The 72,089-nt window shown below is 34.6% G+C and overlaps 2 protein-coding genes across 2 annotated transcripts; one reads left to right on the forward strand and one right to left on the reverse strand.

The window, feature by feature from the left end:
* Window positions 1-8,752: 8,752 nt before the first annotated feature.
* On the forward strand, window positions 8,753-52,083 carry LOC145641536 (uncharacterized). Its single transcript, XM_081692361.1, has 36 exons — window positions 8,753-9,725; window positions 12,656-12,800; window positions 14,317-14,592; window positions 14,702-14,869; window positions 14,980-15,195; window positions 17,560-17,654; window positions 20,292-20,466; window positions 20,584-20,993; window positions 21,260-21,383; window positions 22,509-22,604; window positions 22,709-22,780; window positions 23,314-23,442; window positions 23,820-23,964; window positions 28,200-28,561; window positions 29,569-30,032; window positions 30,127-30,462; window positions 32,667-32,888; window positions 34,016-34,106; window positions 37,525-37,602; window positions 37,689-37,979; window positions 38,138-38,335; window positions 38,731-39,222; window positions 40,627-40,788; window positions 41,027-41,356; window positions 43,249-43,331; window positions 43,511-43,627; window positions 43,862-44,090; window positions 44,480-44,845; window positions 45,139-45,240; window positions 46,817-46,951; window positions 48,078-48,166; window positions 48,343-48,425; window positions 48,505-48,620; window positions 49,424-49,509; window positions 50,333-50,432; window positions 50,901-52,083. Exons 1-36 carry the CDS (start codon window positions 8,854-8,856, stop codon window positions 50,964-50,966), a joined length of 7,521 nt encoding a protein of 2,506 aa, XP_081548487.1. The 5' UTR covers window positions 8,753-8,853; the 3' UTR covers window positions 50,967-52,083.
* A 37-nt stretch (window positions 52,084-52,120) lies between these two features.
* On the reverse strand, window positions 52,121-54,208 carry LOC145555607 (uncharacterized). Its single transcript, XM_081617346.1, has 4 exons — window positions 54,076-54,208; window positions 53,068-53,119; window positions 52,737-52,901; window positions 52,121-52,482 (listed from the first exon to the last, which is right to left on the reverse strand). Exons 1-4 carry the CDS (start codon window positions 54,167-54,169, stop codon window positions 52,452-52,454), a joined length of 342 nt encoding a protein of 113 aa, XP_081473472.1. The 5' UTR covers window positions 54,170-54,208; the 3' UTR covers window positions 52,121-52,451.
* Window positions 54,209-72,089: the final 17,881 nt, after the last annotated feature.

Consider the following 72,089-nt stretch of genomic DNA (forward strand, 5'->3'; position numbering starts at 1 on the left):
CACCAAAAATTTGCTTTAGAAAATTTTAACACTAACCACCTACTATTGTTGTTGTTTAAACAGTTACTACCTACATTTTTTTTTTTTTTTGAAATTTACCACTAACTATTTTTTAAAATACCAAAAGTTCCCACCTAGTTGGGTCTATGACGTCAAGTGGGCACCACAAAATACATTCCCTCCCTTTTTCCCTCTCTTTCTTTCTCACTCGAATCCTAACTCCTCTGTCTTCCTTTTTCGGATTAGCCTAAAGAGTGAATTGGGTGAAACACAAATAAATAAAAAAACAATAAATAGATGAAGATGGGGTATAAAGGTTGGATTCTTTTGGGATTAAATGAAAGTTGGATTTTTTCAGAGAAGAAAGTGCTGAGATTGGATTTTTAATTTCCATTTTTCCTAAAAAAATTGCGAGGTTGAATTAAACTTATTTAAAAAATATACTAGTTTTTTTTTTTTTTTTTTTTACAACAGCACAAAGAAAGAAAAAGGAAAGCAACAACTAAACTAAAACACATAAAAAACAACAGAATTAGAAAAGCTATTTAAAGTAGTCCGACACTGATTAGCTATACGATGGGAGAGACATCCTATATTACAAAAATTGTTTATCACATTGTATAAATGCCATTTTTGTGAGTTATTCAGGGATAATGTTGCAAATTCACCAACATTAGATCTTCAACCTTGAACAATCGAGGGTGATCGTCTGTGTATCTACCGTTACAACCACCACCCTTTATCACGAATTCACCATGAACCATCGAAAAGGATGCAATCTTACATTCTTCAACTGTGTTTTGAGTAATTTCGTCAAAAATCGAACCCCGTGAAGTTATATTCAAGCTCGATTTTTATCATATTGAACCCCACAAAGCTCCATTATTAAAGCATAAGTACCATTGAAAAAACCCTGCCGTTTGGGTTGACCATTCACTTAATTTACGTATTTTTTTAGGACTTTCTTTAAATTTGGCGGCGAAGGTGATGTTGTGTTGGTGTTCATGGAAGAAGGGAGTTGTTGGTGGTGTTCATGGAGGAAGGGAGTTGTTGGTGGTATTCATGGAGGAAGAAGAAGCAAGTGTGATGATGGTGGTGTGCTACCGTGCTTGTGCTTAGAGGAATAAAATGAGAAATACAGTATATTTTTTAAATTGTTGATGCTAACAAAATTTGTTAATACAAGATATTAATTGGCTCAAACGCCATTGTATATACAATTTTTGTTTATCAAGGTTATAAACTTGTATTTTCTCATTATGTTTATTGTTATTTGCAATTTAACGTTAATTAATCAAGAAATCTTATTAGTTAAATTGACATGGACCAATCAAATTGAGTGGTATGGAATAGAATGAGAGTGGCTATAGGACATAATAGTGCGATTGAAGTTTCAAAGGTACCATTATTGAAAATTCAAAAGTTGCAAATATATACTTTTTTTTGGTTTTCACCTATAATTTTCAAACGCGTGTGCAATACAGATTACCTATTGTTGCGATAATACTCCCTTATTTTGACTGATTTCAACAATTACCACAAGATTATAGTTATTCTTACGTATAAATTACAAACATTAATCAAAGTAAATTATGTATAAAATACAAAAAGGTCAAAACGTTTTAGTGTATTTATTTAAAAATGGAGGGAGTACGATTAGGGGTGAAAGTTCGGTTTTCGGTTTGGTTTTTCGCCCAAACCGAAACCAAACCACTTTAATTCGGTTTCTGGATTTTAGAAACCACACCGCACCACTTTACTTTAGAAACCGAACCAAACCAAACCATATTTATTTCGATTTCATAATAAAAAACCGAACCAAACCGGTTTTTTTGGGCCTCATTTAATCTGCAAAGAAAGGTGCACAGTGTTAAAATAGTCTCAATTGTACAGCAGTAGCAGAGCAATTAGGCAGTAGCAATTGTAGTCTCAAATCTCAATCAAGTGGCAAATAATTGCTCAAACGAAAAATAATTGATGAAGCAAAGACAACCCTAACTTGTTTATCAAAATCGACTAACTCAAAAATAATTGCATTCAATCATTCATGATAATCAGATTAATCACAACTTCGCAAGCAAAATCGCAGTTCACAAGTATAATCGCAAGCAAAATTGCAAATTGCAAAGATTAAAACTTAAAAGCATTCCTTAACAAGAGTAGGAGGAGAGAGAGTAGAGAAAGTTGCTGTAACACCCCAATAATTCCCCCTTTTCCAAACCACTTACTTTAAATAAAAAGAGAGGAGAACCATTGGCATGTTACCGCCACGTGTTAAAACGTTAAGGCTTTATCAAAGTATTGCAGCGGAAATCCAACTTAAAGATTAAAATAATATAATTTAGAAAACCAATAAGTCAAAGCTTACAAATTGGAACCATAAAGGCCCTTATTAAAACCAAACCAATATTCCAAAATCCCAAAACATAATTAAAATAGTAAAACATAAATAAGTTCAACACAAAGAACGAATACTCTCAATCACACCAATCCCTTGACAATGCGTATGTCAAATCCCCGAACTTCACATCATCAAGCTAACCTATGCAATACTGCTCCCCAATAATACAAGTGTAATAATTGGATCATCACAAGGTCATTGAAAGGCGAAGGCCATGACCAAAAGAAAACACACAAAAGCACGCAATCAGCAAAGCTGAGTACATACAAGCTACAACGTACCAAGCCTAGCATGCTCAACTAATTAAAGTAAATAAACATACAACATAAATTCATTAATCAAGACTCCACACTTAAACAATTCAATCGACTCAACATACTTGCTAATCAATTCCAAACACTTGACTCTTTATATTTAATTTAATTAATTTAGTTGGAGTAAGCACTAGACGAGGTTGTCCAATCCACCAAATTATTTTGGTCCCAAATGACCATTTAAAATAAAAGTTTAGCGCGATGCAAGAATGGGCGCGACTCCATTCTCACAAAGTTAGTCTAGGATAATCAACATTACTAGCTCAATTAACTAATGTAGTTCAAAACTACATAACACATTGTACTCTGAAAATAACCTTTATCAACTCAACCTCGAATAATAATAATCCTTTACTCAACTCATAACCAAAAGTGTGCCATGCTCTTTGTTCTATACCTAGCCTTGGACATGGGTAATTCGAATAAAACCAACAAGTATAAAAACTTGAATACTCCCAATAACTAGAAAACACCCTGAACCAGACCACATACGGGTCAATTCCCACTGTAGGGGACCATAGAAAAATAAATAATAAAGATTGTACCTCATTCTTAACTCATGATCATTATCTCATTACCAACATGCCAAGGACTAAGGTCTATAACGCCGAGCCTCAAACCCATAACAAAATAATAATCTCAAACCTTTTGATCTCATACACCGATCAAATAATTATTCATAAACAATAAATAGTATCTCAATAATGGCACATGTTCCCAATTAACATGACAATTCGATTCATAATATCTCAACTCTTAAAACACATACTAATAGCCCAAATATAATCATATCTCAACCCAAAAATAATACTCGCACTAATAACAACCCTAAAACCTTGATAAAACAATACTCCCTATAACAACAACATTAAAACCCTAGAAATAATTATATTGTACAATCAATTATATACAACAAAAGTAACATGATATTCAAATCAAATCAAATCATACAATATCATAATAATTAATCATAGATACAAGGAGTACCATTAATAAATCATATCACACATAATAATAATAATACGAAATATAATACATCTCTAAAATTTAGTGTGATTACATATAATAAATAATAATTAAACATGAAGTTTGTGTGATTACACATAATAAATAATACAATCAAATTAATCAAACAATTTTCATCCAAGTGTTCTCTAATCATGAAACTAAGTTATTTTCTTTGGTACCTAAACATGATACTACTTACAACGAAGTAGACATGTACGTACCTCGTATAAACAATCCTTTGTGCCACTTTTAATCACTTAAAAGTCTCCTAAGAAATAATCACTTCCTAGAAAACAAGCAACAATAATAAATTAATACTTAACCAAATTTCCAGCAATATAATTTAAATTAAAACTCCTTACAACTTTATTAAAAACATGTTTTTATGGTTAATTATGCATTAGAAATACAATAGGAACAAAAGCCCCAATTTAATTAGTCATAAGAACCCTAAAATCCCAATTTAAATAAATTGAAACCCTAGGTTTTTAAAATTATAAAATCTGAAAATTATAACAACAATTATAATCTGAAATTATTAGTTTAAAACATAAAAACATGATTTTGATACTAAAAATATAAACTTTATACTATAAAATCAAAACCCAAAACTAATTATAAACATTAAGCATAAAAAAAACTTCGTTAAAATCAAAAACTGCCCGAAAATCATATTTAGAGGCTGAATTTGGCCAAAAAAACTTCTTAAAACATTGTTTCCACATGGAAAACACTACTTTTTTGTCAAAATCGGATGAGTTCAGAACCTGATCGGGATTAATATTAACGAACCAAAATCTAAACATTAAAACACGAATTTACGTGTTCAAAATAATCTGGAATTAAGTTAAACTAATTAGTAGTATAATCACCAAAATTTCAAAACACCATTACTATAAAAGCCCTAAATCGATTGTTCATAAAAACCCTAAAATCATGATTTTCAATGATTAAAAACCCTAGGTTATTAAATTTACAAAATCTGAAAATTATAACATTTATAAAATCTGAAATTATAAAGTTTAATCATCAAAATACAATTTGATACTAATTAAATTAATTTCAAACAATAAAATCAAAACCCATAATTAATAATTATAATTACACAAATTAATAAAACAAAGGAGAAAGAAAATAAGACTAACCTTTTGTGTGGGGAAATTTTTGGGATGTATGGGGTATTTATAGGAGAGAGGGTAGTAGGGTAAGTAGGGATATTGGGCCTCATTAAATTAATGGGTCAATTAAGAAAGTAAACCGGGTTTGGTTTGTTTGTTGGACATAAATTATAGAAGGAAGGTTCATAAAAAGTTCTTTGTAATAAAATCGTTTATCAACCCCAAAAATAATTTGAAACTTTTGAAATTAAATTCCGGAAAAATACAAATAAATATTATAAATAATATATAATTTCATTTATAATATATTTAAAAATATAGGGGATTACAGTTGCCGGTGGACTATTGGAGAGAGAGGCTGAAGTAATTAGGTTTTTTTTTTCTTTTTTTTGCATTATATACCTAGGGTAATTCAGTGTTAGGCCAGGGGTTATTTTGGGTTGGGCCTTGATAGGCCGTCGTCGAGCCTACCAAAGATAAAAACCTAACTTAGTCTCTCTAATAGGTAGAAAGGCAAGTAAGGGTCGATCCCACAAGGACTAAGGGGAGCACTAACAAATATCGATTTGTGATAAGCTAAGTCAAGTCTTTTTGGGTTTAGAGTTATAGAGAAAAAAACTAAAAACTATAATAAAAAGGAATTTGGGAAGGTATTCACCAATTAAGTCATTCACAAACTACAATTTAACATACAATACATAGCAATTTGGGGATAAATTAGGGGAAGTCATCTAAGGCACCCAACTATTCTCTCAAGCTAGAGGGATTACTTGAGTTATGAATACAACCTACTCTCGTGGTTACAAAGCATAAAATAAGTGTTAAATCATAATCACGATGACATAAACATTCTCTTGGCTGGAAATTCCTATTCTCATGGCATTTCAAGTCAATTAAGCATAAGGGAGCTAACTCAAGTTCATCTCTCGATCCTTCGTTGAGAAAGCTTAGATAAATAGTTCTAGTAATGGCCACTTACAAGAACTAACAATGAAACCACTTAAGCTCAACTAATTAACATCCCACATTAGCTAAATCAACACATGCAAACAAGTATTTGTGAATTTATCAATAGTTTCAACCATCCCAAGTAAAAGAACTACTCATAAGTCATTATAAATTGCAAAACTAAAGTAGTTAACTACTAAGAACATGATTCCAAACACTAATTTAACATAAACAAGTAATAAAACTAGAAAAGATACAAAAATAAGTAATTAAAGCAATAAAATAAGAGAGAGGGTAAGAAATTCTCATTGATAATGCAAGAAATAATTAAATCTTCAAGTCTCCTTCCTTCAATTCTTCATATTCCAAGCTTTCAACAAATTTTCCTTACTTTCTCTCTCTAGAAAATGAGAGTTTCTCTCTCTAAAAATCCTAACCTAAGATAAAAACTATACTAAGAAGATCCCCCCCTTTACAAATGAAGCCAAAGGGGTATTATATAACCCCCAAGTAAAAGGACGGAGAACACGAAGAAACGACCCATCTACAGGTCGGCACGGACGTGCCAAAGGTTGCACGGACGTGCAGACCTGTTAAAATACGAGCAGTAGCTACCGTTTGGCCTTGCACGGACGTGCTTCATTTGGCACGGACGTGCAGGGACTTGCACGGACGTGCCACTTATTGGCACGGACGTGCAACCCTTTTCTGGCGAAACGTCTTATTTTGGAAGGTCATAAATTCTTCGTTACTCATCGGAATAAAGCATGTGACCAGTCGTTGGAAAGCTCTTGAAATGAACTTTAATATACAATTTGAATCACTTCAAAATGTTGAGTGGAAAAAAAGTTATGGTAAGTTTAAGTTGACCCTTGTGCAAACAACCCTTCAAGGCTTTCCAAAAGCTTTTCCTTTCTCTTTAAGGCACTCATCCTTCTTCCTCCATTGCTCTATTAACCAAGCTTTCTCTTCTCCTTGTTCACTCATGCTTGATCATGTCCATATATAGTGTTAAAAATAGCTACATTACATCAAAAACACAAACAACTCGTGAAGCATGGATGGTACAAAATTTGTATAAAAATAGGATAAATAATGAACTTTGATGTCGAATAATCACGAAAACAAAGTTCAAAAGTACCCTAAAATCATACCAAATAACAAGTTATCAGGCCTCTAATTCGGTTTGGTTCGGTTTTTCATTTTCTCGAACCGAAAACCGATTTTTTTTTTTTTTAAAGCCGAAATCGAACCACTCCAAAAAAAAAAAAACCGAACAAAATTTCTTATTTGGTTCGGTTCGGTTTTAAACCACACTTGTTTCACCCCTAAGTACGATTGTCATGAAATGAAGGCAAACCAATACGGAGTACTCGTATATATGGGTGTAAATGAGCTGAGTCGAGTACTACCTTGTTCATGTTCAAGTTCATTTAACTTAGGAGACTCCGAGCACAATCCCAAGTTTTCAAGCGAGATCAAAAATATGTTCAAGCTTGGCTCATTTAGATTACTATATGTTCGCGAACGACTTGTTTATTAAACGCGTTAATAAACGAGCGTTTCATGACAAGCTTAGTATTAAACGAGCTTCTCCACTTCTTATGGCGGCTGTCAAGGCTATTTTGGATTCTTTGAGTTTTCAGGCAAGACACATCTATCGAGAATGCAATCGGGCAGCAGACTATGTTGCCTATCTCGGCTACTCTACTCCGACTCATCAAGATATAGATTCGTTTTTAGATAATAAATTTTCTTATTTTTGCTCCTTGATGTTTTGGTCACAGTCTTGCGAGAAGACGTACCTAAACTCCTTAATGTATCTTACTTAAAAAAAATAAAAATAAGTAAATAAATAAGTTTTGTACTTTTGACATTTGAAAATCTTAAAATTAGCATAATAATTAAATCCTAATTACAAACCTAAGGATTAAATCTTTACTGTTAAAAAACTTAAAAATTAAATTAATAATTTGTGAATAAATAAATAATTCATGATTATAAATAAACGAGTTGTTCATGAACTTATATGAAGGAGTACATCAATTTTCGTGTTCAAGCTCATGTATTAAACAAGCTTCAAAATTGGTCAACTTCGGCTCATTTATCAAATAAACAAATATGAACAAGATTCAACCGAGCATAAGGGCCTGTTCTCTTCCGTTGAAATTCAGTTCAGTTCAGTTCAGTTCAGCTCTTAATTTACGTCTAATGATATTGCTAATGATATAAAACCAAATTTCATTCTTTTAAGCTCTTATTACAACGACAACAACAACAACAACAACAACAACAACAACAACAACAACAACAACAATAATAATAATAATAATAATAATAATATTAACAATAATAATATTAACAATAATAATAATAATAATAATAATAATAATAATCAATAAGTAATAAATAATAATAATAATCATAATCATCATCAATAAATAATAATAATAATAATAATAATAATAATATATAATAACAATAATAATTGAAATAATAATACTAATAATAATAATCAATAAATAATAATAATAATCATCAATAAATAATAATAATAATCAATAAATAATAATAATAATAATCAAAATTATTATTAATAATAATAATAATAATAATAATAATAATAATAATATGTACATTTGTATATACACATATGTATAGTAATAAATAAATAATCAATAAATAATCAAAGATCACTAATCCGTAGTTAGAAATTACTAATTAATAAGTTCAGTTCAGTTCAGTTCAGCTCAGCTGAGTTCAGTTCAGTTCAGCTGAGTTCATTCAATCGGAACATGCCCTAAATCCGAGTAGTTTATTCACCGGCTTGGTTCATTTACGCTGTAACTCGTATACCAAGTAAGAAGTGGGAAAACGTGCGAACATTTCACCACAACCCAATCTTTTTACAGTACAGACGGCGATCTCCCGCTTTTACAGACATCCTCACACAACATCAACTAGTGACGCATTCAACTGTCAATCTTCTCTCTCACACTCTCTTTCTCTCTCCTCTTCCTCTTCTTCGTTTCGATCGTCTTCGCTACCTTCAACTCCTTCATCAATGGCGGAAGAAGAGAGAGAACCACCTCTAACAATGGACAAAGACACCAATCTTCTCTCCAAAGTTGCAGCAAATCACCTATTCCTCACTCAATTCGAGGCATTTCGTGCTACAATCCTTAGTCTCCGTCATCGGAACCCTAATCTTGCGCTATCTCTCCTTCAGACGATTGTCGTTAATGGCGGAAGCTTCAAGAATGCTGTTTACTCTACTAATTGTTCGTCACCTGCTCTTCTTACTTGGCTTTCGTCGCTTGAACTTTTTCAATTTGAGAATTGGACTTCTGCTTGGTCGAGTTCGGTATCAGCTGATTCGATTAGGTTTCGTGTTGAGTTCTTGCTGTATGTTCAGATGATTAGTGCTAGGGTTTCGGAGAGAGTTGATAGGGTTGCGGAGGTGGAGGATGAAGCGGAGGAGGTTTTGAAGGAATTGAGAGGTTCTATGCGATTGTTGGATGGATTGATGGAGTTAGGGTTGAGGAGATTGAAGGAGGATTTGATTGTTGATTTGGAAGATGAAGTAAAGGAAGAATTGATTGTTGTTAGGGAGGAGGAATTGATGTGTTTGAGGAGAGTAATTCTCGAAAATGTGGATGTTTTCGTGTCGTTATGTGAGAATATACAGGAACAAGTAGGCGCGGAGTTAGAGAAAGATGATGGCAATGATTTGGCAATTACTGTGAGGAGAGAAGGGAGAGTAGGGACAGTTTCGAGTGAGGAGGATCAAAGAGTGTTGAAATCAATCCAGAAGTATGTACAAATCGCGCTTTTGGATGAAATGAGACAATGTGTAAATAAGGAGGATGTAGATGAGGCTATTTCGCATATTCGATGTTTGCGCTTAGGTTATGGAGTTTCCGAGGAAGAATATCGGTATGTGTAATGGTGCTTAATCCTTTTAATACTGGCATTTTAAGTTATTATAGAGTATAAATGCAGGTTATTGTTAGATTGATGCTTTATCTTATAATCTTATTGCTGCACAATGGTAGTATAATAGCATATTGCCTATTATGTATTATGTGAACTTTGTATAATTGTAATGTATTCGTTGTTAGATGAAAGTAGTTCATGGGAGGGGGATTAGATGCTAATCACCATTCACCAAGCTATTCAAATATAAGATGTTTGGTGTGATGGCAATTATTGTGAAGCGAAAAGCCCAATTATTGATGCTTTGTCAGGTAACCTGCTCAATTGTCAATGCTCAATTGTCGAAGACAACACTTCAGCAGATTAAGCTATATAAAATGGAAGTATTTGTGATGTGACTTTGTCCGTGTTTTCTGAAGAGGATTGTATAGCCACTTTGTCTTATACTAAGGGTTTTGATAGGTGTTACATTCTTTAGTTGATTTGATGGAAGTCTGTAGGAGAGTTTACGTGAATAAAAGTTACTTTGACCCCCTCTACAAACTTTTATCTTGAATATTTGCTAGGAATTTGAGATATTTTTCCATCAAAATATACTTTTGTGATTGCAATGTAACTTTCTCCTTTGGTTTGGGTAGATTATGTGGTGAGGAATGTGTAAGGTTTATTTATGAATTAGTGGTTTGGAAAGTAGGTGGAGAGCACATTGGAGAGCAAAGCTGCAATGGTAAGTGATTCAATAAACGAGGCAAAAAGATAATAAAGAGTTTAGAAATCAAGAGAAAAGTTGGAGAGCAATTGAGTTATATAATTAACATGAATACTTTGTGTTTTAGTATTCCTGTAATGTATTTGGGGAAAAAGATGGAAAATTATTTCAAACTTGGACTTTTGGCCTTCATGGGTGCAATGGCCGACATGAAATTTGCCATAAACTGTAGGTTATCTCAGAAGTAAGGGTTGAAACTATATTAAGTGGAAGAATTATTACTTTTTGGCCTGACTAGTGATTATAAGATACATAGTATTTGTTCCCTATATAGTTCTTCCTCCAAATTTATCTCATGCCTAATTTAATGTTTACTCCATTTTATAACTTTTCTTAAACCGGCTCATCTAACACATTTACTTCTAGAAATTCTATAGAATTCTCGCAGTGTTCTTTAATAATCGATACACATTCTTCTGTTGGTACTAAGAAGTAAGAACTACGAATAATAAAAAGTAGATGGAGGTTCACTTGTATTGATAAGGTGATATTACCTCCCCTTCCCCAATGCTTGAGTTATAAGTCAATTTGTACTAGGATACTTGCAATTCTGACTGACAATTTCAATCATTGATATGTATTAATATTTACCTTCTCTTTTCCTTGCAGTTGTTTTTTTTTTTTATTTTAGTTTCTGCTGTTTATTGCTTCAACCTTGTCATATTAGGTTGAGGATGGGGGAAAAGGTGTGATCTTGGGGTGGGGGAGTGATGACAGTTACGGAAACTATTGAAGGGTATGAAACGATGTTTGTCAGAAAAATGCTTCTATCTTTCTATGTCAATTGGTTGTTGTCAGGCTACATTGTGCATACTTTGTATGAGTCATCTCTATTTTGCATCAAGTTTTCTTTGGGAGTTTTTGCTAAATTTCCCTATTTTGGCCCATCTTTTATATCTATTGAATAAGTTTTGTTTGGTTGATACATCTAAGTTGATCACTTGGCGTTCCTTTTTTTATTTTTATTTTTATAATTTAAAATTATTATTATTGTTATTATTTATTTATTTTCTAAAATTTTTATTTATGGTATCAAATCATTGCAGTCAAGTCTCCTGCATATTGCTGTCAAAAAAAAAAAAAGAAAAAAAAGAAAAAGTTTCCTGCATAATAATTTTAGATGGGCACTGAATTATCTTCTTGTTGCCTCATTCTCTTCAATGTTGATTGTTTGGCCAATATTTTGAACCTTTATATGCATATACAGTTGGTCTTGTGGCAATCCTATTATTCTTACCTGGATGGAACTTTTGCTGGTGAAGTTCTCATGTAGCATTTCTCCACGTTATCCCTTTTGCTTTGATTCAAGAATTGGCCTCTTCATCATTCTCTCCATACTTTGGAAATTGGTCTAAGATATCTAATTTTCCTTATGAGCAAAATTTAAAGATGCATTATGTTTTGTTTTCTTCAATGTTTTTATGTGGTTAGAGTTTTATGGAATCTATCTTGCTGCTAGTTTTAAATCTCTTAACTGGTTGGGTTAGAATTGTTAATTAGCCTAGCTTGTTCATGAAGTTTTTCGAGTTCGGTTAGATATGTTCATGAGCTGGACACCTGGACACAACATAGCTCGGCTCTAGAAGAAGCTCATGAACAGACTCGGTTATTTTTTTTTATCCTATATAATGTAACATCTAACTTAAATTAATAGACAAGAGTAATATATTAGACAATACTGGTGAAAAGCTTAAACAAAATTAAAAGACAGACATAGTTGTAACATTGAATAAGTTCTAATTTCCAAATCAATTTGACTTTTATGGTAATTTGAACTTGAAAGTTAAAACTCGATAAAGCTTGTGACTCGGTTTGAGTTTGAGCGGAAGTCTATCTCGGTCTCGGCTCGCTTGACGGCTATACACCTGTGTTTATTTGATCTGCCCGTAGTAGCAGGGTCCATATTGTTTTGTTTTCTTAATCCCATAAATGTTGTGCTTATTGATATTACAAATGAGGCTTGTTTGCATATTTTAAGTTGATGACTTGTATGACTGTAAGTTGTAATATTGACTAGTCATGTCACACTTTCCTCTTCTTTGGCATTATAATCCACTGTTAGAAGTTTAATGATTAGTATATTCCTCTTATTAGCGTATTAACCTTTTTTCATAGCTGTTAAAAGAAAACCATTTTTGTTTAATTTTAATGTCTCTGTTAGGTTGGTATTTCAAGATTTGCTCCAAAAGGTTTTATCAGGAAAAGAGGGATCAGGAGATGTTTCCCGCACATCACGGGATAGGTTGCTGTACATATATCGAGAAGCTCTGTCAACCAACTGCACTCATCTTGTTCAAATGCTCCAGGTTAAAATTTTTGTCTTCCGATTATGGAAAGAGAAAGGTCCAATTGAATGCTTTTCTTTCTTTGTCTAGGTGATTATTTGTACCTTGTAGCTCCCTTAATCATCCTTCACTGTAGAATACTTCTTGTTTGAAGATGGCATAAGAAACTTAAGATTTTTAACTCCCTGGAACTGTTGATAATTTATGTGAATGGTGCTTGCTGACTCATGTGTCTTTGGTATAGCTTCATTTGTTCTGAAAAACTTACATGTATGAATGCCCTTGTTACTGTGATTTTGATTGTAACACAAATAGTCTCACTCTTCTAGGAGGCTTCCTAGGAGTAGACTTGCAGAGTTGCAGCTGTAGGGCCTTATCTCCATTGAATTTTTGCATGTTGGCTTTACCTTGCTTCTTTTTCCCCTTGTTTACTTTGAAATCATATCACTATATCATTACCATGATGGAATAATTGAAGGTTAGTATATGGATAGATTTGTCTTTTTGCCTGAAGTTGACTCGTGTTTAGTAGTTTTACAGGTGAAGTAGTGACTGATAGTGTTGCAGATGTTATAAATGTAGAACTTTTGATCTTTCTATTTGTTTATTGATACTGTGAGGAATATTGGAATAGCTGGTAAATGGTAGACTCCAGGTTTTATTAGAAATTACAGGGGATGATTGACAATTCAAATTGTATGAGTGATAAAATTAAGTTTTAGGTAATGTTAGGATCGCAGCAGTGGCGGGTTCAGGAATTTGACTTGTACCTAAAATAGCTTTGAACAAAGTTTAAGATGATAAAGTAATGCAACTCAATATGGCTACCTATTGCTCCCAAAATAAATGGTACGATATCTAAAGATGCCTAAAGATTTTAATCATTACCCTTCCTTCACCGTATGGATGTTGTATCTAGCATCTATTGCCAATGCTGGTTTAGATATTCCTTTTCCTGTTTACTGAGCTATAGTATTAAATCTATTCTCTTTACTTGCAATGTATTTTTAGACTTGTCAATGCCTAACTTCAACCATTATTATCTTTAAATATTAATAAATATAATAATAATATAAAAATGAGATACGAAAGTATGTGTTAAGATACATCTAATAAGATCACATTATTGTTTTTTTCGTTGAGTATAATCACCACATATTGTCAAAGTAGACAGTAGTATGTGTTGATAATGTTAAAGAGGTGGAAGTATAATTTTGGGAGTTTGCTCTTGCATATCTTTAAAATCTACCTATCTCAATTATACACCTGTATACTCTGTGATGTCAAATTGTTGTTTATCACAGTGTGGACTGTCCTCTACATCCTGTTTATTTTCTGAGGTTGCCACTAGTCAAATTTTGAATTATGTTTTTCATTGTTACCTTTGATTTCAAGAGCTTTTCAGTCTCAACAGCAACGCTTCAATGACTTTTTAGACGCTTATCTTTTGAAAAGTAGGTTTATGTTGTCAGGAATTGTTTGTATAATGCTTCTAGAACTCTAAGCAGTATTATTATTATTATTATTATTCATCCAGGCTGTTCAAGACCATCTTTTGCTAGAAGAGATAAATATGCTGAGGGCTTCTGACAATCAGATTCTGCCCCCATTAATGCAACTTCAAAATCGTATGCAAAAGAAGAAACTTGAGAACATCAACGATGACAGATCTTTATCTTCTGATTTGGATATTACAGTTTGTATGCGAGATTTATACCATTATGCCCGTGTTGCTGGATTGCATGTTTTGGAGTGTGTTATGGAAACGGCTCTTTCTGCCGTCAAGAATGAGCAGCTGGAAGAAGCAAGCTATGTAAGCCTTTTCTGTCTCACATATGTTCTTGATGAAAGCTTATTATGCTTTGCTATATGTGTCTTTATTATATGTTTAATCCAGACTAAGCTGCCCGCATGCTTTACAGGTCGTGTCATTGTTTCCACGGCTTCAATCCCTAGTTAGTGTCCTGGGGTGGGATTTATTGTCCAGCAGAACTGCTGCTCGGAGAAAATTAATGCAGCTACTTTGGACAGGCCAGCCAAAAATTCGTCAGCTTAATGATTCCTCTCTTTATGAAAATGATTCAGATGAGGTACTACTTTCTACCTCTAGATTTACTCATTCAACAAATTTCTGCATCCTTAGGCTTGTGTTTATAACTTGTGTTAATTTTTTTCTGAAGTATTTTCCCATTTCTTACAGAAATCGTGCATTGAGTTTCTTTGTGATTCCTTGTGTTATCGGCTTGACGTTGCTTCTTTTGTTGCTTGTGTCAATTCGGGTCAACCATGGGATATTAAATCCTCCTTATTTTTGTCTGGTAATGGGCAAGTAGATTTCCAAGAAAGGAATGCTCATTTGGATCCTTTTGTGGAGAACTTGGTTTTGGAAAGGCTATCTTCCCAGAGTCCTTTACGGGTAAGATTTTATGTTTATATGCTGTTTAATGTTGGGAATCCTTGTATTATGCTGATGGCTTTATATGTTATTTGCTTTTGTTGAAGTTCAAAAGCCCAAATTTTATTTTTATTTTATTTGAGTATAAGATTAGAAATTTTAGTGACAAGAATGAAGCACATGAAAAATTACAGAGTAGTTGAGAAGAGTTCGGAAACCAACCCCATATAGGTGTTCAAACAATGAACGATACAGAATTAATCTAGAAAAAAAATATTGACAATAGTGACAGAATAGATTTATAATGTGTTTGGTTTGCAATCATGGAAGGAAAGGAAGAGGAGGGGAAAAAAAGGAAAAGAGAGGGAGGGGAGGTTTGGGAAGAAATGACCTTCATCAGAAAGAGATTGAGTAAGAGGACCTACATGACATAGAATATGAAGAGTGTGTCAGTGTGAGAGACAGAGAATAAGCTGAGGGTTCCGCATCACATGGGTTTAGTAAAAATTTATGTTTAAAGTAATATAAAGATTTAATGTGGACATTTTGAAAAGGAATATAAAAAACTATTAGGGGAGGTTTGGGAAGAGATGAGCTTCACCTGAAAGAGATATGAAAAGAGTGTGAGAGACAGAGAATAAGTTGAGGGTTCCGCATCACATGGGTTGAGTAAAAATTTGTGTTTAAAGTAACATAAAGATTTTATATGGACCTTTTAAAAAGGAATATAAAAAATTATTAGGGATAGAGGGAATATTATTCGTCAATTCTTAACAATAAGACAAACATTTGTACATTTGGTCTCTCATAGTTGAGTCATCCCAACTTTCATATTCCACTTTTAAGCCACCTCAACATCGGTAAGCCTCCTTAGAGTTACCCCCACATTCATAGGTTTTTACATCTTGAGATTTTGATCTCGATCTCCTACACAAAATTTGAGCCATGCTCCCAAGTCCCATCATCCGTGCCTAGTCTCTCTAGGATTAAAAAGAACAATATCTTTAGGATATAATTTAAGAGAAACCAATTTGACGAAGAGAAGTTTTTTCCTAGCCATACAAAATTTATCTCTAAAAGCAACTCGTAAGATAGGAATAAATCTAACAAATTAAAATCTCATAAATGCCATATAAATAAAACAAATTCTTATGATCAAATTGAAGGAATTCTTGTTGCCACTTTTATGCCACCTTGCATAACAAGAACTAAGTTCCAACAAAAAAATTCAACCAATCTACGCCATGTCAATGACCAACGTATTATATTTATCTTGGACCATTGGAGACCTATCCAGAGCCATATAATAATTATTGGGTTCCACTCTAACAATAAGTTCACCAGAATCAAGGAACACAGATGAATAGGACTTCAATATCATAACACATAAGAAATAAACGCATTAGGTAAGGCATTACGAGTGTGAGGCCGAAGAGAAGCTGAATATATCTTAGATCACTAATACATTAATAAAAATGGTCCTATATTTTATAAATTGCCAATAAGTCACTGTGTGCATCCATTTTACTCTATTACTCTTAGTAAAGAATCTAGCTAGAATTGGTCTTCCACATGGGTGCATGGGGGGGGGGGGGTGTATTGTGAGATTGATGTCTTTTTACTCTGTCTGTGGCTTTGTGCCATATAGTTCCTGTTTTCCTTTTTGGGTGTCTCAAAATGTTTTTCTTGTTCTCCCCCCCCCCCCCCCCCCCCCCCCCTTAGACACTATGAAATGTTAAAGTACCCACATTTTTTTGTCTATATTCAATGCACTACCCAAAATACCCTCACATTTCTTCTTATTATTTGTGCCCCCACTTGTTTTCATGTACTTTTCTCTTTTCCATGTACTTATTATATGTGCCCCACTCACATTTCTTGTACTTTTCTTTCTTTTTCATGTCTTCGTTTACTCTCTCCTCCCATTTCTTAATTCCCCCGAATTAACAAACGGTAACTATATCATGAAAGGAGTATGAGGTATAGGATGACTATATAAGCAGTGACGTTGAGTGGATATGGGGTTACTGGTTATAAATAAGTTCTTTGGGGAGGTTTGTTGTTGTTGTGGCTCTCTTTCCTGTCTAAGATTTGCTCTTGGGAATATTGCTTTCAAATTGAATTTCATTTTGACATTAGGTTTTATTAGCTCCATCTGGCTGATTTTTTGTATTATTGCATGGATAATTGCAAATCCATATACATATCCTGTTTGGACTAATGTTTTGTGATTGTTGTTGTAGAATTTACATAAACTGATCAACATCATGTGAAGTACTCCGTTATTATCTACCACTATAATGCATTGATATTTATTGTGATCCCCCCCTCCTTTAAAATTCCTTGCTTACCATGACTTGTTTTTAACTTGACCATTTTCTGCAGGTATTATTTGATGTTGTTCCAACCATTAAATTTGAGGATGCTATTAAATTGATTAGCATGCAGCCAACAGACTCTACTGCAGCAGAATGGAAAAGGTGTAGCACCTTTCTTTGTGGCTGTATTTAACATTTAAAAGTACTAGTTCAATGCCCTGGTCCCAAAAGAAAATGAGATGATTTTTTTTAAGAGGATAAAATAACAGTGTCCTTCGGACATGCGTGTTAATTTTGCTGAATTCGGTGCGTTGGCTGTAGTGTTATGACTATATATCTCATAATGAGGCTACTGGAGTTATGATGTTCTTGGATCTATGGGGTTTTTTGCTTCTGAATGGTCTGCATTGTTTGGTACTTTTCTGTGTGGTCAGTATGCCCACTCTTGTAACTAAGGACACCTTGTCTTACAGTTGTTGTGACTTGTAGTTCTCCTTATCTCAATAATAAAACACAATCATATTAGTAGAACACCAATGGCCATTTGATACATGGTATTAATGGCGGTAATGTTAATAAATCTATTTGTTTTTCTGCAAATAACATCTCATGTTCAAGGCCTCAAGCTCCTCATTTAGTAACCTCCCTGTCTTCTTGTTAGTATCTTATCTATATAGTCTCAAACAATTTATATCCCACTTTTTTTTGCCTCTTAATTTCAATTTGTTCATTGATCTAACTTTATGGGTTTAGGATTCTATTTAAAGACTTTAGTACATACTTCAGATCAAAATCAGTCATAATCAGAAATTTGATGATTGTTTAGTTGGATTCAGCGGTTTTGATTTCAGTCCCCTTTGTACCAGGCAAATAACCTTTTTGTTAAGTTGTTTGGAGGCTAGTAAAAAAAGAGGCGTATTTTAAGAATGCAGTCAACCTTAAATATAGTTAGGTGAGGTTGGTTTTGGATCCAGATTCCTAACTCTCATGGAGTTGGCGGACGAGAGTCTAGCTTTGCAGAGTTTGTTATTAAGTCCTTATTTGGCTTAGTTAAGAGCAATATTATTGCATGCTATTTTGTGCAGGCATAAAATCTGAAAGGTTCAGTTCTCAGACCTATCCAGAAAATCCTTGCTCTGGGAGGCTGATGTTGTCTATACTCTATAGACTGTAGGTGAGGTGATTGTATGGAACAAAGGAATTGTTACTAAAACATTGGGTGTTACCGTCTTACTTTTTATTAGACTTCATAATGGTTGTAAGAAAATGATTTGGCTAAGAGTTTTAGACTTTTTAGTAAATTTTTCTGTAGAAGAATCAGTCTTATGGCTGGAGATACCTTTTCTGTTAAGATTTTTATTTCCCCTTTACTAATCTAAAAAGGATTATATTAACATCACGGAAGGCAAAGAGGTTAAGCTCTGCTTTAAACTTATGTTATAAATAAAAACGTTAAGAGTAACTCCATTTCTTTGAACCTCCCCAACCAAGTAGCTTTTGAAAATCTCTTTGCCTATAGTCCAAAACAACACTAAATAAGTTTTTGAAGGAATGCTTGTGTCAATTTCCTTGCAAATCATAATTGGAAGGTGAAGGCTCCTCGTAAAGCATGTTGTGTTGCATGTGCAGCCATTAAGGATCTATTTTGACAGAGAGTGTACGTAATCAAGGAATTTAACTCTCAATAGTTGTTTATGTTTGTAGAGGAGAAAGTGTCTCTTGGATCTATTTGGACATTGAATGTACTTTAGAGAAGGAAGTTTACTCTTTTTGGCTGTTTAGATTAGGAAGGTCTCTTGATCAATTATTACTATTACTATAATTTTTTTGCTTTCAATATGTTTACATGAAATTTTTTTGTGTGAACAATTGAACCTATTTGAACAAACCAGAACTTTTATGAACTTCTTTTAGCTGTGAACCTGAACCTGGGTAAGCCCATATATTACTTGTTGGAACTTATTTTTCCCTGCATGTATAGTTTAAGGTGAAGAGAACGACACCTTTCTAACTGTCCTGAGGTTTTAGCTCTGTGGGAGGAATTGGGTTTAACTTTGCTCTAGCAAAGTAGCTCTGGTGTCCTGGAGAAGTGGGGTGATTAAAGGTTGGAATGTTTTTTTTAGTATGGACTATGCAATGTTCTAGGTTGGCAATCTAGTGGATATGTAAACAAAAGAAACCAACACATTTTAAGTAGAGATGGCAAAAGCTGACTTGACAACACAACAAGAACTGGAAACAAAGTGTTTAATGTTTGGAGTGAAGCTTTGCCCTTAATTAATTCTCTGTGTTGCTGTCATTTTGGTTTTCAAAAATTATTATTTGCTGTCATTTTGGTTTTCAAAAATCATTATTAAAAACTAACATAGTTTGATAAACACTGTCCCCTTCCCTCCTCCACAACCAACAGCTTAAAAGTAGGCTGTTGACATAATCATATGAAATTACTGAGGGAAATGGTTGGTGGATAATTCTCCCCCACTACCCTTCCTATTTATTGGTCTGTTTGCCTATATGATTATGCGTTCTTTAATACATAAACCTAGTACCTGATAATAGAGATAATACTGAATAACAGAAGATTTCCTTATGGGTATAACTCTTATTTAAATGAAGTAAAAAAGTTGCAGGTGGCCTTTTCTAATTCCCTTTTCCTTTCAGAATTCTGATCTGTTCAACTTGTAATGTGGGTAGAATATGCTGTTAAAAATAAGCTTAATTCTTTTGCTTTGAGTGACGTGTAGATTTATTGACCTTCAAGTCACAAAAATTGAAAATGTGGCTTACTTTTGTTGGTAGGATGCATGATGGTGAACTGATTCACATGCGCTATGCGCTTGACTATGCCGTCATGGCACTGGGGGCTATGGAAAAGAGTGTTTCTGATGATCAAATTTGCTATCCTCAGTTGTCATTAAGATTTTTGAAAGAACTTAGGCATCATCTTGAGGCTGTCAATAGTGTGGCACGCAAGGTACTTTGTTCCTGGAATCCTAACTTCATGATGCGTTGTTGTGATCCTTTTTACATCTATTATTTATCAATTATTAATTTTTTTAACGGTCCTCTGCAACTAACTCCAATGATGCAGATATTCATGGTGAACATTATTATTTCACTCCTACATGTTGACAGCATCTCAGTTGATTTTGAACATTGTGGCTTAGCAGGGAGCAACTATGAGCTATCTCGTGCTGGCCAGCAGCAGGATGATGATGTCAATTTTGATGAAATGGGAAACCACATGGCTGTTTCTATTGTTGAATTTCTACTTGATACTTTGCGTCAAAATTTACCAACAGAGCTGACGTTGGAGGTTACCAACTCTAGTGGTGAAAGGGAAGCCTTAGAGTGGAGAATATTGAATGCTAGAAAATTCATTGAGGATTGGCAATGGCGCTTGTCAGTTTTACAGCAACTTTTGCCTCTACGTGAGCTAAAATGGAGATGGAAGGAGGCATTGACTATACTCCGTGCAGCGCCATCAAAGTTGCTCAACCTGTAAGCTTCCTGAATACTTCAATTGATATTGGGTCTTTAAACAGTTGTTCCACATGATATTTTGAAATGTGTGATCTATTTTAGGTGCTCTTTGGAATTGTACTTGTAGACTTTGTTCATTACTTGAATGGCTTTATAAAGCCTGATATTTGCCAATTTTTCTAGATGTGCTCCTTTCTCCGATCCTGTTTAATACCATTCTTCGTTTCTGAGTATCTGTTGCTTTCTTCTTCAATTTTTTTTTATAAGTTTTCCTTTTCTTACAGGTGCATGCAAAAGGCAAAGTATGACATAGGGGAGGAAGCGGTGCATAGATTTTCCTTGTCATATGAAGATAGAGCTACACTTGCACTAGCTGAATGGGTGGACGACACTTTCAAAAGAGCGTCTGTAAGCATCTTAAAGATAATAGCTCTTTTATTTTCAGTGACACAGTTGGCTTTGCCACTATTGCTTTTACATGTATGGTCGACATGACCGTGTGTTGCTTCTACTCTTTGTTGAGGTAGACTTGTCTAACCTGTTAATTTATAGAAAATGCATGTTCCTGAATTATAAAGCTAGTAGGGTTCATTTCAGATTTCCTGTATTATAGGAGCTGTTACTTCATTTTTTCTTCGTAACACCTTTTTCCTTATATAAAAAAGATGGATTCCTGCTGATACTGTTCTGTGATAATATGTGTTAATTCTTGAAGTTTTTGATTACTACTTCTGGTACCCTGCAAAATTGTATGTATGTAGATATCTGATGAATTGGCATTGTTATTCTGTAGAGAAGATGGTAAAGATTTTGTTTGAATTGTGAAACGGTACCTCATCTGTTTTATAGTTTTCTGCAACTTCTACTTCTATCCATCTACTGTAGGACCAAATGTCAAGAATGAAACCCAAATAGTGGGGCAAGATAGGGTAAGATATCCCCATAAATGGAACTAGATCAATTTACTACACCAATGCAATGTTTCTTGTCTTTTAATTACCAATGAACTTTATGAGTCAGTTATGAAAACCTGTGGCGAGTCCTTAATATGTTTGTATAATCTTAAAGAGCACTTCTAACCTCATATGGAGTGAGATGAGAGGCAAAAAAATCTATGGACAATTGGCTCTGTTATTGCTAATGATTTTTATGGTTGTAGTTAGGAATTATGCATACACTGGTCTTTGTCAAAAAATCAAAAGTTGGATTTGATTTTTAGACAAAAAAAATTGCAGATTTTATGCTTTATTTGGGATTCAAAAAAATCTCTGTAGCAGATGATATGCCTCTACAATTTTTGTCTGAATTTTTTAATTTTAGTTTATCAGTTGTGTGGTTTCTTGTTGTTTCGGTGCCATTAAAAAAGTGATATATTGTTGTGGCTTTTATTTAGGCATAAATATTTCTCTTTTATGGAGTCAGTACTTTCTATGCTTGCATTGTTTTCCCCTGGATAATCCTCTTTCCTATCTGTTTCTCTTTGAATCCAGTGTCTTTATTTTTTTTTTCTTTTGTGGAAAAATTGAATGGTAGGTCGAGGATGTTGTTTCTCGTGCTACCGATGAAACAGTGACATTGCAAGAAATTGATTTTTCCTCGTTACGATCTCAAATTGGTCCTATTGCTGCTGTGAGTATAAAAAATGGTCCTCTCTATTTTTACGCTGTATATTTTCATTTACATGTTCTTAAGTTAATTAGTTAATTTTTACTGATTAAATATTCTGTTTGCAGATTCTTCTCTGTATAGATGTTGCTGCTGCTTCTGCTAAGTCTAAAGACATGTCTGAGCGACTTCTGGATCAGGTATTTTAGTTTAATATAGGTTATAAGTATCAAATTAGAGAATTCTTATGCTGAGTAGGGCTTCTTGGTCATTTAATTATCAGGTTTGATTGCTACTCACTTTGTATTTGAACAAGTGCACCACTTTGACTTTTGCACTATTCACATACTTTCACTTGAATTTTACTAAATTATAAAAACCAAATGTGATTGTGTAAAATTTTAGTAGATCTATCATAAACTTACAATGTATGTCCTCATAATGTCAAATTTTTATGAGTAAAACTAGTCAAAGTTTGAATGCGATCAATTCTAACAACATCCCATATGACCTTTTTTTCCTTACTATAAATCATCAAAGCTAGTCAAAGTGGGGTATATGAATAGTGTAAAAGCCAAAGTGTTGCATTTAAAAGAAAACGGAGGAAGTATAAGGTATCAAAAGTTACGCATTTTACATAGATTTATGAATATTTTACTTTTTTTTGTTCCAAGTAAATTTGAGTGATCCTTTAATTTTAAACTGCGCTGTAACTTTTCTTACATTTATGCAGGCTCAAACCATGTTGTCGGAAATATACCCAGGAGGGTCTTCAAAGATTGGATGGGATCAGATCCAGGAAATTGCATTGGTTTCAGTAGCAAGACGTCTTCTCAAACGACTACGTGAATTTTTAGAGGAGGTGTGTATTTTTAAAGAATGAATATCTATTCTCTCATCGTTGATTCGTGGCCATAAATGTATTGGGCTTACAACATTAGAAACTCCCCCCCCCCCCCCCCCCCTCCTCCTCTTTTCCCAATAGTCTTTCAATTGATAATGGTAGGGGTTGCTAGAAGAACTTCCATCAATAAAATGCTGTTTCTATATCTGCTTGATTGTAGATTTTCCTTTTTGCATCTATACTAATGAACTGAAACAGTGAAACCTGCAATTAATTGCTCTAGCGTCTTTTTTTTTCTTTTTTCCTCCAAAGTTATTCCCCATCAAACCTTCTGTAATATCTGCAAGTTAGGCAGTGAACTGCTTTATAATCATACCTTTTTTTTACACTTCCAGGAAAATTCTGCCACCCTTCAGTCTATATTGTCAGGGGAGATGAACATTACTTCTTCTCATCAACAAGGCCATAGAGATCGTGCTCTTGCATTGCTACATCAGATGATTGAAGATGCTCATATGGGTAAACGACAGTTTCTGAGCGGTAAGATTTTATAATTAAATCAAATTATTTAAAAATTATTGATACACTTTAATGGTTTTGAATACTGCACTATACTCTTGTCTTAGTTTCTTATCTTTTTAGATGATGATACACTGTTGGCATCCTGTTATTGTTAGTAAATTCCTCTCGTCTATAGTCTTGAGTGCTAAAGATTTTTTGTCCTTTGTTCTCTTTGAAATCGAGGATGCTCCCTCAGGGTTCTGTAAGTAACTATTTACTAAATTATCAGAATATTGTGGTGCAGTGCAAGCCATTGCTATCATCTTTTACTCTTTTTTCTTTTGATTCTCCTTGCAATGAACCGACCTTAGGAAAGGCAATATAGATGGTCTGATACGATTATTATTATTATACAATAGTCATTAGCTACATTGACATTCTTGACAAATCTCTTATTAGTTTGGATGATGAATAATCTAGCATTTTTGGGCTTTGGTAGGGTGAGGGAGAAGAGTTTGCTTTGGTAAAATGTAATTATCGCTGTTTTTTTGGACCATATGGCTACAGCGAAATTCATGTGATTAAGTCACATTGTTAGCTTCTCTGTGGGCTAAGGGGGTCGGCGCTTTCTGAAATTGTTTTATGATGGAAATTTTAAGAAGTTGGGGTAATTTGTAGTTGGGATTATTCCAATTGTTTTGTGAACTGTGAAGTCTCCTTGTTTGCTCTTTGTACTATGTTCTCTGTAGTTCCTTAAAAAAAAAAAAAAACCTTAAAATTTTAGATCGTCTACTAGATGATAGCTTAAGAGCATCTTTTTGTTGTACTTGATCTTGTTTATCCTTAGAGCAAGTTTAGCGCTAAGTCTAAAGAATTAAGGTGACATCATTATCTTGAGTCTTAAGACTTATGTGTAAGACTTTCCCCATTTTTCTTTTTAAATCTTAAGCAAGTCTCAAGTTGAGTCTTGAAAATCCAAGACTCAACTTAAGACTTGAGATTGGGACCCACCTCAATTTTATTTTTATTATCCTTTTTTTAAAAAACACTTTTCTACTTATAAAGAGAGAGAAAAAATGTCTTATATTTGAGTCTTAGGGCTAAAGTGATAAATTTGGACAAGTTTTAGTGAGTCTTAACAAGAATTTGATGACATCATTTTCAATGGGGACCACAAAAAATGATGTCAAAATTGCTCTTAGCCCTCCTTTCGTTTTTGTGTCTTTTTTCCTTTATTTCTTTCTAATGATTTGATACTCACCAAGCACTTATAAGGAAAGTTTCTACTTTGGCGCTCGTAGTATTAGCATAAATGCATAATTTACTTTGGCACTTCTGCGTTTACTAATTCTACAAGCTTAGGAGTGCACACAATGCGTGGACAAGAGTTGTAAAAACATTCTTAGTAATCTTGAAGTAAATATATAATAAATTATCATTTTTTAAGATAAATAAATACAATTCAACGGTTTAAAATAGCTATGGTTTTATATGACGTGAATGATACGAAAGTAAAAGTAATGTCTTTATGCATGTTCGAGGCATATGGTAGACCATTAATATCTTTGATTGTGCTATAAAAATTTATAAAATTGATTTTATGAAAATGTGCATCAAGAATAATCTAAAAAATATCATATAGGGCCATTAAGTGTATACTAAAAAAATTAAGTCAAAGTAATAGTGCATAAAGGTTGAATCTTTTTGTTCTACTGACTTACTATTCATTAGGTCAAATTAAAAATAAACTTTGACCATCTATTGCTACTTGTGTACAAATAAATTATTATTGTGTGAAATCTTGTCAGAATTGTTGCAATATGTGGGGTCCAAATATCAACTTTTAATAATTTACAATTTTTGTATGCGGCTTGCTGTATTGTGCTGCAGGGGTTACTCGATTAGGGGTTACTCGAGTTGTCAGGATTACTCAAGTTTCTCGGTTAGGGGTTACTCGAGTTGCCGGGGTTACTTAAGTTACCAACGAATAACCCCTCGATTAATCCATAATCGAACCCCTCGAGTAACCCCTACTGAACCCTTAAGTAACCCCAAACTGAATCGTTCCCTGAGGCCCTGACCCAACTCCTTAAGTAACCCCTTGACCGAATTACTCGAGTAACCCATGACCGAACTCCTCGAGTAACTTGATTGACCCTTGACCGAGTAACTTGAGTAACCCCTAAAATAACCCCTAACCGAGTGGACCCCTCGAATAAACCCTATCTGGACCCCTCGAGTAACCCCTGACCGAGTAGCTCGAGTAACCCCTATTGAATAACTCGGGTAATTCCTAACAAAATAACTTGTGCTGCACCAAAAAGTTGCTGTTAATAATTTGCACTAGCACGTTTTTAAAAGTATAATCAATCAAACATGTGTGTTGGAGACCACAAAAATTGCAAATGAGTAGAAATATAATTAATGGAGGGATCACATATCTGTTTTCTTGTGTTCTAATCATTTACTTGTAGCTACATAGATTATGAAAAAGGGGGAATGAGGACCATGTGTGTGACCACTTTTTCTATAAATAGGTGAGAGATAGATAGCAATGGTATTATTTGATATAATTGGACCCCGCGCAGTGGGATTGTAGTTGATAAAAATGAATAAACGTGCCATAAAGGGAATAAATTAAGTGAGTGGAACACAGAAAATTAGATGAAAATAGTAAGTTGAACCAAGGAAAACAAAGGGAGTATATTGTTGTTCATATATTTTACTAATTTAAGGTATATAGACATGTACATTATATGTATAAATATGGCCTCAAGCTCAACATGTGTGAAAAGTGTCGATCATTTTCATTTTCTTTTAAATAATTTAATTTACTGTTATTGGTTGATTCTCTTCTTTAAAGCAGTCTTACATCATATAGATTTAAATGTTTATAGTTAATGCAGGGATTTCATGACAATTAATGTGCTTTGTTCATCACAATCTGAAAAAACCCTAAATGTAAAGAATTGCAGAGATATGTATTACTTTATAATTTTATAGTAGATACGTTTTACTTGAATGTTTAATTGGTTTACTTTAAGTAGACCTGATCATGGAAGGGACCCGATTTTGAGCGGGCTTTGGGCAGAAATTTTCAGCCCGAAATCAGGTCAGGCGTGATTTTTTTATTTATTTTTCCGCAGGCCTTGGACATGCATTTATAAGCATTTAAGTTATGTTTTGGCCCGGCCTCAAATACCCAAAAAGCCCACCACCGCTCCATTATTGCGGGGTTTTGGGCAAGCATTTTCAGTCTGATCCTTGGCCTGACCAAGTGGGCTTACTTTTTACCATCAGCCTGGCCCGAACCTGCCCCGCCCTTTGATCACCTCTACTTTTAATTGACGACATTGATTCTCTATTATTATTTTAGACTAGGGTCCCACAGGAGTATATCCTCAAAAGCCACAATTAGAAAGTAAATCCCCTCCCGTAGTGCAAGGGGTTAAAACTTTTACCTTTTTGTCAAATGCACCAGAATTAAAAATAAGGGTTAGATTTTGCTTTGATTTGGAGAAGACTAACTCGTTAAGTTATAATAATAGGAAAGAAGGATCACTTACTTGGACCTTTTAATGGAGTGAACTACAGGGATCTAAAATGAAAATAAGAATGTAATCGTTAGGAGTACATGGAATCAGCCAAAACACAGGGCATCAAAGCTTGAGAGTTGAAGTTTCTGAATATAAAATTGTTGTAAGGCTTGAATAATCAACTAAATTCTAAAAATATTACTTAAATCCAAAGAAGGTTTTCCTGTTTAATTTTTTGAAATATCCTTTGTTTGTAGAGAAGCACTGAAGGCCACGAGTCAGTTTATGATCAGTGATTTTTTTTTCTATGGGTTTTTTCTTATCTTTTGTTTGTTGTTTGAGTCTAGACTAGTGAATAAAATGTCATGGCCCCTCATGTATTGGCCGGGCTAAATGCTGAACTTCTCATTTCTTCAAGTTGATGTATAATCTAGAAAGCTGGCCCAAATTTCTGTACCATGGCCAATCAATTATCCCGATTATATTCAATTTTGTCCCGTGGACACAAATGCATGTGATTTGGCTGCTATTTCCTTAAGTATAGGACTTGAAATATGTGTTTCGGGATTGAACTGAGCTAGCATCCCCCCCTCCCTCCCCCTCTCCGAGAATAATTTTAAAAAAAGGAAAAATAATTGGCCAGGTATTAAGAGTTGAGATTTGTTAGAGACAACTCTTTTTTTTATGATTGTATATTTTGACTAGTGACTTTTCTATATTTATTATTTATTGTTTCAGGCAAACTTCATAATCTTGCAAGAGCAGTAGCTGATGAAGAAATGGGGATTGATCTTGTCAAAGTTGAAGGCAGGGAGCAGAAATATCTCTTAGATATTGACAGGAATAATGTTGTGGGACTTGGGCTCAGAAGTACTAAACAGCCATCCTCAAGTTCAGCTACTGGAGAAAGCATTGCACAACCTTCAGCTTATGACATGAAAGATGCTGAAAAGCGGCTTTTTAACCCCTTGAGTGCAAAACCATCAACATATCTCTCACAATTTGTTCTTCATATTGCTGCAATTGGTGATATTGTTGATGGCACTGATACAACTCATGACTTTAACTACTTCTCGCTCGTATATGAATGGCCCAAGGATGTAAGTCTATTAATTCTTGGCTCAAAAATGATCTTGAAAATAATACGAGCGCTCCTTAAAAATCTGTTGCCAGTGAAAACCTGAAAGCATATAAACGAACCAAATTAACTTGGTGGGGATTGGACTTGAATGTGATTGTTAATCTCGAGTATGGGCCCAGATTTGTGATTGAGAATTGTGGACAATGATCTTTCCATTTCTTATTCATGTATTCAATATTTCGAGCATATAATTGTTTGAGTATGCATACCCATTTTGGGGTGTCAAAGAGGTATTTTAGTAGAATTGGAGCAAAGAAATCCTGCATTTTATGTGATTATGGCTAAGGAGATCAATGTTGTTTGTTGCATGTTAAAAATAGTATTTTTCAATAGCCCATAACTTTTAGTCCCAAATTGAGATCTAGATGTGTAACTGTGTAATACATGAACCGAGTTACTAAAAACTACTTCCCAAAGTAGTTGGCCTTGCTTCATTGATATATTATTATTTTTATTTTACATATGGACCAAAGAGTGTAATGGTGACTTTTTGCACCTTTTTAATACATAACTGATATCTTCTTCTCTTTAATTGGATTTTGGATTATAGTTTGTCCTTAAAAGCTTATTTGAAGGTCTGAATCCTTACACAATATTTCATTATTAGAAAAATAGTGAATGCTTCTGCTTGGCTCTGTAGTTATCCACAACTTCTGCAGTTCTGTGGGTTTTTTAACCTGTCTGCCGTAGGAAATGAGCATTAAGTAGTTTATTCACACCATCAGTCTGTGAAAAATGGTACTTCCCATGTAATATAGACTTCTTAAAGTAGTCACTATCAGAAATATAAATGTCTTTTACAGTGTTCAAAATTTCTAGCTTTTAAATCATTCATTTATGTCTGTTTCTGTGTGTTTTTCTTTTTTGCATATGTAGGCATGATTAAATAGAATATGAGATTGTGCCCCTGGACAGCAACTTGAATCTATGTTAATGCCTTTCATGATTTTCATGCCTTTAATACAGCTTGTAACGCGCCTAGTTTTTGAAAGAGGTAGCACTGAGGCAGCTGAAAAGGTTGCAGAAATCATGTCTGCTGATTTTGTTCATGAAGTGATCTCAGCTTGTGTGCCTTCTGTCTATCCTTCACGTTGTGGCCACGGTTGGGCTTGTCTTCCATTGGCTGCATCCAGTGCTAAGATTAGCCATGCTAGTCATTTAACTACATCTTCTGGTAGAGGGACTTGCGCAAGTGACGTCAGCAGTTCCTTGGCTTCGGCTGGAATTGCTCAATATCATCTACAGTTGGACATAATAAAGCATTTGGTCAAAATTTCACCAGTTAGAGCTGTACTTGCTTGTGTCTTTGGAAGCAGTATGCTATACAGTAGTAATGAGTCATCCTTTCATAGTCCCTTGAACGAAGAATTGCCACATTCACCAGATACTAACCACATGTTCTATGAATTCGCTGTTGATCAGTCAGAAAGGTATACAAATTGTTGTATATTTTCCCATTACAGCCAAAATTTCTTCTGGGTAATAAAAAATAAAAAAGATAAAATTTATATTTCAAATTTTCAGATTTCCAACTTTGAACCGATGGATACAGTTGCAGACAAACCTTCACCGAGTATCTGTGATTTCTGAAACACCCAAGGATGCAGATGATGCTAGTGGGATACAAAGTAACCGAAAAATTTCTGCTAAACGATCTCGAGAACTTGACACTGACACTGAGTCTGAGATTGATGAAAGTATTGGAAGTAACACTGCAGCATTTGCTCCAGAAATTGCTCAAGCTACAGTTGATCGTGACACATTGCAGGATTCGATGCATCAAGCTGCTGAAGATGATGCTACTACTTTTCTAACTTTTGACTGGGAAAATGAAGAGCCATATGAGAGGACTGTTAAAAGGTATATACTGTTTATCCTTGATGAAAAATCAATTTATGTTTTAATTTATTAATTTGTAATTAGACTAGGTTTTTGTCAACCTGTGGAATTGTTGTCGAAGTCCTCATATTTTACCCCCTGGTCTTATATTTACACTTGGCTCTTTCCACCTCGAGTTTCAGTGGCCAGTTCAACGCCTTTAGATGCAACTGCGAGGACTAGGTTGACTTGAGAGAATGGTAATTTAGTATGGGTGGCAGAGTAGCTTTCTTCCATTCCTTTAGGACTCACATATTTTCTTTGTCCTTCATTATGCCTAGCAGTACAACACATGCACTTCTCTCCCACAACCCAGTCTTTGAAGTTTAGTTTGCTCCATTTTGCTCACCAGACACCAGTTAACCTTATCCTCCAGCCACTGACATGCCTCAGACCTATTATTTTGGGACAGTGATTGCGGTGACAAAATAAGTTCAGTTCAGATATATACTGTTTAGAGCTATTAGAGTATTAGTTCTTTTCAGTTTATTATATTTATTATCCGATCCCTAACACATTGTTTGGATAGAGGGATTTGAGGGGAAAGGAAGAGAAGGGAAAGGGAGTGATGCAATTTCCTTTGTTTGGATGGTAACAGTTTGTTTGGATAAAGAAAGGGGAAGGAAAAGAAGGGGAGGGAGGAGAAGAGGAGGGGAGGGAAAGGAAGGGGAGGGAAGAATGGTGAGTTTTCCTTCCAAATCTCTCCGTTGTTGGAGGGATCAATTTCCTACAATTTAATCATTCTCTCCCCTCCAATTCCCTCCCTTCCTCATTTGCTATCCAAATGAAAGATACTCCATCTCTCCATTTCTCTTCCCTTCCTTTTCCTCCATTTCCTTCAATCCAAACACACCGTAAATGATGGAGGGGAAGGAAATGGAAGGAGAGAAAATGGGGGGAAAGTATTTCAATAATTGCTTAAGGATAAAATCTTTCAAAATTTGAAAAGATTTGGAAGGAAAATACATTATAAAAACAGAACTAAAAGCAATATAAACTTATACAAACTGATTTTTTTTATAAAATGACAACTTTATCCTTTTTATTTCAAAAATAAACCCCCAAAATTCTCTCTCCTCAGAGTGCTGGAGTTCTTTCGCATAATTTCCCCAATTCCTAACCCTAATTCCAATTTTCTAGCACCACCAAATCACCATTGTAATTGTCATCGTAATCAATGGCTTTCAGTTTCGAGCAATTTCTATCTCCGCCTCTTTCGCTGAGCTCTTTGATTCCCGTTCAATTGTTGTGCCGGATTCGAAATTTTGCTAGATTTTTTTTTTTTTTTTTTTTTTTTTTTTTTTTTTTTTGTAAGGGAAATTTTGCTAGAATTTAAGAACTGTATAATTCGCCGTGATTGATCTGAAGACGAAGGATTCATGCGTCGATCGAGGAAGATATTTAAAAAGAAGATGAAAATCAAGGATTTTTGGTTTGACTGTATGTTGAAATATGGTGGTTGAATGGAACAAAGAAGCACGATTTATTTTGCTGTTGGTTGTTCTTTACCCTTTCTTCCTCCCTCTCTCCCTTCCCTTTCTTTTCTATTTTATTTAAACAAGGGAGCTGAATTTCTGCCTCCCTCCCCTCCCTTCCTCTTCCAAGTTATTGATACTTCCAAGCTAATTAGTGTCATATCTTTCTAGAAATTGCATCGGTAGGAAAATTGGATGGGGTATGGGATATTGTTCTTTGTTGATGTTGCTTTTTTTTTTAATTTTATTTTTATTATTATTTTTTATTACTCCCTCCGTCCTTTAATACAAAGCATCATTTCCTTTTTGTGTAAACCAAAATACAATGCCTCTTTCTATTTAAAGGCTGTATTTTTTGACATTATTACCCATTTTTGATAAGTTGTCATCTTTTTTCCTTTACTTTTTTTGTACTTTTAACATCAATTCCCAACACTTTCTCTCTCTATCCCTTCAATTATTCCAAACTACTTTTTCTTTCTCTTTATATCTCTCTCTAACCCCACATGCATATTTGTACTTTTAATCATTAGTTTTAAAGAATTTACAACTTTCTTAATTCCCGCGCAAAAACCAAAAGAGGCTTTGTATTAAGAGACGGAGGGAGTATTATTTTTTATTTCAGTGTCGTAACTTTTACGTACTTAGTGATCATACTCTGCCAAATTGGTCTTCAAATGATTAATATATATATTTTTTGTTTATGTACAGATTAATTGAAGAAAAGAATATTATGGATGCACTCAGTTTTTCTGATCGTTGTTTGCGAGGTGGGGCATCAGATGAGTTGCTTAGACTTCTAATTGAACATGAAGAAAACAGCCAAAACTCTGGAAGTTCACAAGGGCATGTTGGGAACAGGATGCTGAGTGATAGTTGGCAGTATTGTCTCAGATTGAAAGACAAACAACTAGCAGCTCAGCTAGCCCTAAGGTATACTTTGTACATATATGTTTATACATGTACATTTTCCAAATTATTATCCAAGGTTAATTTTTCTATACTGTGTGAAGTGGGATAATTCAGGATAAAGATAAGAAAAAACGAGCATATGTGTGGAGAGATTGAGAGAGAACCAAAGATTGGTTTATTATGGAAGAACTGTTTTTTTTTTTTTCCTTTCCTTTTTGTTTGTTTTATTTTTCCTTGGGTGGGGATGGGGGAGGAGCTGTCTATTAATCCTATGTTTTGCACCTTGTTAATACAAGTAAGCATGGGTGAGTTCAAGTGAGTTTAGAGAAACTTTTGAAAGAAAGAAAATTTTGTCCAAAACCTCCTTTTTAATCCTTATTTTTGTGAAAAATAACCTTTTAAAAAAAAATGTTGTAAAAGACCACCCATTTAAATTTTTTTTGTTGTAATTCACCTCCAAGTGCCGGAAAATGAATGTTGACCATAAAATCTGGCGTTTACGGGTCATGTGCTAGTCACGTTACCCTTAATTGGACCCCCATTCCTTTGTTATCCCTCTTCTCTTCTCTATTCTTTCTCCACCTCTATTAGTATTTGCGCTGATCACCTCAATTGGTTCACCTCTTTTCCTCCTCTATTCTCTCTACAGTCTACACCCTTAATGAACAACATTCCTTCACAATTGCTCATTATTGCAAGTATGACCATAAAAAGGGTGACAAAGCAAAGTAATCGAAAACAAGATTGCGATTGAGAGGGTAAGTGTTAAGCCATAGTTGATATCAGTCATGTCAGTTCCCAGAGGTGGCGCAAAAGCGGCGGATTTCTGTCCAAATTATGGTTTCCCGACATTGGTGTTGCTGCCATTGCTCTGCTTTCTAGGTTTGAAAGTAGTATAGTAATATATACAAGTAATTAAATTAGTGGGTGGTATTTTACAAATTTTTTTGTAAAAGGTGATTTATTACAAATATAAGGATTTAAAAGTTGTTTTTTAACAAAATTTCCAAAAATATTGATGATATTATGCCTATGAGACTATTGTTTGAATGATAGTGGCAGTAGCTTTTGGAGATCTTGTAGTTTGACAATATCCTCTTTTAATTATATCTTATATATAATTAAACTGTAATTTGTGTCTTCTGTAGATTTTTGCATAGCTGGGAACTAGATGCTGCTTTGGATGTGCTTACTATGTGTAGCTGTCATCTGCCTCAGAGTGAGCCTATTAAAAATGAGGTTATTGCTGTACCTTTTCCATTTTATGTCTTAACATGTCCTAAAATTTTGTGTTTTTGTTGAATTCTTCCAAATACCAAGCATGACAATTGACGAGTGGACAGTAACCTGTAGTATGTAATACAATTAGGAAAAGAAATGAGACAAGCAAGAGCAGAAAGGTGGCCTATTTCTTTGGGATGGAGAGGGTCTCTCTATCTATCAACCACGATTACTTTCTTTCAAACATAACCTAGAAATGTTAAGTACCTTCCTCATCAATTGATTGTCTATCTATCAGGGATGTTTTAATTAGTTTATCTGAGATTCTGTATATTATACCCTCCATAGCACACTGTTCCGGTAAAGCTTTTATTTACTTGTGGCTTTTCCTACTTTCCTCAGTGTGCATGATGCCGTGAAAAGTCAAATAGGTTAAGAATCTTGAAATGGACAAACCTTTGCTAGGCCTTTCCCATGCATATGTGAGACCACAACTTGATCCAATCCATACTTTGTGTGTGATGAAATAGGTTCTGTTGAAGTAGTTGATTGGAATCACTCTCCTCCAGCTAACATTCTGATCACTTGAGTTAATTATCTCTCTATAATTAAATCCTTAAACTATTATACTTTCGCCGTTCTTTTTAACATGACTTACTTTGACTTTTACACTATTCAAATCCCGTCTTTTGTGAGCCATATGTAAAGGAAAACATATTTATATAGGAATTTGTTACAATTGATTCACAAAATACTACAAATATTATAATTATCTCTCTTTTTTTTTTAAATTATATATAATTTAAGGAAATTTTGACATTTGCTACTACTAAAAAACCATGTTTTACATTTGCTACCGGTTTAATTTTTTTTTTTAATTTTACTACCACCTAAATCAGAGTTTGTTAAAAATAACTACCACTTAATGGAATCCGTTAGGGTTCCATTAAGTTTATTCAAAAAATTAAAAAAATCCAGCCACCCATAATAGCTAGCCCCCTCCCAAAGCCATGGCCGGCGCCGGCAACCCCACCCCCTTCCCTTTTTCCCACCTACGCAACCCACCCCTCCCTTTTCCCCTTCTTGTTGCCTCGATCCCGTCCCCCACCACGATCCGAAACCACCTTCTTCGGCCCCCCTTCTTGTTCCCCCCACCGGAAGTGACTCCTCTCCCCTTCCCCCACCCAAAAAACGGCACCCCTAACCCTACACCACCATCCGAAACCACCCTAAACGGGTCTTAGGGTTTCGCTTATGGTGGTTTTGGGGTGGTGGTTCAGGGTTAGGGGTGGCCGAAAAGGGTAGGGAAATTGGGGGGGGGGGGGTTCAGTTTCAGTGGAGGAAACGGGGAGGGGGTCCAATTCTGGTGGGGGAAATGGGGAGGGTGGTTTTCAGCGGGTGGGGGTCGTGGTTGGGGCAGCAAGAAGGGGAAAAGGGAGGGGGTGGGGTCGCTAGTGTCGGCCGTAGCTTTGGGCGCCGGGCGCCATGGGGGAGGGGTGGTTGGGCCCCACTAACGAAAATAGGCACGGTATAAGGCATCATGTTGTTAATTTTAACAAAGTGGATTTGGGTGGTCGTAAAGTAAAAAAAAAAAAAAAAAAAAATTAAACTGGTAGCAAATGTGAAACATGATGATTTTAGTGGTAGCAAATGTCAAAATTTCCTAATTTTAATGTGTCGACATTAAAATTATGCATTGGCAAGTGTGATAAATGAAACAGGTCAATAAAAAAGAATAGAGGAAGTAAAAGATTGCTCCTTGATCTACTGACATTGTTCTAAGGATCAATACAAATGAATAATACATCCCTGTCCATTGTCCCAAATGTAATCATCACACTTTCTTTTATGTCTGTCCACTTTAATTGTTGCACTTATTCTTTCTTCCTACTATAAAAAGTAAGGTTCCACATCCTCTCGTATTCCATCAAAAAAAATCTTTATTATTTTTCATCACATATATTATTCCACAATTGACTTGGGACGGAATGAGTATCAATTGGACGTCACAAAATAAAAATAAAATAAAAATTTAAATAAGAAATTCTCCCTTCGTTTATTTTGTTCTACAAACTTTCCTTTTTAGTCCATTCTTTTTTGTTCTACTTTGCTTTATTCTATTTTTGATTTAATCCATTTGCCATCTTACCTTTTTTCCCACAATATTTACACCTTTCCACTCACTCTTTTACTTCATCCACTTTTTTCTTACATCCATCCACCTTTCATTCTCTCTCTTACTTTTTCATACTTTATCTTGCACTTACTTACCTTTTCATTGTTTTCTTGAATTGTGTATCTATAGTAAGTAACTGAGTAAAAGATGAATTAACAGAGGGTTTATATATCTTTTCTTACTCAGAATGGTACTCTAAAATATTAAAAGGATGTATACTTTTTATCTCTCTCAACTCATGAAATGAAATTTATTTTGGTTTTTACATATATTTTGTCAAATCATAAATATATGGGGTATTACAAAACATATGAGGGTTTAAAAGTGAGTAAACTTAGGGATCATTTGGTTCTCACAGGGTAAAGGGAGTGGAATCAAGAAGGGGATAGACAGAGAAAGGAAAGTGATACCCTTTGATGTAATGTGTTGTTTGGGTGATATTTGTTTACTTGTCAATATATACCTTATCAACTTCTCTCTCATTTTAATGGAGCACCGCCGAGTCGCCGACCCCTTCACACCACCGCCATCACTTCTCCTCCCACTGCCGTTACCACTATCTCCTTGCCATCACCACTGCTTTCTTCTCCTCCCACTGCCGCTACCACTATCTCCTTGCCATCACCACTGCTTTCTTCTCCTCCTGTTATTGTTTCACCTCCACTGTAAGGTTTTAAAGGTCATATTCAAACATAAAAACTTTAGATATGAAGTTTTCATGGTCGAATTTGACCATCTAAGCCATATTTGATAAGTTAGATGCTGATCTTATAGAAGTTGCTTCATTTCTAATCCTATGAACAACTTCCATGTGAATTTTGGGATTATCCATGTAATTGCTTTACACATTCAAATAAACTTGATATGTGTCTAATTGAAAAATGAGCTTCCCAGCCAATCATTGGTACCTTCCTTTGTCAATGGATGCACTGTTATCTTTCTTTCTTTCTTCTTTTTTTATTTATTTTATTTTATTTTGTTTTTTATAAAGTCAGATTTATCTGCTTGTTTGCAACCTTTCATTTGACACTGTAATTCCACTTATGACCTCACTGTCTCCCAACCATGGATTATTTTGGATAGAATGAATTCATCAACATGCTAATAGAGATTACTATCTTTCATCTTTTCAAGACTAACATCTTAACCCTTTGGATTCCATTACCACAACTTGGCTTGTAATATTGCACTTCTTGTAGTGCACCCTTAGAATCACAGCCCCAAAAAGAAAATTGACATGTGATATTTTTTGATGATTAGGTCCTACAACGAAAACAAGCTTTACAAAAGTACAAGCACATATTATCTGCAGATGACCAGTACCGAAGTTGGCAGGAGGTTTGTAGTATTGTTTTGGATGCTCTCCATGTTCAAAATCGCTTACAGTGCTGAATTATCTTTTTCTGTATTATTTGAGTTATAAGGTTGAAGCAGCTTGCAAGGATGATCCTGAGGGCTTAGCACTTAAATTAGCTGAAAAGGGAGCTGTTTCTGCTGCTTTGGAGGTAGCTGAGAGTGCTGGATTGTCTATTGATCTTCGTAGAGAATTACAAGGAAGACAGCTTGTCAAGCTTCTTACAGCAGACCCATTGAGTGGAGGGGGTCCAGCTGAAGCCTCACGTTTTCTTTCATCTTTGCGTGACTCAAACGATGCTTTACCTGTTGCAATGGGAGCTATGCAACTTTTGCCTAACCTGAGATCAAAGCAACTTCTTGTAATTATTTCTCAATCCTGGTGCTCTATTACTGTTTTGTTGTGCTCAATCTCTTCTAACATAACCACACACAAAAAGGCACCCTTCATTATTTTTAATATGCTATTAACTTTTTGGTGTTCAATTTCTGATATGGTTACATCTCCCATCTGCTGTAGGTTCACTTTTTTCTGAAACGGAAGGACAGTAATCTATCTGATGCTGAGGTGTCTAGGCTGAACTCATGGGCATTGGGTCTTCGTGTGCTTTCAGCCTTGCCATTGCCGTGGCAGCAAAGATGCTCATCCCTCCATGAGCATCCTCAACTGATCCTTGAGGTGCTGTTGATGAGAAAACAATTACAGTCTGCTTCTCTGGTAAGTTGATTTTTTTTGAAAATTTCCATGTATATATATATAGAGAGAGAGAGAAACAGTCATTTGGGGGCTTGTTAGATTCATCTTGATATGTACTCTCATTAATTTAACTTTTATATTTATATTTTTTACTTGGGTATTATATAAGATATTAATTGCATAAAATGTGCATTAGCAAGCATGAAACACCCATGTTGCAATTAAATAAGAACGGAAGAAGTATATGTTAAACTGTTGTTTGTCTATCAGATTTGTCTGCCGGAATATTGAAGTTCATGCTGATTTGTTAGTGTACTTCATTTTAGCTGATTTTTTTTCTCTTTAGATAATATTAGAAATCTAACTACTAACTTTGTTACTAGTTCTTATGGTGAGCTTGTTGAATTCTTCTTCAGATCCTTAAGGAGTTTCCTTCGCTTAGGGACGACAATGTAATTCTCAAATATGGTACCAAGGCCATTGCTGTCAGTATCAGCTCCCCACCCAGAGAAACACGAATATCTGTATCTGGCTCTAGACTTAAGCAGAAGACAAAAACTGCAACTCCCACAAAATCATCTTTGACTAGTAGTTTTAGTAACTTGCAAAAGGAGGCAAGGCGGGCATTTTCTTCTTGGACTCCACGTGGATCTGCAGACAAAGTCCCTCCAAAGGAGCCACATAAGAAGAGGAAAAGCTCTGTTTTAACACCATCTGAGAAAGTTGCATGGGAAACAATGACAGGAATTCAAGAAGATCATGCTTCCTCATTAACTGTTGATGGACAAGATCGACTTCCTTCTGTGTCAATTGCTGAAGAATGGATGCTGACAGGTGACCCAAAGAAGGATGATGGTATCCGTTCTTCTCATCGATATGACAGTGCTCCAGACATCATCTTATTTAAGGTATGCATAATCACCTTATTAAGGTATGCATGTATGATTTCAGAATATCAGGTATAAAATACTAACTGAATTTTTCTGGAAATATAACTTCTTATTTATTAGTGATGAGAAAACGAGAGCGTATTTAACAGCAAAAAATGGAGTCAGCTAACAAGGACTAGTTGTCCTCCTAGGAAACAGAATTATTGATCAACCCAATATATTTGTTATTTCAATCATCTCTTGACAGCCCCGGCCGGTGGACTGTGGCCGCTTTAGCCCATGACAATGCAATTTATATTACTTTATCCCACAACAAATTAGTGAATTACTCCTCTGTCCACTAAATTTTTTGTGATCCCTTTTCAGATATATATGAGAACCCATACTTATATGAGAACTGATCTAAAATTAAGAACATATGATTAAAAATTTAGAACACATGATTAAAAGTTTAGAACATGAGTGACAAAATAAAACATAGTGTGGCTCATAAGTTTGATCCCTCGAAACTATCTTCAGCGTCTCCTTGGTTTTATAGACTGGGACCAAGGTGCTCTTCTTCCAATCTTTTGAGATCCATGTGTCCCTCCATATCTTGTTAAAGAGGTCTTCCACCAATCAATACCAATCTTAACCAAACACCTCCACACCTCTACCAATATACCATCAGGACCAACTGCTTTCTTAGGCTTCGTCTTCTTCAGTGCGGTCTCGACCTCTACTCTCCTAATCCTCCGCTCATTCTGCATGTTGATTTCTTCATCACTCACAAAGGCATCTCCTATCACAACTCCTTGATCTCCATCAAGCAATTTGTCGAAGTACCCCGTTCAGTCGTCCACCTGTCCTTAATGTCTTCATCTTGTACTAAAACGTTTTGGTTCTTACCTTTGACACACTTTACCATACCAATATCCTTCCTCGCTTTTTGTCTTCTCTTCGCCCATCTTATAAATGACCTTTTCTCCCTCCTTAGAGTCAAGCTTTCGCCAACTCCTTTAATGAATATTTCTTCTAGATAATAGGCCCAAAGTTGGTTAAGTGGTACTAAGAGCAAGTTTTTGGCTCTTATCTTGATTACAGCGTCATCACACTGGCTCCCATGAGTATAGTTGGTTTAAGTGGTACTAAGAGCAAGTTTTTTAATTTGGGTGGGTGAAAATCAAAGTTTTGACCGGTAATCTAATTATTATATCGCGCTGTTTTGTTTTGCACAATAGCTTGATTGATAATATTTACATTGTTAGATAATGTTGAGAATACATTTTTATGATCAATTGCCATTCCATTTCATGCTTCTCTGCACCTGCAGTTCTGCTTGCCTTTGTACCTTGATATTGAATTGTTGAGTAAGCTATATTTCTTTCTTATTGTTATTCTTTAGATTATAACTTTTATGCTTGTTCTGTCTCTTCTCTTCAGGCACTTCTTTCCTTGTGTTCTGATGGAACAATTTCTGCAAAAGGTGCCATAGATTTGTGTGTCAATCAAATGAAGTGCGTTTTAAGCTCTCAACAACTTCCCGAGAATGCTTCTGTTGAAATTATTGGGCGAGCATACCATGCAACAGAAACATTTGTAGAGGTAGTGACCGACTGACCTTTTTTTTTTTTTTTTTTTTTTTAACACATTTGTTGGGTTTTTTTGTTTCTGGGTACAAGTTCTTCTTTGCTCACCTTTGTTTCTCAATGAGTAATATATGCTAGTGGGCAGAGGGGTGGGCATTTGGATTGGGACTTGTAAGTGTCGAATAGGCTGTTCAGATTGTACACATTACTTGGATTTTGTAGCGTACATGATGACTGTGTTTCAATGTCTGCAGGGACTACTCTATGCTAGATCACTGCTTAAGAAACTTGTTGGGAGCAGTGACTTACCTGGTAATTCTGAAAGAAGCAAGGATGCAGATGATGGATCATCTGAAGCTGGAAGCTCTAGTGCTGGTAATCAAATTACAGATGAACTATCTGAGCTCTTGTCGCAAGCTGATGCCTGGCTTCGACGTGCGGAATTACTTCAGAGCCTTCTTGGATCAGGAATTGCTGTTTCTCTTGATGATATTGCTGACCAGGAGTCATCTGCATGTCTTCGTGACAGATTGATTGGGGAGGAACGTTATAGCATGGCTGTCTATACTTGCAAAAAGTGCAAGGTACTTCCCTTTGTTTTAAATTGATTGACCTCATCTCTATTTTGGTAAGATCCCACAGTTGGCAGTATTTAGGAGAGTACAGTCTTGCACTGCTGTTAGCCTAGTAGATTAGTAAAATGAATTGGAGAGTTATGAAACTGGATGGTAGTTTAACGTGAAATTCAACTTCAATAGAGGTTACCATAAACAAGCCCCCTCACCTTTTTTTTTCAAGAAAAGTCTGTTCTAGTATTCTTAGCTGCATTGCTCCTTGTAAGGCTTCTTTTCACCTAAGGTGACTTGTCTAAACTATGAGTTTGAGCTGATTTTATCACTATGTTTGGATACAATAAAGAAGGGAAAAGGGAGGGGAATGGAAAGGGAGGTGAGGAGAGGGAGAAGGAGAAGGTGACCTTCCATTTTCCTTTTAAATGTCTTCAACCATGGAGGGATTTGGTTTATTAAAAGGGGAAGGAAAATGGATCCTTCCAATTCCCTCCCCTCCCTCCTTGCATTAGATATCCAAATAATGCATCCCTCCTTTTCTCTTCTTTTCCTTTTCCTCCACTTTTCTCTATCTAAATACACAATAAATGTCCACTATCACCATGGATATTTAACTGTACTTCACTAGATCTACAACTACTTGTATACCCCTTTTAGTTATTGTTTAAGTTGGATTGGGTTAATCTCTTTGCATAGATGACATAAACTTAAGGGGTGTCAATCGGGTTTTCGGTTCAGTTTTGGGTTCGGTTTATCGGTTTTCGGTTTGTAATGGGTCGGTTTTAAACGGGTTGGAATTATTAACGGGTCAGTTTGGGTCGGTTTTAAATAATTTCGGGTCGGATTTGTTTGTTTTATTTTTATTACAGTTTCTTTTTGGGTCGGATTCTAATCGGGTCGGATTATAATTAGTTCGGGTCAAAATCGGTTCGGGTTAAATTCGGTCGGTTTAAAAACAGGGTTTGTCAGTTTAAAGCGGGTTTTGGGTCAACACATATCGGGTCCTAATCGGATCGGGTTGTAATTGGTTCGAGTTGAACTTAGTCGGTTTGACAACTAGTTTTGCTAGTTTTAAACGGGTTTCGTTAACATATATCGTCTAGTATATCCTCAATATTCTTTAATTAGTTATTCCAATAGATCATACGGAGTATTAATTAGTTGTTTAACTTTATGTCTCTTTTTTGTATAATACTTTAAGGATCAAATAATAATAACAAATCTAGAGTTAGCTTTTGATTTAGATTTTTAATTTTTTTAATACAATATAGTGTTCCATAAGCCATTACTCGTTAGAGGACGATAATATTGTAGCATAAAATTTCAAACCTTTTCAATATAAATAATTTATAATTCAAATTAACCCTTTTGTTTTACTATTGATAAAATATACCAAAAAATAAAATAAAATTATACGGTCATAACGGGCTACGGAATTATGGATTATAAACGGTTCGGTTATAACCGATTACGGGTTGTAAACGGTTTGATGATAACTTATTACGGGTTAAACGGTTCAATCCTAATCAGTTACAGGTTGTAAACAATTTGGGTTTATCGGGTTTAAACGGTTTCGGTTTACAATGGGTCGGTTGCTATCGGGTTCAAAAGTACTCGATTCGGGTTGTTCTCGTTTTTGGGTTGTATCAGTTCGGCTTGATATCGGGTAGGATTCATTAACGGTTCTCAAACATTCGGATCGGTTCAGTTTCAGGTTTTTAAAAATCGGGTCGGGTCGGTTTACGGTTTTAAAATAATAGGTTCTTAGCGATTCGGTTCCTTTTCGGAACAGTTCGAAACGGTTCGGATTCACCAGTTTGGGTCGGTTTTTAACAGCTCTACATAAACTGTTTGTTTCATATTCCCTTGAATAAGAAATTTTTGAGTTTGCTTTGTTCACTTTTCAGATTGATCTTTTTCCCGTATGGATCGCATGGGGGCATGCTTTACTTCGTATGGAGCACTATTCACAGGCCCGTGTGAAATTTATGTATGAATTTCCTATACTGCTCAAAGTCTCTGGCATTCTTTTTCCTTTTCAGTTTGAATGCTCTCTTCAGATCTTTTTGTTTATATAGTTACTCAGTTTCTCCTTTGGGTGGAAGAGAAATGGGTGACAGATGTAGATGCTTATGATTGACAGTTTGACACTTTCCTGCTGAAATGCAGACAAGCTCTCCAACTGCGCAAGAATGATCCTGACTTCCATGTTGCACCAGTTATTTTGGACATCATTAACACTATTGAAGGTGGTCCTCCAGTTGACGTGTCTGCAGTTCGTTCCATGTAAGTGGAATATGCTGTCTTTTTTTGCCTTGCTTTTTTCTCCTAGGGAAAGAGATTGTTATGTATGCATACTGGATTATCAGTTGCATAAGCATTGATGATAGACATTATGCGTGTTAGATAATTCTTTTGAAGTAATCCTATCAAATGATTTCTATAAAACCAAAAAGAAATAAAGTAGTTGTCAAGAAAGAAATGTACTTTAGAAGCTGATTGTTGTAATATATGTCACAGGTATGAACATCTTGCAAAAAGTGCACCGACAATTCTAGATGATTCTCTATCTGCAGATTCATATCTTAATGTCCTGCACATGCCATCTACTTTTCCTCGTTCAGAGAGGTCAAGGGGGTCCCAAGAGCCTGAAAATAGTAGCTCAATGAGTGGCACAGATTATGATGATGGACCACGCAGTAATCTGGATAATATTCGGTACCTTGAATGTGTCAACTACCTTCAAGATGTAAGAATCAGAAATTTAATTTAACCTATTAGTATATGCGATCGATGTTGGAGTAAAAATTAAAAGATTATTCGGTTAAATGGCCTTTTATTTGTTGTCGTTAACATGGGTTTAGTGAGGTCTTCTGTGTGATTTTGTCTTGTCTTTTACTAATAGAATACTACTGCTCTTCTGGTGCTTAAATTGTGATTCTTGAGGTCTATGCTACTGTAGTCAGTGTAGCTATTGCCTGTAGGCAGTGAGGATTGACTACAGATTTTAGTTTTTCTTTTTCACGGTTTTGGAATTTACTATGTGATGCTCACTCCCTATTCTCCTTTTGCAAACTCCTATGCTGTAATATACCTACTGCCGTTTAGATGTTTAAGTAATTTTCTTTTCTTATGCAGTATGCACGACAGGATTTGCTAGATTTTATGTTCAGGCATGGACATTATAATGACGCTTGCTTGCTATTCTTTCCTCCTGAGGGTGTTCCTCCACCTCCTCAACCATCATCTGTCGGGACAGTTACTTCATCTTCATCTCCACAGAGACCAGACTCTGTGGTAACTGATTATGGCACCATTGACAGTTTATGCGAATTTTGTATAAACTATGGTGCTATGTCTGTGTTGGAAGAAGTGATTTCTGCGAGAATTTCATCTTCAGCATCCCTAGACTCTGCTGTAAATAAGTATACGGAGATGGCATTGGCTAAAATATGCAACTATTGCGAGACTCATAAACATTTTAACTACCTCTACAAGTTTCTGGTAATTCAAAATCCCTTATTAACTGTCAGTCAAAGTAAAGTTTACATAGAGTGCCCTGTGTATGTCTTCTGTAATCCATCCAAATACTGCAAAATCTTTCATACACTTTTCTTATAAGAACATGAAAATTGTGTTGTTTACGTTGGGATGCTTTGGCTTTTGTACCTGTCATCAATCATACTAAGGTTTATCCCCCATTAGTGTCATCCATCATATTTCTGGCTGTACTTCCTCATTAGTCCATTAATGCAAAATTTGACTGGTCTCCTATTATCATTATAATATTGATGCAGGTGATTAAAAGAGATCATGTTGCTGCTGGTCTTTGCTGTATTCAGTTATTTATGAATTCTTTGTCCCAAGAAGATGCGGTAAAGCATTTGCAAAATGCCAAGGTACCACTAACCTCTCAATCACTGCATTTTGTAATGGCAAAAGCTCTTTTGCCTCTTCACTCTCTTTGTTCTTTCTAGGATATATACTTCGTATAAGTCTAGTACTAGCTGTTGTGAATCCTGTAGGTTTTAGTAAAGATATGATTAACTTATTTTTATTTGCTTTTATTGGTATAATCGGTTGTCCTCCTTTAACAGCAGAGTATAAAAACTGATGACTAAATAAGCCTGCATTTTCTGGACTTAATGTGTGAGCTGAATTATTATTTAAATTTTGTTTCTATTCAGAATTCTTGAGCAACCCTTTCATTTCATCCCATGTTCCTTGTTTTTTTATTACCCGTCTTTAATGATCATAGAGGTGCAAGTATTTAAGCTGTCCGCTTTTGTGGTTTATTTCTCCTGTAGTAGTTACAGGATTTTCTGAGCTATATAAGTTTTGCGAAAATACAATCGTTCACATGAACTTTATCAGTATTACCAAACATGTTCAATGGCTAGATATAGGTCTCACTAGCCAAAAAATTTAAAATTTTTTAGTGATTATAAAAAATTTTAGCATTAAAATATAAAAATCTCCCTAAAAGATAATAAAAAAAAAATTAAAAATTCATTTCTTCTCTCCTTTCTTTCTCTCTGCCTCTCCTTTTCTCTCCACCTAGTTCTCTAAGAGAGAGTGCATTTCGGAGTTAATGCTTTCAACGGTGATTCGTAAGCCTTAAAAACCCATAGAGAGGAGGAAAAGAGATCTAGGTGGAGAAGGGAAGAGAGGAGAGAGAAAGAAAGAAAGGAGGGATGAAAGTTTTTTTAAAAAAAAAAAATTGCGGGGATTATTAAATTTAATGTTTTAATTTATTTTTCTATTATTTTACTGTTTTTAAAACTTTTTGATCTGAGATACTGGAATGTCATTGAGTTTCCGCAGTGACGAAGTTCGTGTTAATTTTTTTATTGTGACAAGTTTGCATCAATGGTCATCGTTGGCTAAAGGTTGTGTCACTGGATGTGATATTGCTAAAAATTCTCATTTTATGGGTAAATTTACCTGAGTAAGGATATAATATCATAACTATATGTGATAAGATTTGCAAATTTTTTGGAATTTAATTATGCTATCTTGATCTCCAAGCCACAACTCACTTTATAATGAGTGATCATTTGTGGGGTTACAATACGCTCAGATGGCATAAGTTACAAAGACCCTATCAACTCCTTAATACCAAAGTATTTACACAATCCAGACTCCAGATTAAGTCAGTAAGATCTTGGAACTACAAACACATACCTTACAGGCATACACTACTCCTTGGAGAGTGTATCTTACTTGTTTGAAGACCATTGCATGCATGTGGATTTATATTAAAGCTGATGAAAGCACCCCCACCACCGTGTACATAGCTGAAAACGTCAAATACATCTCCATCCCTCATGTTTAGCTGCATGCATTTTCTTATTCATTCAAAAATCAAATTAACTAGGAATAGTTTCGATTGGATTAAAGAAAGAAAGAAAGAAAGAAACGTACATTGTCGGGGGTGATATTTATATTTGTTTTCATTTTTATTTTTGAGTGTAGGTACATTTTGATGATGGGATAACAGCCCGTAGAGAGACAGCTAAACTTGTTGGAAAAGGCATTCGAGGTAAAAGTGCCTCAGAGAAACTTACTGAGGAAGGACTCAACAAACTTTCAGCTCGGGCTGCTATTCAGGTAATTGCATCAATTCATTAAAAATCTTATAACTTATAATCTTTGGGATTTTGTTGACTTGTTTCTACTTGATAATGTTCATGGGATCAAAATAAAGAATACAAATTATGTGTTTCTTGTAATACATTTGCTTTATAGTTTCTGATAGTGCTGCCTTACATTTCCAACTCTAAATGATGTAGTGGTCAAGCATCTATGGATAATATGTGTGCAATTTTTCCACCTTTTTTTTTGCGTTTTTTTATTTTTTTTTTTATTTTTGCTGGACTTAATCCTGCTAGTTGGCACTTGGATTATGCACTTTTATCAAGGAATAATGTGACTTGATGGATCCAAATTGGACCCTAAGTTGGATGGGATTTGCAATCATCATCTTTTGGAGCAAAAGTGATTGTTAGCTAACTTAGCTTGTAATGGAGCTCTTGTTTTAACTGTTTTGGAGGAGTTATTTTGACTGTATTAGCCTATTACTCTGCTAGCTGTTTTGGATGTTATAAACCGGAGAAAAAAAGACTTGGTGCTTTGAGATTAAGTAAAATTTGATACTTGTATTCAAGGATGCACGGATTTGCCTATCAGGTGCCGTCTCCTGTACCCGAAACGTATCGGGGACGGGTACGCATAGGATATGTCCCCACACCGTCCCCTTCAAAAATGGTACGCCAAGGCAGTTTGGGGGCGTTTAGCATCTTGATTGGAAACGTATCGGGTACCTGATTTATGATGTGTCCTATGAAGCCCAGCCCTTTAAAAAAAATAAAAATAAAATAATAATAATAATAAAATAAAATAAAATAAAAAACCAAATCAGTAGAATACGTACCTGATTGTCGATTTCCCCCAATTCTAAAAAACCCTATGATACTAGAATAGTATAATGTAAATTAATCTTTTTGTTATTGGTGTAGGTTACAGTACATTCTTAAATTTGTATAACAAAAAAGTTGTATGACTATGAGTGATGGATGTTGGATGGACTCAATCCCTAGCCCCCGTTCAATCCTGCTTATTGTGTTTTTCTAGCACATCTATTATTCCTGTCTTTCTCTGATGTGTTTTCTGTGATGCTGGTAAATAGATGGTTTTGAAAACTAATGCGCTTCTAGTGTTTTTTCTACCATCATAGGTTGAAGTTGTGAAATGCCTGAATGAAACCGAAGGTCCACAGTGGAAACATTCTGTCTTTGGAAATCCAAATGATCCTGAAACGTTCAGGTATCTGATACTTCTTGGTGGTACAGATTAGCAGTGTCCATTTATTAAGTGTAGAAAACAAATCATAATTTATCTGGAATTTACTCCCTCCTGCTATGTAATCAACTTCATTTATACGCCTTGTGAGGGCCTATATCTCATTTCTATTTCTGGCCATTGTGTTAATGCTTTTGCAGGAGGAGGTGTCAAATTGCAGAAACTCTTGCAGAGAAGAACTTTGACTTGGCTTACCAAGTTGTCTGTCAATTTGATCTTCCTGGTAGCCTATTTATTACTTGTTTTTATTGATGTCATCTTTCTTAAGCATACATATTGTGGCTCTAACTCAATATCTACAGCTGTGGATATTTATGCTGCGGTTGCTGCATCGCTTGCTGAAAGGAAAAAGGGGAACCTGTTGACTGAATTTTTAAGGAACATTAAGGGAAATATATATGATGATGAATGGGATGAGGTATTTCTTTTTCTTTTCTTAACATTGGCATTGGTATCAACAACGTAATCAAGTGGATATTAAGTTCTTCTAGCATAATTATTTATCAGATCATTGTAACTGTATTTTGTTACTACATTGAACACTTTTCACAGTATTAGATTAGCCTCAATTTAAATACTATTGTCGAAGATGAGTGCCACGAGAAGGGATGAGAAGAACTAAGAAAATATCTGGCTCAGAATTTGATATGTGTTTTTCTCTCTTTAGCTTTAGGAGTTAGGAGGTCATAGACGATAATTCGAGCTAAAACAACATATCTGCATAATTTAGTGAGGAAGATGGTTAATTTTGGCTAAAACCCGAATTAGAAAGCTAAATCAAAGCCCTTGGTTTTCTTTTTTTTTTTTTTTAATGATTAAATGAAAACAGTTGTCCTTAGAAATAATATTGAGCATATTTTTGTAATTTCCTTGATTGGTTTCTTTAACAGTTTAACTGTGCTTGAACTTATCATCCCCCTTGAATAAAAGTGCAAGTCAAACTAACCTCCAGTTTGAATTAGACAGTGGTTTGACCTGTCACCTTATTGCTTGTCAAGCTGTCAAATTATAAAGGAACCTATCATCATTTCCTTCAAAATGTGAGATGTGTTATATTACTGCCTAATCATCAACTTGCTCTAATGTGTTTATATTACCTTTTAGTTCTAAGCATGTTGCCTAATAATCCAGGACATATTTTACTCTCTTGGGATTTTATCAAGATTCCTACAATTGCATTGATCTCTGGCTTTAATTGTCTTTAACTTTATGATGCTCTAGGTTTTGGGGGCTGCCATAAATGTATATGCAAACAAACACAAGGAGCGCCCAGATCGTCTCATAGACATGTTAATCAGTACCCACAGGTAATGAACTATAAACTTCATGTATGTTACATTTCATGTACTTGTGTATTAAAGGTGTATAGACTGCGGCCGTGGTTCTTTTTAGTAAAGCAGTTGTTTAGTAATTTTTGTCTACTGGCTGGTACAATTAAGCTACTTAGCAATATGGCTATCAAGCAGGTGAGATGGCTAATTCAAGCACATGCCTATATAGCTAACAATTCTGTTGAACATAGACAAATTCCATTAAGTATACCATGTTTTCACACAGCCTAACCCTATTCTTGAGTGATTTGACGCAAGAACCCTGGTAAAAAAAATGCTTACCTGAATTAGAAGGTGCTAAAAAGGGTGGAGGGATTTGAGACTGAAAGACTATTCCTGGTATGAAAAGGAGACAGCAACTGGGAAGTAAGTACAACAAGGGATTTTCTGTTGAGTCATAGTAAACAATTTTCTGAATATCCTGAGTCAATCTAGATTAAAAGGCAGAATTTGCAACTAAAGAGTTTCAGTATCCTTTCTTTGGCTCTCAACTATTTCGCGCCTATGGTGTTGCCTTAGTGTAATATATTGCTTGAAGCAGACGTTTCTTTGAGTACAAGAATGGTAAACAGTTGTTTGGACCCTCACAATGAAAAGCTTTTGCAGCATCCCTCTCTGGTCGAATTCCAGATCCCCTTTTTCAATAAGAATTTTATGGTTTAGAATAAGTGTAGTTTTCCTTCCACTTTTAATGGAACCTTTTTTTTCGTCTGTTTATAATCCTATTCTCATACACAAATATTATTATATGGGTTAAAGTAATCTGGATTTTAAAAACATGGTATTTGTGTATGTGCAGGAAGGTGTTGGCTTGTGTTGTCTGTGGTCGTCTAAAAGGTGCTTTCCAAATTGCCTCCAGAAGTGGCAGTGTGGCTGATGTTCAATATGTGGCACATCAGGTTTGATTCTCTTTGATCCCTGGTTCATGTCCTCTATAGTTGAATCGAATTTGGGCAAGCTTTCATTCCATTTTTCATGTACAATAAAGCCACATGCCCACATCATTCAACTACTTTTGGGGAAAAAAAAAAAAAAATGATCTATGTAGGCTCATGTATGTTGTTGAGTTAGTCTACAGTTATAGATCCACGACGTTTTTATCAAATAAAAACATTTACCATGTTGATTGAAAGGTCAGGTCAGGCGAATTGCTCTCATCAAATTACTGTAAAACTTGTTGTTAGACTTCACTGTTCATGACAATATTGCATATCCTTTTCCATAGCTGCCTAACTAGAAGTGTCAAGGATGACAGCTCTAATGTAGTTTACAGCTTACTGTCAAAGAATATGATTTTTTTCATGTGATTGTTGATATGGTCTGGTCTGGTTTGATATAATTTAAAGTTTGTTTTGTGTATTGGGCAGGCTCTGCATGCGAATGCACTCCCAGTTCTTGACTTGTGCAAACAATGGTTGGCTCAATATATGTAATTCTTTATCGACGTGATTACAATAATTGGAGATAGCACTCGGCTTGAAATTCTTTTTGTTGATTTCTGCTTTAAGTTGCACTCATAAGAGAAAGTGGTGATGTGAGTCGCTGCAAAAGCATGATGCTTCTTTTGGGGTGATTCATCTATAAAACAACACTTAGATCAACAAACTCCAGTTCTCTACTCGTCTTAACCAAATGCCGATTTTGAGAGCTTTGTTTTCTGACAGTTTTGCATGTCTGTTAACTCTTGGTGGTTCATGCGGCACCTAATTGTTGAAATGGCAGCTTGCTGCTTCAAGCAATAGAAGAATGTGCATTGAGTTTGGTGCTGTTGAGGCGTAAACGCCACAAGTGTAACTTCTACATGGTAAAAGAAAATATAGGATTATAGTTATACAGCAGACTTCCTTGCGGCCTGTACCCTGAGCTTGTATATATAACTTTCCGAGTTTGTACATAATTTGCCTTACGGTTTGTTTGGATAGCAAAGAAGGAAAGAAAAGAAGGGGAAGGAGAATGGAGGAAGGGAAGGGAAAAGAAAGGGAGGGGGAGGTGAGCTCCATTTTCCCTTCAAATCTCTCCAATTTTGGAGAGATTATGGTTATTATAGAGAGAGGGAAAATAGATCCCTCCCTCTCCTTCCCCTTCCTTCCCCCAATCTTTTACCCAAACAAGAGATTTTGTCCCCCTCTATTTCTCTTCTCTTCTCTTCTCTTCTTTTCCTTTCATTTCTTCCTATCCAAACAAAGTGTTAGTCATACTTTGCCATTTTGTAGTTGTTAAGGCTTATGTTGATATATTTAGAGTACAGTTTAGAAAAAGAAAAGGTTTTAATATACATGGTGAGATGGTTTACCTTGTAAGAATTTTAGGTTGTAATAAGTTTTGACAACTCCTAGATTACATTTGCGGTCAAGAACAAGCAGGAACATGTATACTGTCGAAAGAGAAAGGCATTGATCAAATGAAATTTACTGTGTAGTGTTACATATCTTATTTCATGGCACAAATATGTATTGGTTTATTGATCTTCGAATAACATACAATGAGGGATTAGTATGAACAAATGATTATTCTATAGCAATACTAATTTGAAAGTTCTGTGTTTAATGGAAACAAGAAAAGGAAAAATAAGATATTTGTAGACTTGTAACTTTGATTTGCTTGATTGATCAGGGGAAAATTCCTACTGATCACGGCAAATTTTCTCGCGGGTTTATATAAATTGACAAGATGTTGGCAGAAATTACAACACTTGTAATATATGCAGTAAAGATCAAACCAGAAATCATATACGGAGTACTTTGTGATTTTTATACAAACTTATTTGTAGGATTTTAGCATCTTTTTAAGGATAAAAATGCCAAGTACGATCTAATCAAACCTGAAAATTTCGAATCTTCAGCAACTGCACTGATCATTTAGACATTTACTGCTACATTTATATAATTCTGCAAGTATTTACTTGAGATGAATTCTCTTCAGTACTCTCTACCATTTTCCAGGAACATCCTGTTGCAAATTATATCAAACAATGCATCACTTTCTGATAGAGAAACTAGAAAGCGCAAAAACAACATAAAACATCAAGCCCTTGAAGGCAGGAGATGTTATATATGAGAATTACTGATACTAACCGAAAAATATACAGCACAAATCTTAAAATAAATCTTTCAGATGAATTACTTGAGAGATAGTAAGTTATCTGATTTATGAAATAAGAATGATCATATAGAATAAACAGATAAAGGTCAATAAGATCTTACTGATAATTTTGCTTGCCCTCTCCGGTATTCAGCACGTCCAGAACAGCAAAAGCAGCTTTCTGAAAACATTCCTTTTCTTCCTCAATGGCCTTCCTCCTCTCAAGAGCAGACTGTCTGCACCTCTCCATTTCTTCAGTTACTTCCGCAGAGTGTCCATCAATTTCACTGCACAATTATGAAATATAAGTATTCGAACATATTAATATGGTTGTGTGATTATTCACAGCAAGCACTGAATTTCATATGTTGATAACAAAGAAATATTTAGCAAATTGAGTATTGTTTTTTGTCCAGCAGCTTAAATTTCGATTACTAAAGATTGCGAATTCACTTGATCATCTTAAGCAGATCTTCCATTGCTCCTTGTACTTGCTGCGAAAGATCTGCATCCATAAATATAAAGTTGATTTAGACCTTTGCAACTCCCTTAACATCCGTAAAACAGCTTGCCTCAGAATTTCAGACTATTATAAATAACTACGAGAGCAATTATATGATACATGACAATATGACATTCAGTTGAATAATTCGTCCGCAGAACTTTTTCTCATTGTGTTCATTTTTTGTTACTTATTCAGATTCATCGTCCTTGAACAACCTTTAAATCCTATAAAAAATTCAAATCTAACTCGATTAAGTAGGTTGCTAGCATGAAATCAATTACATTCAGCAACATATAATACTTTAAACCGGATATTATTCAAATAAATCAGTATCAATTGACTAGCTCAACTGCTCAAACAGAGACAAAATTGCGGAAAACAGCAGTATGCAATTTCGATGTTTAAGGAAAAAGAAAATTCATCAAAACTTTATGATCATCGATTACAGAGTTAAACAAAAGATTGAATATCAGAAATCAAGCATCAGCGTAATAAATACATGATAAACAATTTAAAAGTTTGATGATAATAAATATTATACAGTGAAATCAAAAACATTCAACGAAGTTACAGATATAAATTCGAAACTTCAAGCAAAACATTGATCAAGTTAATCGAAACACATCAAAACAGTAAACATTGCTCAAATTGCAGCTGAGAGAGACAGAGATTAAAGCTAATTCGATAATTTAACCTAAATTTTCATCAAAATAATGTGGCGAATCAACAAATTCAAAGCGAAACTAAATTTTACACGTTATGCTTGAAATTCAAACACATTATCAGCGAAAAACTTACGCAATTCTCCAAAATGTAATCAATCAATTACACAACAACAAATCACAACAACGAAATGCAAATATAACCTAATTTTAATTGATCTGGAAATCGATAATCAATTGTAAGAACTCAAACTGAAATTCAAACAAAGAGCGAAGATGAAAAGAGAGAAAAACCGTAAAGGACGGTGGAGAAGTGAGATTCGAGCTCAGGAAGAGAATTCGTTTGATGCGATAAAGGCACGATTGCTTGCTCCGACGATTCCTCCATTGTTGACGAGCTTCAAAGCAGAGAATGAGGAGAGAGAAAAAAGTTTGTTTGGTTTGGGGAAGAAGAAGGCGGGGAAATTTGAATCGATCAAATAAATTTGAAGCCCAACCCAATATTTATACGGAGTACAAGATTACGGGCCCTATTTAACACACACTTGAGTTTTTTTTTTTTTTTTGAGAAAACACACACTTGAGTTACCATATCAACAATCCAACTTAATAATCTTTTATTTTCATTTTTATTTTTATTTATTTATTTATTTTTTTGTAATTTGCAAATTGCGGTTTGTGTTTAGCAAATTGCAACCAAAAAAAGAAAGAAAATGTTGTACATAGCCCTTAGGACTACATGTAAGCATTAAATTTACACTTGAAAATCGTAAAAAGTTAAGAAATCATAAAAATATAAACACTAATTACACTGATTTACGCGCGTTTTTGTCATGAATTCCTAATTTTATACAATTTTCAAAGGTGTATTTAAGGGTCCGGATTGAGATCCAACTTGATAATCTTGCTTGCAACCAAATAAACCATAATGAGAATCGATCCTAAGATCTCTTAAAACCAGGAGAAAAGTATTTTTTCAACCACTTGAGCTATTAGCTTAGGGTTATTTTATGTTGTCGGAATTTTTATTTATTTTTTTTACCAAATTGTCGTTTATTATTTTTTTTACCAATACGGTCAATTGGCTCCTCCTCCAGTCCTCCTACTCCCCTTTCTCTCAACGTTTTCCATTAATTGAAGCACACTTCACGTTCTCCATTGAGGCGCCTTCTAATATTTGTATCCTTCTAAGGTAGTTGATGTTTCTTTTTATAATCATCATATCAATTTCACAATATATGGTTTCAATTTTATATACGATCTTATTTAATTTAATTAAGTGTAGGGTTCGAAAATCTGAATTATTGGTTCTAATTACTAAGATTAACCAGCAATTTTGTTGCTAGAAAAGAAAATTATGAGCCTAATTTGATAATTGAATCAAATATTTCTCAAATTATGAGATTTTTCGAGCCTTATTTGGTAATTGAATCAAATTTGATTGCTAATGTATTGTAGAACCCTTAATTGTTAGGATTGAACTATGAAATTAGACCTCTTCTCCCTGCAATTGTTAGTTTAAATTCTTTGTGTAAGTTAAATTATGGAACTTCTAATTTACTGGAGAATTTTGCACTGTCTAATCCTTATTATAGTTAATAAGGATCATTTTTTGTATTCCTTCATATGAACAACATATTCAAAGTAATAGTTTTGTTGAGACATAATAATTAATTTTTCAATGACTAAATTTTGAGTTTAACTGTCATTAGAGTACCTAACAAGAAATTATCTTCATGTTATGAGGATCATGCTTAACATTACAGTAGTCGGTACGAGTTGTATAGGAATAATGAATGTAAAGTCTATGAGGTAAATAAGAATGAAATTGATTTGATTTAGTTGATTAACAATACAAATCTCGAATATCGACTATGCTTGAACCTTATCTTCTTGTGGAGGATCAACACCAACTGCAATTTGGAATGCAGATCAAGGATGATGATGCACGCCTTCAGAACAGGACTGTGGATTCAATCTCTCGGGATTTGTCAGACCAGAATGTTCTGCAGTTTGCTCTGAAAGGCAAAGGCCGTTTTGTAAGTTGGCGTAGAGGTGCTTTTGTGAATTGCGGGATCAATCTCTTGTGTGATGACATAAAGGTTAGGATTTTAACTTCAACTGCAAATAATTTGACGACTGGAAGTATGATTGACAGCCCACTTCTTTGCAAATGCAACTCTGATTGTCATGTTATTGTCTAGAAATATTCAATTCTATGAGTCTAATGGCTATTTGAGGTGAAATTTCATGTCTTTAGCATCAGTAATTTGATGTTGTCTTTTATTACCTGTTTTGAGCAGTTTAATGAAGTCGACGTTTGTAATAAGCTTAGCCAAAGTCGAACTGCAGAAAAATGTATTTTAACAAGATGGAATGGTTTTAATTGGAAGGACAAACATAAGAAGTTGAATCTAACATACAAAACTAATTAACCAGGCATTCCTTCGGCCGTGCAGCTTGAGCTTCAGCTTCATCTATGAGTTTAAAACAAGCAAGTTTATTGTAGTACAAAATTTGAACCCCAAGAACTAGGCCCTATTTAACACACTTAACACAATCACTAATCCAACTTGTTAATCTGAACTTATTTGACATGATTAGACTTAATTAGCTTTGATAAGCTTTGAAAGTTGAAACTTACGAATTAGTTTTCAGAAAACAATTGAAGAGAGTCATTGAATTAATCAGTAAATAAAAGTAACACGATAAAAAAAAATGTGAAAAATGTGGTGTGCTAGTAACTTGGTAGGAGGATGTGATGAAGGATAGACTTGTTGATATAAGAACGGCAGGTTACTCTTTACAAACTCATACTACCCATGTACGTATTAAACATGTCACACTACACACAACTACACAAGTGACACGATAGTTAGATTAGGTTTCAGTCTTGCGAAAAGATAATCTTAATCTCCCATTATATATTACCTATTTAAAAAAAGATTACCACGATAGAAAAAAAGAATTTGAAATTGAGATGTTCTTGTGAGTAGAGGTGATGAATTGATGAAGAATAGATTTGTTGCTGACATAAGAAGGGTGTTGTTATTTGTCGCTCCCATTTTACCGGGTAACGCTCCCTTTTTTTCTTGAAATTCCAATTTTACCCCTAATATATAAATACGGTTTTTTCCTTCCCGACCAACATTTCTCACTTCTTTACTTCTCTCTCTAACTCTCTTACTCTCTAACTCTCTAAAACAATTTATTTTTTTTTTTTAAAAAAAAATTCAAAAATTGTTCTTCATTTTTTAAAAAAACAACAATCATCATAAACACAAAAGAAAATGGGTGATTCGAGGCGGATTAGGCTGAGATTCGAAGGGAGGACCTTCGGCGGCGCTGGTGGCGGCGGCGGCGGCGGCGATGGTGGAGACGAGGTATTTTTTTTTTTTAATTTCGGATCCCAGGAACTTCCGCCCAAAATTTCCGGAAGTTCCATGGAGGATCCGCCTGGAATTTCCGGATCCTCCATGGAACATCCGGAAATTTTGGGCGGAAGTGACATCCGCCTGGAATTTCCGGATGTTCCATGGAGGATCCGAAAATTCCAGGCGGATCCTCCATGGAACTTCCGGAAATTTTGGGCGGAAGTTCCAATTTTTTTTTTTTTTTTTTTGGCCCGTAAATAAAATTGTTAATTTTATTTTTTTTTTTCGGATTTTGTTTTTTTTTTTTTGTTATTTTGAAGTGTTATGGTGATTATTGTTGATATTATTATTATTGTTGTTGTTATTATTGTGCTTATTATATTTTGTAATGTAATTATTTTAAAAAATATGATAATTTTTATTATTTTGTTGATATTAGGTTTTTATTATTAATGTTAAGGTTATTGTTGTTGTTGTTAATTTGTTGTTGTTGTTGTTGTTGTTGTTGTTGTTGTTGTTATTATTATTATTATTATTAGTGTTATTATTTTTAAAAATATGATTAGTATTATTATTAAACTCATTTGATATTAGGGTTTTTATGGTTATTGTTGTTGTTTAATTTTTTTTTTTTTTTTTTTTTTTTTTTGTTGTTGTTGTTATAATAATATTATTATTAGTGTTATTAGTAGTACTATTATTAATATTTTTAATTATGATTAGTATTATAGTTGTTGATATTAGTGTTATTATTATTGTTATTATGGTTATTGTTGTTGTTGTTAATTTGTATTTGTTGTTGTTGTTGTTGTTGTTGTTGTTGTTAGTTATTGTTGTTGTTAAGGTTATATTTGTTGTTGTTAATTTGTATTTGTTGTTGTTGTTGTTGTTGTTGTTGTTGTTATTATTATTGTTGTTATTGTTATTATGGTTATTATGGTTATTGTTATTGTTATTACTAAAATCGGATTATTTTTTAATTTTATGTAGATCGAGGGTTCTGGTGCTCGACATGCAATATCACGACGTCTGAATGCGTCTGTTAGGAGACAGACATCTCGATCTTCACCGGTTCAGCCCGAGCAGCAGCAATACGGGTCTACTAGTGGTTGGTCGAGAGACCAACAGTCTGGTAGTAGTCGGCCCTTGTACTCTGCAAGTGGAGCACCCATATCTGACGAGGAAGACGAATGTTCGGCTAGTCATGCTGGTGACCGGGATGAAGAACAGGACCCTCAGGATTTCCATATGGTATATAGGGATCAGTTTGGGAGATTTGTTGGTAGTGGGTCGAGTCAGCCTACTTCCAGCTCTGCAGAGGCATGGTTAGTGCAGGAACCGATGCCGGGTGGGCCTGAGGATGGGTCAGTTATCCCTAGTTTTGGCGGTCACGTGGCACGGTATATCTGGATGGAGCAGGAGCGTAGTGTTTTGCGCTGTTTGAGTAGGACAAAGTTATGTTCTGACTTGTTCACTTGGCGAGGCCGTCAATCTGTGGAGGACATTGCGGCGATTGATGCTAGTTGGTTGTCTCACTTGCCCGGCCTGATGTTTAAGAGACTTGATTGGCCGTTGATTTCTGCTTTTGTTGAGAGGTGGCAGCCAGATACGAACATCTTTCACATGCCATTTGGGGAGATTACGATCTTGCTGCACGACGTGTACAACATACTTGGGTTACGGGTCGCAGGCAATATGGTGTCCACTACTCCTAGCACGGACGTGTTACTGGACGCGTGCTCGGTCACCATGGATATGACTCCAGATGATCTGTCTGAGGTTTGCGGCACAAAGACCATTTGGCAGGGTAGTGGGGTGTTAACTGATAAGATTTTTGAGTCGACATTGGCGGTCGACCGGGATTTTAGTGAGCAGCTTGATGCATACTTGTGGTTAGTGCTTGGAGGTACACTGTTTGTAGACAAGAGTGGTAACCGTACGCATCCTTCCTTCCTTCACGAGCTATGTCACACGGATGTCCCTATTAACGAGTATGCTTGGGGAATAGCTGCACTGGCCTACTTGTATCGGCAACTGGGCACGGCATCACGGAAAGGTGCTGATTCGATTGCTGGTTGTCTCACGCTTCTGCAAGCGTGGATTTACGAGTACTTTCCGTGCTTTCGGCCACAGCAGGGTACCTTGACCCGGGACCTTCAAATGCCTCGTGCGTCTGCTTGGGATGTAGGAGCGGGATGTCCTAGCAAGAACCTGGAGCGCCTGTTAGCTTTTCGTACTAGGATTGATGCGCTTACTGACCGTGAGGTGAACTGGCTACCGTACGGAGCTGATCCTGCATTACGAGTGCCCCCCACTTTATTCATTGGCTGCATCCAGTACCGTAACATCATTGAGCCGTACATGCCTGATAGAGTGGTGCGCCAGCTTGGTTTCGTGCAAGGCATTCCCCGCGAGATCATCAGGCCAGAGAAGGCCAAGAGGCCGACTAACTTGAAGATGTATCGGGTAGACTTCCCGACTGAGATGACAGCTGTGATGTGGAACAGGTTTGTCCCTGGGGTATCTTAGAGTGTTGTTTTAGGTGCCCTACCCAGGCTTAGTGCTGCAGCTCCTTCGGTTGCGCCCGGTTACATGCAGTGGCTGTACAGGTTTTCTCACCCGCGGGTATCTCCAGGTGCAGGAGTTACAAGCAACCTGCCTGAGCGGACTAACACTGATTACGTAAGTATTTATGCTTATTATTATATTAACAATGACTTATATGAATTTTTGTGTTTAAAATATGTTATTGTTTGATTTGCAGTGGATGGGTCGGTCCATGGAGATTCACCAAAGAGCACTAGCTGAGTATCCTGAAATGTCGAGTGAGACTCGAACAATGACTGAGCAGCTTGTATTTGATTGGAAGTCAAAAATGGGACTTCAGATTATTTTGATTAGATGTTCTGTTAGTGGTTTTACTTATGTTATGAACTTATTTTTAATTTTTGTTTTTTAAATGTACTGTATAAACTGGACACTTATTTTATTTTATATTTGATGTTTTGTTGCATATCATGTTAGATTAAAAGCAAATACATTTAAAATTAATTTCATAATTCTAATTTTCTTACAAATGTTCAAAGTTAGTAAATGTACATTACAAACTACCTAACTAATGCATCCCACATGTCCCTTCTCAACTGATATGCTTGATCCCATCCATTGACACTATCCTCGTGGTTTTGCGTCCACCAACCGGCGATCGGCGGGAGTGGTGAATCAGGTACAAGGTCAAGACGGATAAAATGTGATCCACCAACTGTAGCAATCACAAACTCTCGAGTCGGTGACCGAACCCCGTTGCGTGCCCTAAGCGGTAAGACTGTGATGCATGGGTAGTAGCAAGTTGGTACTAGGCCTACTCCGAGACAAATCACCCTTGCGTTGAACCACGTAGCAATAGGAAATAAATCTTGAATTGTAACCATCCAATGCCGCTCCCCGACAGCCCCACCATCCCATCGAATACGCTCCACGTTCATCCAAAGTCGCCCAAGCCCGTAAATCCGTTCGTACAAATCAGGATGACCAGCGACCTCGTTCGCTATTGTTTCCCGAGCGTCAAACCACTTATTTTGATCGCCAAAGAAGAAGTCGGCGACACAACGAAAGCCACAGTTCCCATCACCAATGACATCCTTCCAAGACGAAATGTACGGCAACATTGGGGCTGGAAGCAAGTTCAAATACCTGCATTGACTAATGTCACTTGGATCTACAACACAAAATTAAAAGATAAATTATTAGTAAAGCTATAAGTATTAAGTTTACATATTTTTATATTAAATATAGAATTTTAGTATTACCTGGTTCTGGGTCACCACCACGTTGAGTGTGTTGACGGTTCACATGCTCGAAATAGCTACGATCACGCCTAGTGTTATTTCTTTTCGGTCGACCACGAGTGTTAAGGTTGATATGTGGTTCTTCAAGGTGTGAATGATCTGGATGTAGCTCCTCTTCAATGATTCGCGTTACATTTCGACGTACGGCCGGGTCACTTTCCAAGACTTCGTCGATTAGGGACCGAAAATGTGCAGCCTCCTCGGTCGAATCATTTACCACTTCAGGAATGTTAACACCATCACCAATAACCAGTATCTTCCAGAAAGAATGAATTTGGCTGCTATACAATCCTGTCTGTGCAACTATCGAATCATGTATCTGGCAAGCACATGGAAGACCATGGGTCAGACGCATAGCACATCCACACCGTTCATGGACCTGGTAACTCAAATCCCGCATCCTTTTCGTCTCGTTATCCAGAACTTTCAAGCAATGTTGAGACACTTTGCCATTTATACGTGACAGTGGCAACTGTCTGTACATCTGACCAATTTTAGACCTTGATGCCTCCAAGTCATTACGAATTTGTATGATGCGATTACCGATATGACAATGGACTCGGGCCCATACGGTATCCAAAGCACCTGCCAATGATTCTAATTAGTAAATTCAAATACAATTACAATTACAATTACGTAACAACGAGAACAACTAATAAAATAATACAACTAACCTGTGGATGATTCTAACCAAGTTTTCACTGCTGAATGTTGGCTCTCAACTCTGCAGTTGGTGGTGTTACCAAAATGAAGAACCTGGTTCGTCCAAAATTTCACAAATTTCTCCTTATGACAAAGCCAAGTTCTCTGAACATACTGAATAACTTCCGGATATTTTCCCCACCTCACTTGCATGGCAGTTAGAGCACGATCATACTTCGCCTGTGTTGTTGCATTCACGATTTTGAACCATCTCCCAGCTCTAAAACTGACACCAACCGTCTTGTTTCCAAACATCTTCGTCACCTTAGCCTCCACATCTCTGTTGATGTGTCATAGACAGAGTAAATGTGACGTCCCTGGAAAGACTTCTCTCAAAGCCGCACATAGCCCAAGATCACGGTCTGAAATAAATACAGATGGCTCTTTATCAAACCCAATCAACTCCCTTAATCTCTGCAACACCCACCGATAGCTAGCCGTGCACTCGTCGCGCATGAAAACATATCCAACTAGAAAATTCTTGTTTGTCGGTGTCACGCCTACTATCTCAAAGAAAGGCATGTTATATCGATTGGTCTTGTAAGTAGAATCCATACCTATGACATGTGGGTATGTGCGGAGTATGTTGACCATGATCGGGTGCACCATAAATGCATGTTGCAAAACGTTGTGATCATTGTTCGTGAACCAGTAAATGTATTTACTCTCTCTCGCCAGATGAAGAAATTGCTGAACAACTCCTCTTCCTTCGGACATTTCCATCCTGAAGTCATTTCGGCAATTGTAAATGTGTCGGATGTTTGGATGATCATCAGGAAATTGCTCGGCAATAGTGGACATGATGTTACGGGGAGCAACCTTGGACTTTGTCATGTCCCGCACAACCTGTTTTGCACCCGGACTCAATCCGCTCACTTTACGGTGACCCTCTGGGTACACAATCATTGGGTGGTTATGTGTCCCGGTGTGATCATTTTTCGCAATGATCTTCCAACTTTCGGTGCTGACATCATAATATATCTTGATGTAGAATGGACAACCATTAGCTTTGGTTTTGGTGTCCTTCCGTATCGCGTTCTCCAAATCTCTCAGCTTGCTCCTTCGTGACCGATCACATCGCAAATACCGATACGGCCGACCATCTCTGGTTTTGTTATAAGACGATTTCACCAATATAAATCTCAATTTTATGGAAACACCATCAGCCCATGTAACAGCATCGTCAAATGTAAGAAAAAACGTATCGGTGACAAAATTCCCACTATAATTCACACCGTCACCGCTTTCTTCAGATTCCATATCCTATACAAATTAAACAAAACATGCTTTATGTCAAAATAATAATAATAAAAACAAAAATAATAATAATAATTATAATTAAAATAATAAAAATAATAAAAACAATACTAATAATAATAATAATAATAATAATAATAATAATAATAATAACAATACTAATAACAATACTAATAATAATAACAACAAATACAAAACAATAACAATATTAATGATAATAAAAAATTATAACAACAACTACAAAACAATTTATAAGACCATAACATTAATTAATAAATAAATAATAATAATAATAATAATAATAACAATAATAATAATAATAATAATATTAATATTAATATTAATATTAATATTAATATTATATTTCTACTAATTAATAATAACAATATCAACAACAACAATAAAAATAACAGCAACAACAACAATAATAATATCAACTACAACAACAACAATAATATCAACATATTACTAATAATAACAATAATAATAATAATAATAATAATAATAATAATAATAATAATATAAATAATAATAATAATAATAATGAAACAAAAAATAAACATATTACTAATAATCATATTAATACAACAAAATTACATTAATTATCAAATACTAAATCACAACAATAATCACAAGACCACGAAAAAAAAATACATAAAAAAAAAAACTTAATAAACATAAAAAAAATTAAATAAACGTACTTAACATTTAGAAAAAAAAAAATTAATAGGGACATCCGCCTAAAATTTCCGGATGTCCCTAGGTACATCCGCCTGAAATTTCCGGATGTACCATGGAATATCCGGATTTTTTAGGCGGATCCCATCTTCCGCTTGAAATTTTTGGATGTTCCATGGTACATCCGGAAATTTTAGGCGGATGTACCTAGGACATTCGGAAATTTTAGGCGGATGTCCTAACTACTGAAAATAAAAAAAAAATAAAAAAAAAAACTTACAGAATGATCCGACGCATTCTCCGGCGTACGTATGTTCTACTCGCCGTCCATGACCCAAGACCCGTCGGAAAATTTAACGATTTTTGAAAATAGAAAATTTAGGTGGTCGTGGGGACCGATTTGGTTGCAAGGTCGTGGGGACCGATTTTGGGAAGCTCGGGACAGCAATGTCGTGAAGTGAGGGGACCGTTTCATGTATTGTGTCCAAATGGGGAACAAGGTCATTTTTATAACCCAAATTGTATAAAGGGCATAGTGGTCCATTCAAGTCAAAAAGGGAGCGTTACCTGGTAATTTGGGAGCGACAAATAGCAGTTGAGCATAAGAAGGCCACATATGTTGTAATGGAAGAAAAACTTCTACTTTGAAGGTTAGTTTTGTACAAACTTTGGTTTATCATTGTTACTAGCCCATCTAATGTCCGTCCAAACTTTTCTTTCAGCTTTGTCATACTCTTTCATTTGTATTGTTTCTACTTATTTTTTTTATTTTTTTTTTACATATTTATATATGGTCTTCTCTGTTAATTTTACCTTTACTGTTCTAATTTTCCTTCTTAAGGAGTGTGCTCTTATTGAATATATTCAAGTTTAAGGGTAGTTGTGGCCAAACAATATGCCTATAATAGGATCAAAACTCATTTGTAAAAGCATTATAGAGAATGTTTAATGGTAAATAGTTCGTTGTAGACATGAATTCGTCCATGTGAGTATGGCACGTGTATGGTATAACTATAATAATATTTTAGCCCCGTTATACATATATTTTGGTTTCATCTCAGGATAAATTTCTTTTTTATATTCTAATTTGTCCTTTATCACCCCTGAATTAAGACGAAGAGTGAGAAAGTGGTTGTAAAGCTTAGGGGTAACAGTATGTATATGTCGTTGATTTAGTGAAAGAAATCCGCAGTGAAATATGGTCCCTCTTTCAGATGTACTATAATTCGCCCTTTCATGTTTTTCCTGCATATGCCTTTGTATTGATGAGTTCAAAAGGCCGGAATCTTATGTAGAACGTTGTTGACGACATTATACCAATCAAATAGATTGTTGACGACATTATACCAATCATAAATGCAATGAATCGGGGTAATTTATTTTATGGTTCACTCGTATTATTAATAACAATTTAATACTCCGTACAAAGTAATCATAAATTTATAGCCATCTAAAAATTTGTAAATAATAAAAGAAGCTGTGGAAGAATTAATTTTTTTGGACCCATAGGAACACCTATTAATTGAGATTTGAGATGGATTATAGTGATGACATGATCAGTATCTTTACAAAGAAAATGACATAATCAACATTCCTATTATCCTTTATTTTCATATTTTTAGCATCATTTTCATTATATTATGTTCATTTTTAATTATTCTAAATTATTTTTGTTTTTGTTCTAATTTTACTGCCTTTTACTTCTCCAATATAGCACGGTCCAAGAATTTTATAATTTCTAAAGTGTTGTCTGAATATTCGAAGACCATCTAACAGCAAAAACCTGAACATTATATCTTACTCGACGAGCGCTCCCATGTCAAAAATAACTATTAAATTGTACAGATAATTATTAAATTGTACAAATTATTTTATAAAATTAACAATAACATTTTCTTTCAAACCTCTTTACAGTTGGAATATTTCGTTACTTGTGAATTTAATTAAAAAAAAAAAACTCCATTAGTACCAATAACATAAAACGTTGTAGTAGCACTCTATAATGCCTTGAATCCTTAAACCATACAATATTAACACCTAATACTCTAGTTGATGCTATGATGATGTTATATACTTCTAATACAAGGAACAAAATCATATTGTATGCGATTCAAATCAATGTGGTTTATTAAACTAGGGCGCGGCCCTATTTTGCTTTCGAGGCGAATAGGCATGTCTCTATTGTCTAAAATTAATAATGTTAGTCTAATTTAGTGGTATGAATTATCTTTCGGAGTAGCTTTTTAAAATTGAAATTATAATCTCTGTTAGAGATAAATTACAGCAGGTGATGGGGATCATTTACCCTTTTCGGTTTCTTCTGATCATGTACACATACTTCAACAGAGTTAAGGTAATAATTGGGGACTAAAGTTTTATACTTTTCACCTTTTGGGATCCGAAGTTTTTTCTTTCACCGTTTGGGACCTAAGAAAGAATTTTAAATAAATAAATTAACTATGGTTAAGCATTGGGGCCCACTAATTGTTTTAGGTTTAATTTATTTGCAAAGAGAATTTTTATTGGTTCCTCAACAAAAAAAAAAAGAGTAACCGTGTTTACCCAAAAAAAAAAAAAAAAAAGGTGTCTTTTCAACTCTCATTGTTCATCAGAGTACTCCTTCATCACCAACCTCCCTTTGAAAAAAAATTGAAGCTTTGAAGCTGATTTTAGTGCAGATAATTAGCGGTATATTAAGCATCTTAACACAAGTCCACCTCAATCAAGTCATGCATTTGTACCAAGTCAGTCAAGTCATGTGGATCAAACACAAATCATTTAACACAACAAAGTTCATTGTATAATGGACCAACAAGGTTGTTCTAATTTCATTAAAATGCAAGGTAAGAAAACCATCTTCTTAATTCATTTATGCAATGACAAATCAATGCCTAAAGAACAAATACAAAGAGTAGAAAAAAATTGCAATTTGAAAATTTTTAACTACATCTCCTGTTGGCTGTTTCACCATTTCATACTTGTGATTGTAGGCCGAAACATTGGTTTTGGGAGAGCAAGAAAAGGGAATTTGGAAAAAAAAAAAAAAAAAAAAAAAGTAAGTAAATATGATACGAAGAAAGCTTGCTGCTAGTTTTGGATGTTGGAAGCTGCATGATGTTGTGGATGATGGATGCTGTTGTTTTTGTTTTGAAATTTTGGATTGTGGTTTGCTATTTTAGTTTAAGGTTAAAAACTGGAACATAGAAGGCTATTTTTTTTTTGTCTTAAAAATTCTATAGCTGATGTTCACGATGTTTTTTTGGTTTGGAATAATATTTTTTTTTTTTTATGTAACTCCAATTAATGCTCAAGTTGGTTAGTAAATTTTTTAGATGGGTTAAGGGTCTGTTCTCATTGATTGAACTCAGCTGAACTGAACTGAACTGAACTGAATTGAGCTGAACTGAACTGAATATTTTATAAGAGAAGGAAATTAGGAGCTGAACTGAACTGAATTGAGCTGAGCTGAGCTGAACTGAACTGAACTGAATATCAACGTAAGAGAACAGGCCTTATGGCTTGAAATATAACCACAGGTCCCAAACGGTGAAAAAAAAAAAGTTCAGGTCCCAAAAGGTGAAAAGTATAAAACTTTAGTCCCTAATTTTGGAAAATGCTATACATAGCCCTTAGGGCTATATATAAGCATTAAAAATACTCTTGAAAACTGTTTAAATTTAGAAAAACATGACAAATTCACACTAATTACATTGATCTACGCGTGTTTTTGTCATGAATTCCTAATTTTATACAATTTCCAAGAGTGTTTTTAATACTTATATATAGCCCTAAGGGCGATGTATAGCATTACCCCCTAATTTTTACCTTAACTCTACTACAACAAAATAAGACATTAATGACAGTAGAAAACTATTGCCCAAAATACCCTTATTATAACTTTTATAACCTCATTACATAACGCATAATTAATTACCAGTAAAAAGTAATTTGTGTTGGCATTTGAAGGGTGGTAAAGGAGAAGACATTTTGTATGTGTTGTGAATTGTGAATTGTAAATTGTAATTCTATAATACTAGTGTAGATGTGATATCAATACTCCTTGTCATTTTAAATTCTATAAGTCATTAATGTCTATCATGAAATATGATTAATGAATGTGAGTAGTAGTAATTATCACGGTACCTTAGAACTACTCTACTTTGTTTTATTTTTAGGAGACGTAATCGGCTTCAAATCATTGAGTCGTTTTCTTTAATTCCATAGATTAATATAATTGACTCCTTTAGACAAAAGATAATTACAGAGAATCTTTTGATTGATTGGAATTAATAATATTTTAGCTCATTATGAAAATGTAAGCAATGAGAAAATTAAAAGAAATAATATTTAACATATATATATCACCCTATAATCTTAGCGACTATATATAATACTTTGTATAAGTTAAAAAGCATAAATATTACGGAGTAAGCTAAATTTTACTCCAAATAATATTTAATGAATATCGTACATTTTTAAATTAATATGTATATCAATTTCAAAAATATATTACGGAGTAAATGTTTAAATGTATCTTAAAAAATGTACTTGTATACAAAGTGAAACATTATTACATGAATAAATTATATTCCTAGAGTCCTAGAGGACCTAGACTTAAGACTTTTCCAATTAATTAATTAAATTATTATTAGTCTAGAGATTTTAGGAAAAGAATAAAATCTGATATATTCGGCCAAATTAATTATTTTATGAGATATTGGCTAATTTGTTCTTCATGTGATGTGAACAACTTGGATAAATAAATTGAAAACTACTGTTATTTATTTTTTAATAAGAATATAAACGAGACAAAATTGAGTGGGACCTAAGTAAATAACGTAATTATTGAACAATTTATGCATCTGCCTGATGTTTAAATATGTTTGTGTCATCTTCTGTTTTGGACCTTTGCTTCAATTTTGCCTTCCGAATTTTGCTTCAGGTTATTATTCCATTCCACGTACCTTCTTTTTTTGTTTCTTCTTCAGTGTAACAACTATATATTCTGCCATTCTGGTAAGGCAACCCTCCCCTTCAACAAGATATTTACTCGTATACTTCGTATTATATAAAAAAATAAAAATTAAAAATTAAAAAAAATTAAAAAATTAAAAAATTAAAAAATTAAAAAAAAAAAAAAAAAAAACAATACAAATGTTAGATAAATAGTTTGGACGAGTCTTTGTATGGTCATATTGGTCAATGGTCCTTAATACATACAGTACATTAAATCAAATTTTACCTACATTATTTATTTATGTGACTTTATTCATGACTTGAAACAAAGTTACGTGTTCCCTCTATTCCCATGAATATACGCAAACAAATACTCCGTATTACAGTGGTACAGTCTACTAGTAATAATGGAAATGATCAACATATCTCGTTTTTACATTCCAAACTAAAAACTGATGTTTTCTTGTTTTACTTTGAAACCTTTCAAATTAAATTAACTTTCAACACATCCATGTATGTATTTTGAAATAGAAAACACAAAAAATAATGTGTGTTTTTCTAATAAGTGAGAATAAAATAAATGTACTCGTAAAACATTTCAACAAACAAAGTATTTTGGGTGCAATGAGTTCATTGCACAGTGAGCGAGTCTACCCACTACATAAAATTACAACAACAATATATTTAAAAAATTTACAAACTCTAAATTTCAAATGTCGATATACTTACAAACTTGTACTCGGATACAAGTATATGTCATTTGTGACAATCTCTCAAATTAGAAATGTTTTTGAGGTGATTAAATTAGAGATGATAGCTTGTTTTAAGGCTTTTCAATGACCAGTCATCAAATGCTCATGCCCCATTTATGATAAGCAACGAAAAAGTTATGATCGTTTTACGAATAACTAACAATCAAAGTGCTAGATTATATTATATTATACATCCGCGCAAAGTTAAAGGACCGCGTTTGCGCCTAACAACTTTGCTTCCCAATGTTAGCCACCGTGTTCTGTTCTTTGTCGTTCAATGCTTTTTAATTATTAACAAGCTATTAGCGTATTCCTTAGGGAATAATTTAGGGTTTCTTTGTATATTAAAAAAAAATAAGATTTATATAGACAACAAAGTGCCCGTCTGAGATGCATCTAAGGCAATTCAAGGTAAGATAAAACTCCACTTTCGAAAGATATTGTGAGAGGGAGAGTGATGTATCGATCTCTTCTTTTATCCTCGATGAAAGTTAAGTAATAATAATACTATTCCTTGCCATGTAGAATAGGTCATGTTGATCTAATTATATATATTTGTTTTTTTTTTTTGTTTTTTTTTTGTTTTTTTTTGCTCTATTTATTTCATATAGACATATAATATGTATTTCTGTTTTATATTTCGGTGTCCATATTTAGCACAAATCAGACACTATATCTAAGGGCCTATTCACATTTACTGATTGGAGCTGAACTGAAGTAAAATGAATTGAACTGAATACAGCTGAAATGAGTATTTTATGAGAGAAGGAAATTAGGAGTTGAGTTGAATTGACTGAACTGATTGGAGCTGAACTGAAATTAAGCTGAAGTGAACAGGCCGCTAATTTTTAGCTGGTCTCGTGACCAGCCATAGCTGTCTGGTCCCACACTAAAAAAAATGAAGATTTGCTAGAAACAAAATGAACATTTACTAAAAATGAACATTTAGTAATTGATATTGCAATATATAAAAATGAACATTTATAATATAAGAATAAAATAAAGAGACAATAAACTGGAAAAAAAATTGTACATCTATATTATATAGTTGAACATTTCAATTATCAATAAAAACACCCAACAAAAATTAAAGGAAACCCCATAAACCAAACAAACCTAGAAACCAAAAAATTGCTTCAATTTCAACAAGAGAAAAGATGTAAAATCAATAATACATTCTTCCTAATTTGAACATGGCGAGGCAGTGTGGTCTTCGCGAGGCGAGTATGAGCCTTAGCTTGAATGATTGGGAGAGTTTGTGAGCAGAAATTGGTGAAGTTAAGTGGTTAAAAGATTGTTGTGAGGAAGAAGAAGAAGCTAAAGTGGGATTGAAGAATGAGAGTGATGCTGAGGCAGAGGCAGCCAAAATAAAAGGAAAATGAACATATTATTTTGTTGCTTATTCTTCAACAATTTTGTAATCTTCAAGTGAAATGTCTTAATTTGTTCAATTCTCTTAAATGAATATCTTGCAATTTGCTAAACTATATGATTAAATATCAATTAAAAAAATCAATATGTTATTTTAATGAACAAAATGCTAATGTTAATTGAACACCCTTTACTATAAAAATGGACATTTTATACAACTGAATAAACACAAAAAATTTGTATTAATTAAAAAAAAAATGTACAATTATTTTATAAGAATGAATATCGTACAACATGAAAATGAACATTTATTTTATACAAATGAACATCATACTGCATGAAAATAAACATTTAATTACCGAGAAATACAAAATTATTATAAAATATGTTAGTTAAAAAATGTTCATTTTTATAAGGGTAAATGTTAATTTTTGTATGAAGGTCCAGCCAACTCTAGCTGGTCTCAAGACCAGCTATTAACAATAGGTGAACAGGCCCTAAATCAATCAAATTTCTTTAATTTTATGTTTTTGTACCAATATGAAATATCCAATAACTTATAATGTATCCTTTATTGGATATAAAATAAGGGTAATGTTATATAACTTATATGCAGCCCTAAGCATTTGATATACTTCCCTTTTTAGTATTAAGTTGAGAATTTATCAACAATTCACGAGTAAATCAGTGTAATAAATGTTAATTTTATGTTTAATTTTTGCACTTTTAACTTCTTAAGGGCTGCATATATCTTTTACCATAAAATAATTGTATAATTTTTTTTAGGCAAAAGCTAATGAGCGCCTCCGGCCCTCCGGGGCATTAGATAAGAGAATTTAAAGTCGGAAAATTATAGTAAAACTAATATTAATTACACCGAACGACACGTGATTTTGCCATACATTCCTAACTTAATACCATTTTAACCAATACAATTATTACTTATCTAACGCACCGAGACACTCGATAGTAAGATTTAAAAAAAAAAAAAAAAAAAAAAAAAAAAAAAAAAGCTGTACGAGTATTAGAGATTAAAATAACAATTTGCTATGGAGTACTTCGTATTTATTTGTCCTTCCAAAATAAAGTGTAGTACTTGTACTAATGTTTGTACACACGAATGGTAGGTCCACAATCTAAAGGCCTCAATTAATTTGCATAAAATTCGAATTGTACCAAATTTATCATAGCCGTTGGATGGGTCATGGATTACTAACCTTATGTGGGGAATCTTGCATTTGTAGCCGTTGGATGGTCTGATGAGAGAATAATGACCGTACAAGTGTCATCTTTTTCAACCTTTGAATGCAAGAAACGCTGAGTCATAGAAAACGACAATAAAAAAGGTAGTAATACTACTCCGTACTCTC

Source organism: Chenopodium album, chromosome 8, assembly GCF_948465745.1.
Source record: "Chenopodium album chromosome 8, dcCheAlbu1.1, whole genome shotgun sequence".
Lineage (NCBI taxonomy): Eukaryota > Viridiplantae > Streptophyta > Magnoliopsida > Caryophyllales > Amaranthaceae > Chenopodium > Chenopodium album.

What these genes read in the sequence shown, in the direction of transcription:
- LOC145641536 (XM_081692361.1), top strand. Translation starts at nt 8,854, where the DNA reads ATGGCGGAAGAAGAGAGAGAACCACCTCTAACAATGGACAAAGACACC. An exon ending in GTTTCCGAGGAAGAATATCG is followed by an intron (nt 9,726 to 12,655) that starts GTATGTGTAATG and finishes TGTCTCTGTTAG; the next exon opens with GTTGGTATTTCAAGATTTGC. An exon ending in AATTACAGTCTGCTTCTCTG is followed by an intron (nt 38,336 to 38,730) that starts GTAAGTTGATTT and finishes ATTCTTCTTCAG; the next exon opens with ATCCTTAAGGAGTTTCCTTC.
- LOC145555607 (XM_081617346.1), bottom strand. Translation starts at nt 54,169, where the DNA reads ATGGAGGAATCGTCGGAGCAAGCAATCGTGCCTTTATCGCATCAAACG. An exon ending in GATCTGCTTAAGATGATCAA is followed by an intron (nt 52,902 to 53,067) that starts GTGAATTCGCAA and finishes ATAATTGTGCAG; the next exon opens with TGAAATTGATGGACACTCTG. An exon ending in GAGGGCAAGCAAAATTATCA is followed by an intron (nt 52,483 to 52,736) that starts GTAAGATCTTAT and finishes AATTTGCAACAG; the next exon opens with GATGTTCCTGGAAAATGGTA.